Consider the following 63,235-nt stretch of genomic DNA (forward strand, 5'->3'; position numbering starts at 1 on the left):
GTAAAGTCACAACTCGAGTTTGCCTCAGTCATTTTGAATCTTCAATACTTTTTTTTTTTTTTTAATTGGTTTTCAAGCTACAATCCCGTTAAACTGCAATAAAGCAGTTTGTCAACAGGATGTTAATGATCAATTATATACATACACACATACTATTATTACTATAACTATACAATTAACACACCTAAATTAATATAAACTATCTCTATTTAGTAACCATTGTTTCAGCATATATCTCAATCTATTTGTAGAATCGCAATTTTTTTGTATTAATGGGTAACATGTTAAGCATTTTTGGCACGTTAAATTCTAGGGTTCGCCGTCCGTATTTATTATTATATTTTGAAACAAGCATTCCTCCATTCTTTGTAAACCTTGTATTATATTCATGTTCCACTTTCCTTTTATAATCAGACTCAGATATATGTTGAATAAATATTCTGTACAAAACAATGATATGTTTCGTCTCTGTGAAAAAATATGCTTTTGAGCTAATAACTCAACCATAGAATTTTGTACTGATTGCAGGTGGTTTAAATTAGTTTTACCAGAGTGACCCCAAGTAGTTAAACCATACCGTAAAGTTGATTCTGCGAGTGATAGGTAAATAATTTTTAAAATATTCACCGGAACGAAACATTTCAGTTTGTATATCCTACCCACTATCGCTCTCAGCCGCTTGCAAGTTTTATTTATTTGTGTATCCCATTTGAAATGACAATCAACAGTCACCCCCAAATAAACGTATTCATTTACCAGTTCAATACTTTCACACATACAGGGCTGTAAAATGTTTTGATGAATACATATAAAGTTATGTGAAATTATTTTAGGCATGATCTGAAATGAAGCATGTGGAGACCGTATGTGCATCAATTTAGTTTTCTTGGTATTAATGATTAGACCTGCGTCATGTGACCATTTTATCAGGGACGTAAAGTCATGTTGCATATATTTAATCGCAATGGATAATTGTTCATCAGATATGACAAGAGCAGTGTCGTCAGCATATACAAAGTGTCTTACATATTTAAATATTTTTTTCATTATTGATACAAATATAATATAAAGGGTTGGACCCAAAATCGACCCCTGCGGTACTCCAGCACAGATTTTTTTCCTCCCACTCATTTTTTTCTAAAATTTTTACACTGATATGTCTATTAAATAAATCATTTTTAAACAAATTAAGTACGTTACCTCTAATTCCAATTGCTTCTAAGATTTTTAATAATATATATCAAAATCTAAAATTTTTAATAATATCAAACATACATTGATCGTATTGAAAATATCCAATCCAAATTTATTAAACACCTATCGTATCGCTTTAGCGATCATCTGTTTGACCCTACCGCTTTATATAAACGCAGAAAAATTTCTGATGCCCTATTCTTATACAAAATCGTGAACAATCTTGTTGATTCATCATATCTGATAGAAAAGATTGCATTTCGTTGTCCTGAACACAACATCAGATCGAACGACTTATTTAGAAAACCACACTGTAAACAAATATGCGCAAAACTTTTTAATAGGACGTATCCGTAAAACTCACAATGCCTCTAGAGATGTAGACATTTTCAAGTATAACTTAAAAACATATAAAATGCTACTTACTAAACTGATAACCTAATTTTAATTTTGTGAAATAATTCTATCATCTTAGTTTATTTTATTGTTTTGTATTATAATCATGCGAAAACTGTGTTACTACTAACTGTCTTTAACTGTTTTTATAACATTTTGTAATTCCTTATAATGTTTATTCTTTATATTTCTTTGACATTTATAAATATATTGTATAGGTTCAAATATTGAATCAACGACTAGAATTAATTGAACATTATTGGTCTAATATTGTAAATAATTGCTGTTTATGATAAATAAATAAATGACTGTTTGTTTCCTAAATAAAACAAAATAATAAATTGCAATTTTTCTGAGCAATGAAACACAAGTTAAAATAATGGAAATAATTCAGAACAAAGTCGAGATCTCTGTATTGTGCTGTAACAGATTTATTGACTAGGATAAAATCAATGCAACGACAACTTAATCTTCTAAGTGTGTGGCAACTTTTAGTCTTTATTTAAAAGTTAAAAAATTCAGATTACTCATATATGTTAAAAGTGTTACATTCCATGGATATTCTACGAGAAGCTTCAACAATTTTAGGCTTCCTTAGACAAATTTATCGGGAACACGAAACAATATTTTTTAAATTTACTTTAAATTTCAAGGAAAATTAAAAGTCAAGCAGTTTTCGTGGGTTATGTCTCATTGTTGTGAACTCCAAATATTAGTAAGTAATAGAATATCATTGTAGTATTTTTAGAATAGTTATGCACTAGATATAAATGTTAATAAGCTGGGGACAAAATGAACTTAGTATAAAATGAACTAGGTACAAAATGCACTTAGTACAAAATAGTATAGCTCAATTGATGTTTATCATCACCAATCAGTATACAAACTAAAATACAGTATACTAGAATGTTTGTAACAGATTCATAATTTTTTTTTCAAACGCATATTTTATTGTCTCATTAACTAAGGTTTGTTTTGTAAAATTCCCAATCGGGCAAAATAAAGATTGATGATTACAAAGATGGTTTACAACAAACTGTAGTGTTTATCTTTATAATAATAATAACAAACTTACTTGTTTTGTGTGTATTACCTACTTACATTATTGTACTCTTGTAACTACACTATATTTATATAAACTTATCGAACTCATTGTCCAGATTCCAATAACACCGTAACTATATACTTGAATTGTATCTACTTAACTACCTACCTATATCTGTTATATTTTTCTCAAGTTTATGTATTAGTTTAACCTATGTTCTGTAAAATATTCAACCGAAGTACTTTGTACAATAAACTTTGCTTGCTTATGTTTACAAAATAACAACACCATAACAATAACCCTACACATTGTTATGTAAGCTCATACTCAATTTATTATGCTATGTAATTAAAATATTTTATAATGCTACTGAACAACAAAACCCATAATATGTATATGTAAAAGTCTTCTAGGCGTTAATAAAATGAAATAAATAAATAAATAAAATAAACAAGGTACAAAACGAAATAGATACAAAATGCACTAAGATCATAATATACTAGGTACAAAATGCACTTAGCACAAAATGAACTAAATACAAAATGCACTTAACTAGCAAATGTACTTAGTACAAAATGAACCAGGTATAAAATGCACTTACCCCAAAATGAACTAGGTTCAAAATGCACTTACCCCAAAATGAACTAGGTTTAAAATATACTGTTTACAAAATGAATCCTTTTGTGATTTTTTTTAATGTTTAAAATGGAAGTATTATTGTAAAACAAAGGTTACGAGTTGATTTAAAAAAAATGAAACAGCTGGAAGATTGATATCAATACACCTTGACCACATTTAAAGGTATTTAAAAGTAACGCATTCCCAAAACCCTCACTCTCACCGATTCTGGGCAGTATTAATTACCATGAAAAGATACCCAGCAAAAATATTTGCACTTAAATATTTTTATATTTGTATTACCTACGACATCTCCACCAGTAAACACAATTTGTTTATGTCCCCCAACAATAACGTCACAAGATTTATTAATCGGAGGGTCGAGATAACCTCAACTTCCAAAATAATACGTCTGGACCACCGCAAAACAATTCCAATAAAATGTACAACGTCCCCACCGTCACAAATTGATCCTGTTCGCTTGGACATGTTAATATTGCTTGGTGTTTTGGTCTAGGGGGGATGCCGATAAAATGTTCAACTTTATATTTAAAATAATATTTCTGATGATTGAAAGGTGGATATAAGAAAACGAAAGCTGTTGGTTAAGATGTTCCAAATGTTTGTTGAGCCGTCAATTTTAGACATCGTAAACTTGGAATGATTGGAAAGAACATGATCAGACCACCAACGAAAGTTTTTCTGTATTAAAATATGTCCGCAAAAAGAAAGAATTTCGGGAAGCCTAAATTTAGATGCAATGAAGGCGTTCAGGCATAGGAAATGGAGAGAGAAAGTAGTTGGCTGGACATGGTACAACGGCAAGCTATATATAAATATTGTTTGAAAACCGGTAACTAACTAACTTCTCTAGTATAAGCCTTGAGAATAAAGGTGTATAAGGAGGCATAAACTTGGCTGTGGAGACAAACAATGTATCCTTAGGAAATGGAAGGAACTAACAGGACGCCAGCTGTAGGTAGTGGAGAGTACCACTTTCCATGGGTTGATGATGATTATTTGATAATTATTTCTTATGCACGTGCTACAAAACAAATTTTTAAAAATGAGTAGCATCTACTTGCAAACGTTCAAACATATTTAAGTACCTTATTTTACAAAACCTCACATCTCCCTAGCGAGGTTTCTGAAAGAGGAAGCCTGTGTTTTTAAATAAAGTAGACTTGAATCACACCTTTGCGATCATTTTAGGTCCATACAGGCCGTTCCCGTCAAGTATTTGTCAGTGCTGTATCTGAGTGCCGTATATGAATAAAAATGTTGTTTGATGTGTATCTTAGGTAGTGGGGGGATGCGGTTAAGGATATGATAATATTGGGGAGGAAAATCCTAACAATTTATTGCATTAGAGGTCGGCGGAAAATTGTTATGGTGCATCAAATTGCAGTTGCGAATAAAAAATAGGTTTGATCAAATTGAAAACCAAAATTCTTAATACTTCCCTTGAACTGTGGTCTAAGTCTTTAAAATACAGTGTCTTAGGGCAATGCGACAGTATCATCTGTAGGTACCGCTGATAGCTTCGTTGTAATCTCTGGTATACTTTCATCTCAATTGACCTCTAAACGGCAGGAAAATTTACAAAAAAGTTCTAGTTGCAAAATAAAAACGTAATCCTTGAGGTAAGAAATCTAACGTTCATCGAAAAACTTTACTCTCAATGCTAAATACTCTCAGCAATGTCCTGCTGAAAGACCACCAATAAAATCTAAACATTTCTTGAAATGGCCTTGTTTGGTGACTAGAACTGAATAGCCAGAAACTTCCAAATTGACCTCTTTTCCATCTCATTCCTTCCCCACTGCCTTCAACTAACTGTCTCAAAACATACCCCAATATTATCGATGCCATAGCCCCACTGGCTGTGGACAGTTGGGATTAGTTGTAATTTTGTTTGCGGAATTCACATTTAAAAAAGTTAAAAATTGGTAATGGTAAAGGCGGGATAAGAAATTAAAGTTCATCTTCATATACACGGTGTCGGGAAACTAGTGGGATCTACGGGCGGAAAACCTGGTGAGAATGTACGCCATGTAGACAATGTGATCTGAACATATTATCTATTATTTGTTTTTGTTTTTTTAGGCTTAAAACAAACTGTTGATCTGCTAATTATGCTTTGACGCATTTAAAAGACAAAAACAGCTGATACAACAAATTCGACTATTTATAAAAAAATCAACTCGAAGTGTGACAAAGATTCACCCGTTTGTTTCCGGAAACCTTGTATAGATTAAAAATTCTCCACCAGTAAAAAAAACAAGCAAAGATTATCATAAAACGTCATGTTTTATTCTACAATTATTGATGCGGAATTATTCATTCGGTACACTAGCCTTATGGTCCCGATTGTATTGAAGTGACACGCGCATGGGGTTGCGGGTTCGAACCCCAAATGGCATCGGAAGCTTTAATCAAAAATCAACTGTCGCAACTACTGGACCGTGGCCAGCCCAATTTATACGGCCAGTTTAGAAGGAACGATTTACTGGGCGAAGCGAACCGATGTATAACTAAAGGGGGCCCAGATCAAAAGAAATAACTTTTTATCATATTTTTTGGATTCTAGAGCTTCTCTTCTGAAACCAATAACTCTACTTCCTTCTATCTTCTTCAAATTATTGGTATTCTGGTTATAAACGAGATTGCAGGCCTTAAGAGGAAACCGGGTGGTTTTTTTTCCATACAAACGTATTCCTCATTTCCCTCTCTGGATTTTGACACTAGAGAAAATATTTTTTCTACAAAATATGAATATTGACCGCAAGCGTGTCGGTACGTTTTGATTTTTTTGATAAGTTACTTTTTATAGGAGTTATAACCCTTCAAAAATTGTTAAAATTGCCTTTTTTTAACGCCATCAACAAACGTTCAGTATAGAAATAAGACGATGTATTTTTAAAAAAAACAAAACGTACAGACATAGAATGTTTTCTTCCAATACATTTGGTAAAAAAAATCTTGGAAATCGGTTCAGTTTTGGAGTAGAAAAATGAGGACTACAAAACCTCGATTTTGACAATTTTATTTAGGTATTATCAGGCTGAGGTGCATGTGTCCCTTTCTCTCAGTATTCGGGGGTGAGGGGGGGCGGAGAGGGTTTTGTTGAATACGTATACAGTCAACGAAGTGATGTGACATTCTCAATAATTATATCGACACACTAGTCCACTAGTGTTGTCATGTCCCGAGTTATCGATGTTTTTTTTTAAATTATTTTTCTGTTTGGTGACTTATCTTGAGTGTGCCAATACTTACCGAGCTTATTTACTAAAGTTATTGTGACAAATTTAATTTGTTTACGTCAAATAAATTAATGGAATAAATTTGAAAAAAAAAACCTGTTACAGACAGACCCCGAGATGATTCCGTTCCGTATTGCCGAGTTGGATATGGAACACAAAAATTAATTAAAATATTTTTTGATAACTTTTGAAGGTTGTACTCAACATAATATTATCCCTTTATAGGACACTTTTTTTAAGATACAACTACCGAACCAAAAAAAAACTTTTATATTTGACTAAATATATTGTTCTAGATTTTTTTTCAAAAAAATTATATTTTACAAGAAAATGTGTGATAGTAAGTACATACACCACTGATCGTTTGATGGAATGCTGGTACAGCGTATGTTCAGTGGTATATGCATCTACCACATGTTGTTGAATCGATTATGTTATTATAATATCATATTACACAAATGAATATTGAAATCTATGTATAAGAGGCACCATATTGTTTATTGTGCTACATATTAGGTACATACACATAACTAGTTTAGTTTTTATTTAACTTTTTTAATACGTTATATTATTACAGAAAAATGCACTTTTGGGAATACCTCCTACATCACTTGACATTTTCAATCTTGTTCAATGATCTAATATTTTTTGTTTTTAAACGCTTTATTGTAAAAAAAAATACTGTTTAACATCTACACAATGAAATTAAAACAATTTATGGTCCAGACCTTTCCCTCGCCGGTAAATTTCTTGGTATGTGACCGTCAATTATTTCTGGTAAAAGGCATTGGTGGTAGAAATTTTCTAACAGTGGAACGATTTTTTGCCAGATTTCATCGTCCCTCTCAATTTTTTCATACAGCAAACCTTTTGGACTCCACACAACAAAATAACAATAATTACGTCGAGTAATATGTAACTGGCCTTGTACTTGGTAGAAGTAATTATGATTCCGTTTTAATGTTAAAGAATGGTATTCCAATTTACAGTAATCAATTATCTTTTGTGCAATTCCCTCTTCTGGTGACATATTTGCTATACTATAAGGGCATTTAATTTCAATTATAGAATCCTCACCGATAAGGCCATCCGGACTTGCCGCTAAAAAGTTTTTCGTTTTATCGATAAATAGCCCACAAGCGGATACCTGCAAACTTGTTTTTTTTGAAAATTGCTCTATTGCTAGGCTTTCATTTTCTTTTCCATAATTTGTGGCCATAGTTCCTTTGAATTGTGAGTAGAGTAAAGAGTTTAATACTCCCGTAACTGAAGTTTTTTGCCGAAGCTTGTATATTTTACCAAAGTTAGACGCCGTTATCCGCTTACGTCTTTCAATTGCCCACAGATTGTTATTGCTTTGGCCTACCGTATTCCGTTCGAGCTCTTCCTTATTCGTTGAAGATAATTCTTTGAGAAATTCCTCTTTTTTCGTTTCAAATATTTCAGGTGGCATATCTGGTTCTAATTCCAATTGACCATAATTTTCATCGGGCCCTGTAACTTTTTTTCTTTTTTCTGTCGTATTTTCATTATAATTTAGTTTTTTTTTTCGACACATTTGTGTATTCTCCTTCGAACGTCGTTTTCTCTCTATAAAGTGCTTCGTGTATTTGCCGGGACTGTGGCCTTGGATTTTCTTTTGTATTCTTGAATGGGTTGCCAATTCACTATTCCTCGAAGCTACTGCTCCAAAACATCTTGCTTGGTAAGATCCTCTTGTAGTAAAATTTACCCTTTTTCCACCTATAAATTTGGCGATAATGTTGTTGAATTGCTCCACAGTGTTATTTGTCACGTCAATAATAAGACTTTCTGCATTTGCTATTAGAGACAATAAGAATTGTTGGATATCAGTCCATATTCCACAATCTCGAAGATCGCTTACTAAATTTGGATCATCAGTATACTTCTCGGGCTTGCAATAGTACGATGCACAATTTTTATGATCACCAAACATGATTTGCGGTATTTTTTATATCAATTTTCAAATTTTTTATTTTATCACTTTGTACTGTGTTTTCTTGCTCTTTCCTGTAATTTACTGCTCCAACTACAGCTCTTCTCATGCGTAAAACGTTTGCTTCAACCTTTTTCCTTATATGAACTGGTACAAAGCCTTTAGTGTTGTTGGTTTTTTTCCAAGTGCTTTCATTTTGTTGCAAAAATTGCGTAGTATGTGATTTTCGCACTCTATTTTTTGTACTATAAGGTTAGGACCATATGGCATTTGTTGCATTATTTTTTTCATGATGCTGGAGTCGCCATCACCAACTAGTTTGTTAAATTTTAATCCATGCATTTCAATGCTTCTCGAGAACCCTTCTGCTATAATATGGGCTTCCATGGCATTAGCACTGTCACGCCAGTTTATGAAACACCTATGTGCTCAGAAGCAACTATGTGTAGTTTAGTAGCTCTAGCACATATGCAGCAGTATGAGTTTCGCACTCCCAGAAATAAAACCTTTCTAGTTCGTAGTCCAACTATGCACCCTGCGCCAGATGAGGAGCTAAATCCACTTTTGTACGACCTCTTTGCCCAGGAGCCATCTGCAACCACCATTACCAAAGGATAGCCACCCTCGTCTACGTCACCGTTTAAAATGGCTAGCCTTTTTTCTTCTTCACCAGCTGCGATCATTTCTTCTAAGGCACATTCTTCAATTGTCGGCGCTAAACATTGTTCTATGTTCGTGTAAGTCTTACAATCCATATTTGGCATATTTAAAACCCCACAAATTTCATTCCATTGTGAATACCCATTTCCTGTACACATCACTCCTTCGACGACAGCAGTATTTATAGACATTTTCCGTTTCGGGTCTTCGGAGTGTACGTATTCTATTTTCTTGCACATTTTGCACTCGAAAACATACTGGCTTAGAAGACCATTTCGTCGTTCCTTCACAAATTTTAAATCGGAAAATGTGCAGTTGGTGTGTTCGTGCTTTATATTTGATATCTCCTTTTTTATGTGTGCAACAACCTGTATACACGCACCCACAAGTCTCATTTACTTGTGCGTGTGCAGAAGATGAGCTCGGAGCAGGCAGTCACATGTATATAACTACGCACAAGTCGCGATGTGACTGAGGTGATGAGCGAACAGCAGGCGCTCTAGTTGCGAGTTGCGACGTGACTTTTTTATGTGAATACCGCACAAGAGTCCGAACTGCTCCCGTCTGGAGCCAGTGAGACTGTGGATTCCCCAATTGGAGACTTAATTGGACTAGTATTACAAAACCCTGTAAGCTGATAGCTGATTTGGCCGTAACTAAGTCGCCGCGTGTATCATTATTTCTCCAGACAATTATTTTATATTATATTTAATTAATATTCTTTTTAATGAATATTATTTTTAATATTGTGAAACAACATAAATTAATTAAAATCAATTTACTTGCGCACGCCGTGATTTGAATCCGAGACCTCCGGACTCGAAGTCGAGAGCCTTACCCCTCAACCACGGAGGCAAAATAGATGTATCTACGTACATATTTGTAGTAAGTAATAATAATAAAGTTAAGTACAATACAATATTAATTAATGTAGACCTCGCTATTTTATTACGAATATGTACCTAGGCACCTACTTAATTTTGAGAATAAATGAATAACAGTAAATGAAATTATAAGAACTGATCGCGATAATATGACGCAAAGTCGCTATCGGGCGCGGCGCGACGATTCGTGCTTGCACCTGCAGCCACGCACACACACGCATTGGGGTTCACCAATACACCGATAGCGCTTTTGCTGTCCCCGCTGAGATGAACGAAATAGAAATAATTTTTACAAATACCTATCGTTAAAATTTCTCGGCGCTCCTGCGCGCCCTTCTGATAAACTTTTAGCAAACGTTATCGTAATAAAATACGAATATATTGTCACGATTTTGGAATACGTGTTCATGAAAATCCTAATCTTTTCGCATTTCGTCATTATGTATTATTGTGATCACGTGTTCCGATATATTAGGTATCTACTTCATTCTCGTATTATTTATTCACTTTAATTATTATCTAGCTAATTTGTTAATTAACTTACTATTTGTTATTACTATTATTAATATTATTTACTTACCTATCCGTTATTATTTATCTATTTTTATTTAGTCTATTTATTTTTTCTTATAATTTATTATTCATACTATCCATCTTGTAATTGTTAGTATGGTTACCCTATGCTTGTGTCTGATAAGCCAGCACAGGTACCTTGTACTTTAGTTTACAGAAGAATATTATTGTTGCCAACTTACTATAAACTTACTGCCCAATGCTTCTTTTGTTGACATTGTTGTTTTATTTTTCGTACATTTGTTACTAAAATTTTGTTTATTTTTGTCTACCGGTCTCGACACAACCGTGTCATTGACTTTTTTTTGGGTTTAAATGTAATGTTATTATTAAATTAAGTTTACATTTGTGTATTTTTTTAAATGATGTAATTTTAAAGCTGCGCATCTTGATACAAGAATGCCCTAGTGAGATGAGCAGAGTATGCTTTTTATGTTAAAAACTGTTTTTTGAATAAATAAATAAATAAAAGTTTATCAGGAAATAGCCTGCAATCCCGTTTTAAGCCGGATTAACAATAAAATTAAAAGATTTTTTAATAAATTATCAAACTCATTTTTTTCTGTGCTACGAGATGAAAAAAAAACAACAAACGCTCGATTTTTAAGACTTTTTATTTCATTTCGCGCTTCGTTCTCCAGTGAGACATCAATTGAGTTGGGGACATGTTTTGGGGAGGGGAAAGAGGTGGGTAAAAGGAAGGTAAGGAAGTACTTAGTATTAAAATATGGTCACCAAACACGGCAAAAGTCATTTCTAGCAACGTTTCGTTTCTGACGGTGCGTTGTTGAGTAATTCCGTAAACCAAACAGATAAGATGTAATTTATACCATGTGACAATAACTTTCCAAATTTGGGGGAGAATAAAAATCTAAACGGTTTAAATCCATCAAATTACATCGTTTCTTTTTTACTTGGGCATCCCTGCGATGCACCCGGACCGCAGGACATCCCTTGGCCACCCCTGCACGATGTGGAGCGTAGGAATGTCCGCCACTGGCCGCGTGATCAGAATAATAATATTATGCGACAGGACAAACATATGAGATTTCACAAAATGGGAAAAAAACCACACAAAGCTGACACTAAGTAGAAGATATATTATTGCATACATACCAGGCAAAACAAATAGGGGATAGCTAAAATATTAACTTTTGTAAATAGGAATGTTTTCTTAAAAAAATAGCAAATTATTGTAGGTGAATCACAGGTATTTTGATGAGGGCATAGAAGACCTGTGTCAAATACATGAATATTTCAACACGATTTATCAAAGATTTATTTTAATCTGTGCTGTTAGTTATCAAACTTATAAATAAGTTTTATTTACATTTTATCTAGATTAAAGCACGATGATATCTAAAAGTAGTACACGGAAGAATTTTGCTAATTTATTAAGAATCTCTTAGAATTATTTGACATCCGGTTAAAAACGGGATTAAGGGCTGTTTCCTGATAAAATTTTCCAAATGTATCAGAACAATGTGTTCATCCACATGCATTTGCCTTGATAATATATAATTTTATTCAACATCTCCTATCTTCCAAGCACAAACTCGACTCAAATCTTCCAAAGAATTTTGAAATTTACCCGCTAAAACAAAATTAATATATAAATTCATTTTTCCTATCTCCTCTATGGTTAAATTTTTAGGTTAGAACTTTGAAAAATATTTTTTTTTTCTGTGTAATTCTGAGAAGAACTTTGGCGTATCGTGGAAAATCAAAATTTGCGGAACACTGACTATGTTTATCACATTAATGAATGGCCTGTTTTGACCACCGGGCTCAACAACACGCTGTGGAAAAATTTGCTGTTTTTTTTTCTCTTTCCTACAATTTGTTTACCTCAGAATCTTTCGTAAAACTTTTCAAAACAGAATCCCCAAATATGACACTGATTTGATACTTATGTACCTACGCCACTTTTGCTAAAATCCACTGAACGTTCATAAAGTAATTTAAACATTCCTTTAAAAGCCAATAATATCATCCTTATACCATCTCACAATATTCTTCTCCCCTGGTAGCAATATCATACCTAATTCCTGCGGCTGATGCATTTGACACGCGTATCACTTCTCCTCGACACTGGTAGTGACACAATGACTGGGGTTGGATAGCGGGGATTCCGAGGGATGATGATAGGGAAGTCAGACTACCAGGGGATCATACGGAAGCCGGGATGTAATTGCATGTTGCGGCGATGCTATGGACTAATTCATTCTTGAGCTGTCTTATTGGGGATTTGGAGGCGAATTGATTCCGAAGTGAATTGATGTTTTGGACAAAAAAGGGATTTGGGGTGTTAGAGATAAGCAAAATAATTGATTTATTTAACCACTAGTAAGTAGTTGTTGCTTCGCCTGATTTTCAACACTCTTGTTTGAAAACTTTTTTTCTTATCCAACAATAATATTGAAAAGGATGAACAAACACTATGCCTTATTGTCTTATCTTTATTTAAATATTTATATACAATAATACTAGTAGTTCTTTGAACAGTAGACCTCGCTTGCAAAATAGTACGTTTATGATTTTCTCTTATTAGTATATCAGAACCAAAATTTACTCTGAAATAAGATTTATAAATAGGTAGATACTTAAATACCCCCCTACTTAATCATAAACAATAAATACCTATTTTACATAACAATTTTTTTAAATTTAAAATAAATAATTATACAATCTGTTCAAAGAAATTACACCATCTTGATGACATTATTTTGTTCAAACTTTCTTCGGACTGGAAGGCATAATAATTTTGATTATTTCGATTCGACAGCTCGTAATAGGAACCACAATCATGTGAGCCGGTAGTATCCACAAGACCACCATCCAGAACCGGAACCGTAACGTAACAAACAAATTTAGAGACAAATGAAATACCAAATGGTAGAGCTAAAGCAGAATCCGTATACGCGGCGAGTTTAATCCGTTCGGACAAATGACGCCACATGACGGGCTTGCTGAAACGATATTTGTAGTTGAATAAAGACCTCATTTATTAATTTACTCCCTTTTGAAGTGAATATTACTATTTATACATATTACTATTTCAATTCAACTGCCAATTTATTATTATTTGTAAGTAACTGTATGATGTTTGACAATTGAAATGTTGCCTTCACTGTTGCCAGCGTATGTCGACTTCTTGTTTATTGCGTTACCAATACAATCCGGCTATCAACAGCGCAACCGTGCTCAGAAATCGGTAGTAAATTATAGACAGTTATGTACGACTTCCGATCCGATATTGTAAAGTTATGGATTTCAGTGTGATAGACCCCCTGGACTACGTTGACCACCAACTATAACTAGAAATCAAAAACCTGCAATATGCTACTTACCACAAATATGAGTCATTCCATCCGAGTTCTTATATCTGACATTGTCTTCCGATAAGCAAATAGTCGGCAGTAAAAATCGAATTCTTCTCTTTGATGCGATATTATTTATTTAGTTGCGTCCCTCGAGGGTTGAACCGGACTACCCCTAAGTATAATGCGGGTGTAATCTCCTTTAGAGGGTTGACCGGAACATCTGGTATCGGTTCTCAATGATTCCCTGGACAGTGAGACTTAAAAGTTCTTAGGGGTAGATTTTTTACCGATTACGATTTCATTCTTTGAAGACCACAAGTTAACTATCGATTATTAACAACAAAACATAATCCTACTGCAATAAAAGCTGTTATCTAGTAATATCTATTATTCATACATAGAGAGATCGATTTTTGCCCTCACGATATATTAACAGTCCTTATTAATAAAACATCAATTTAAGAATGTTTTATCGAATTGCATTGATAACACTGAACACTTCTAAAACCAAATACATAAGATTCAGCTCAACCATAAAGGGACAACCTAGTACAACACACACAATAAAAACACATAATCATGACTGTAACTCCTATAATACTGAACCTAACTGCAATTGTGAAGATCTTGAATGTGTGAAAAACATCAAGTACCTAGGTGTTATAATAGACAATCATCTTAAGTGGAATTATCACATTGACAATCTTACAACTAGGGTAAGAAAACTTACTCATATTTTCTTTGCATTGCGAAACATAATTAGACAAGTAGATCTAAGAAAAATATATTTCGGACTGTGCAACCCCCTCTTAATGTATGGTTGCATTGGCTGGGAAGCATCAGGAAGATCAATTCTAGATCCGCTTATGAAGGCCCAGAAATCAATAATTAAAGTCATAATGCGCAAACCATATAGGTTCTCTAGCGATGAGCTCTTTAAACAATTTAATGTACTTGATGTTCGTCAAAACTATATAAAAAAGGTTATTATCTATGTACATAAAAATCTAGACATTATTAATAAAATTGACCATAAACACATCACAAGAAGCCACACCAGAAATGACCTTATGATCCCAACGAGCTATACGGCAAAGTACCAAAAGACACACACATACTTGGGACCTAAATTGTACAACAAAACCCCCCCTGAATTAAACATAAAAACTTGTAATATTTCATACATAGGCCCAATAATAACTAAATGGTTGATTGAACTGGGCAGAGGAGAATCTGAAAAAATGTTAAAAAAACGTCACGTAATAAATGGACATAGACTAATCACACATTATATAAATATCTTCCATTATTCTAATTATTGCTCATACACAATTGAAACATACACAACAGATCAAGTTCGACTCTATCATAAGATTGTAACGATTAAACAACACAAATTAAAACATTAATGAGATATATTATAGACATAGACAAATCATACACTTACTTTCACATATTTTTTGGTTTCCAATAACTTCGACCAATAATTTCGACTTGATAAGGTACAATAATCGATCATCACAAAATATTTTAATTATATCTTGTATCATATTGTACTGTGTGTAAATTTAAATGAATAAATAAATAAATAAATTTAAAAAAAATATATATATATATACATATATATATTTTATAGCTATACAAAGAATTTTCGTTGTAATACATATATTCGAATTTCATAAACACGTGTTCTGACAGCTGTACTAAAAAACGTGGTGTAAATATTACGCGGCGGCAAGTGAACAACTTGACTTTTTACCATGGCATTTGTTTGGTTAAAACGGTCTTAAACCAGGCTCAAAGCCGGCTTTTCCGGGAAGAATCTAATTTTCAAGGCTTAATTTTATCAGGAAACATTTTAATTCATACGTTAGGCCTACAATACAATTTTTAACATGAATTACCAATATTTTGTAGAGATTCTTAATACCTTGGTAATAGTCATTTTCTCCTTGTATAACTTCCTTTATCTTAAATTTGAGTTTAACCTAACCAATTTTTTTTTCTTGCTATGTAAAGCGTTCAGTGAACTCCACCATGCTAGTTGGAATTTGAATGCTATTGGCTGTACAAACAAAAAAACTTAACGTTCTGATTTTTAAAGTTAAGACCCGCAACTGCCAGTATTGCGAATACGACACATTCGTCTTGACTTGTGGGAGATCCCGTGCACTTTTTTATGCTCCGAAAGCGAAAACTTCTGCCTATCAGATCTCCCCAATCAACAGAGCGACTCAACTGCTTAACGATTCTTCATTGATTATAGAAATTTTCAACGTCACTTACAGACATCAACTATAGTTCAGCAAATAGTAAAGACAAAATAGTAAAACTGCCCCTATGATCTTTTTGTACCTTCATACACTTCAAATTTGTAATCATCTCCGAAATGTATTTGTGTATAACCGTTTTATGGAGAACATGAAGAAATAAAATAAATAAATATACATAATCGTGTTGAAGCACAATGCCAACTTCCCGTAAGCCGAATCACAAAAAGCGAAATTAGGAATTGTCAACTTAGAAAAACAAAAAGCACGAACGTCGAAAATTTCTCGAAAAATATGCTGAGGTAATTTCATAGATTACGTCCTTAAAAATATTGTACCTAAGCATTAAGCATAAATCTATATATACCTAGTTAGGAACTTGAGAATGAAGAAAACCATGCCATGTTTTGTGTTCAGCATTTTATTTGAGCATAAGTAGCTGTTTTTGGTACATAAAACAGCTACTTATAAGTATCAAAAACAGCTACTTAAGTTCCTAACTATAAATAGATTTATGCTTAATGTTTAGATACAATAATTTTACCTAAGCACTAAGCATAAATCTATATATAGTTATGAACTTGAGAATGAAGAAAGTCATGCCATGTTTTGTTGTTCATGATTTTCTGTAATAACCGAACAACAAAACATGGCATGACTTTCTTCATTCTCAAGTTCCTAACTATATATAGATTTAGCATTCATGATAGTATAGGTAAAAATATTGTACCTAAGTATCACGAATGACACTTGTGGACAAAAACAAAACATGGCATGACTTTCTTCATTCTCAAGTTCCTAACTATATAAAGATTTATGCTTAATGCTTAGGTAAAAATATTGTACCTAAGCACTAAGCATAAATCTATATATAGTTAGGAACTTGAGAATGAAGAAAGTCATGCCATGTTTTGTGTTCAGCATTTTATTTGATTTTAAAATGTTGTAATGTTGCTGTGATTTTTTAATACGATTTTTGTTGTAGAGTTAAGTACCAAAGCATAAGTAGCTGTTTTTGTCCACAAGTATCATACGTGATAGTATAGATAGGTTTAAAATATTTTTGTTTTCATGTAAGAAGTTAATTAGCTTTGATTTCAATACATGAAAATTGGTTTTCAGGGTTGTAGATTGTCGGTAATTTAGGAATTTATTTATCAAGATTTTTGCCTCTGCAAAGATGGCTTTCGAGATTTTGACCCAAGACGGTACATGATATATACAATGCAAATTTTAATAGCTCGATTTGAAATAGTTGTAGTGCGTGCCACAATAGCGGCGTTACAATTATTGACGCAACGAAGTGAAAATGGTAACAAAACGCCAATAGAACAAACCTACCTAATTATTATTTTCACACTCCACTGCGCGGCAGGAAGTTCGGAATATTGCCACATAATTATTGTAAAGCGCTGGTAATAACATATTTAACACGATGGCAGGATGACATATTATGACATGTGTGTTACTGGGAACATTATTGGAAAGCATTAAAAAGCACCAATTAAAAACTTTACTTTACTAAAATGTAGCTATTGTTTTAATATCAAAACGATTGCCTTCATTACCGAGTTGTAATACATTATTTGACTCTGGTCGCAGAGATCGCACAGTGAAAACAATAAAGTTGTTAGGTTATTACTGAAAATCATGAAATGTGCCTATGTGAAATAGGGCGAGATTTTTTTCAGTTTTCTTTGAAATGCGAAAGTTTTGTTTGAGATATCAGACATATTGTAATTAAAAAAACCGACACTATATTTAGTATCCAGATCTTTGAGTCACCTTCGTAGCTCCGCGATAGAACAGAAAGGTATCTGGCTAACGGACAAAAAAATTTCAAAAAACTAAGGATTACACTTCGTTTTAGAGTGGAAAATACTGTCACAGAGTCCGACATTCAGAAATAAATTGATTAAATGGATTTATCTATGTTAGTCACTAGATCCGAATAGCCAGGTAGGTAGGTACAATCCTTTACCAATCTTCGCTATCTCCTTACCTTCTCCAAACTGTTGTTGACCTAAAAACCTCCACAAATCGTATACATATTATTATAGTGCCCACTGACTAGATAATTGTTATGTTGTTATTGTATTGTTGTTAAATTATCCACTATTTAATACACACTGCTTACAGACTATAATAAACGCCTAGAATATTTCACAAACAGAAACATTAAATGAACATCATTACAAAAATGAAGTCAAAATTATTTTTTTAATAACCAGTAGAATCTTCCCTACTGACCATAGTCAAATTTAATATCAATCACCGTCTACTTCGAAACTCCGAAACTTTCCATATTCCTTTCCAAAGAACCGACTTCACCTTTTCCCAACCTTTTGTGTAAATGTGTCGACTACATACATAACATCCACTGTAATGGCAATATTCCGGACATATTTAGCCATGACCCCAGAACTTTACAAAATTTCTCGAATCTCTTGTTCTCACTTGACCCAAACTTTATTGTACCTAGTTTTTTTGGTGGTGTTGTTTAACATACTCACAGCCCTACTAATAAAAAATCAATTTTAATCACGTGTTTTTACTACTCATTGTACAATTTATAATTCGAATTATTACTAATAAGAAATGTTTTTAACTGGCTGCGTAAGATCTGACAACGTAGCCTATTGACAGACTAACGTAAAAAATGACAGCTTTGTGTTGTGATTTAAAACATGTTTTCGTTATTAATTTCTATGTTAATGACTAATTCACTGTTTTGTAAGTATAATTCAATTTATTTGTGTAATTTTTCGTCAGTTTTAATCCATTAATAATGTTACATTGTGAACATAGTCACGGAAAGGAGGGATGATTACGTAATATTATTTCTAAATTGAATTTTGAAAGTAATGTTTTTTTTATAACATAAATGCCTTCTGCATCCAAATACGTTATTTTAAAATAAATGTAAATTTTTTTTACGTGCAAAAAGAGAACCAAAATGTGTAATTTTTTGGTTTTCATCTGGGAATAAATGTTAATCGTATGAACAACATAAAAAGCAATGTGACAAATTTCCAGTAAGTTCTTTAAATAATAGGACTGTGTATTTTTAAATTTGAATTCCGTAAAATTTTTCGACAAGTGTTTGTGATAAGCTTTTTTCAACTTTTTACATGTTTGAATTTAATATATTGATTTTTTTAATTAGGAAAGTGTATGGTAAGTTTTTAGATTTTCACGGCCAAAAGCATTTTAGTTGTTTGTTATTGGGGTGTTATGCCGTGTCGTGCTAACTCCTTCTTTAGCCGACGTTTCGGACAGCGTTGCAGTGTCCATCATCAGGGCAGATCCGGTAGATCCGAAGATCTACAAGATGTACTACAAGAAACGTCGGCTAAAGAAGGAAGCAGCGCAACACGGCATAACACCCCAAAAACAAACAACAAAAAAGGAAAGTGTATGTACAAATGAAATAATATAGAAGGTAATTTTATCAAGTTTCTAAAATTGTAGTTATTTTTACGGTATCTTCAAAATGAAGAAAAATATAGAACATTTAAAATACCTTGGAAAAATTCGTAAATACGATGAGAAAATATTATTATTTTAAGTTAACACAGTAAGAGATAGACCATTATTGTTTAATTCTTACACATTGTATACCGTTATTGAACGGTTGATATTAATTTATTCCTTGATACTTTTTTGTAGTTTTTCAATGTCAACCCCTGTCTGTTGTGTACCAATACTATAAATAAAATAGGATAACAAGTTTTGTCTTCTTAGACTTTTTAAAAGTGAAACCGCACAAGAGACCTAACTGCTCTGTTGGTTATCTGGAGCCAGTGAGACTGTGGCATCTCCCCATTGGAGTATGTTGTGAGGCTGAAGGTGGTGGGGAGAGGAAGATCTGGTCAAACCAAACACGGCTAAAGTCATTTCAAGCAACGGTTCAATTGAGCAGAGCGATTCGGAGAGTCTCTTCCATTCTGAAACGTGCCGCAAATATGATGTTTATTATTTTATGAAATCAATTAAATGAAATTTGCTACCTCGCGCCAGGATTTGATCCCCCGACCTCTGACTTGCTAGTCAAGAGCCTTACCCCTCGACCACGGAGGCCCTCATAGAACCTTAGGTCTTAGGTAGAATCTTACCAGTCCTTCAGCAATTACAAAGGAACGTAATATTCAATACTGTGAAACTACAAATTATAAAAGACATGTCGTGCTGTGAGAACTATGAAGTTCGCAGATAATTTTCACGAAAGTAGATTTATTGCGTCATTTGTGAGAGCGGCTTCTTTCAAAAACTGCAACGAGTGACGTGTGAACCTTCGCGTACATTCATTACCCTGTCATTTTAACAGAAGACAATAGACTCCGATAGACTAATAGACTAGAGGCTCGGAGCACTGAGAAAGAAAAGTGAGGGGATCCGATCCGCATCGATTAATAAAAATATGTTATTACCATTGGTGCATGATGGCTGTCTGTCCGTGACGAGGACATACACAGGTATTTTTACGCCATTTATTCTTCTGATTACACTCTTTAACACTCCTACGTCGTCAAACGTCACGCAATACGCGGACAAAACCGTCAATGTAATAAATAAAGTTAAATTTTTATAATGCGGATGCAGTAAAACAATGATCGGATAAAAAAATACACTTAGATATTTTTACAGATTAATTAATTCTTATTTAAATAATATTGTGCTGCAATAACACTTAAGTGATTGAATAATAGAATACTTGTGTTGTATTGTAAAAATCAAAGAAACGATGTTTAAGGCGAAGCTTAATTCTAAATCACTATTTTGATTAATCTTTATAACGAATTGGTGTACACTATGAATACCAAAAAATATGCTTTAGATAAATTGAAGGTTATACTATCGCTTCGCTTGAGTAGAATACAAATAAAATAATAAATTATTCAATAAAAGATATAAATGCAAACTACTACAAAAAATATTTTTTCAATAGAAATGTATGAATGCGTAAAGGAAACAACTTTAAAAAATACGGTATTATAGCTAAGATTATCTGTGACAGTTTCACTTGATTAACTTTTTTGCTTTCTTATAAAATTATTTACAAAATAAATAAAAACCAGTTTTTTTCTTGACATCAAACGTTCTAGACTCCATTTGTCAAGCGATTTTAATGCTTATTACCTACGGTATAAGGTATACCAAGAATATACACATTTTTGGCTTGAAGCTTCTTCTTAAGTCTGTTTTTTCCAATTTTCTTTGATGATTTATTCCACACAATCTACATTATTTTGGTTACTTCATGTAAAAATCTGACGCAATATCGCCATTTTGGTTTGCGTTCTGTTTTGACGTTCACATTCTAACTGTAAGGCACTGCTTTATCGAAAATGCGGAGTGCGGCAAAAATTTAAGGGAATGAAAAGAAATTTGAAACATTCTAGGAAGAGTTAGGGTAGAATGGTTTAATCCTCATAAACCAAAAAACAACTTTTTGAAATTGGCCATTTAATAACCAATAAATAGATGGCGCCACTAGGTCGAAAATTGAAAATAGATGTAATACAGTAAAAGTAATTTTGTCGGGTTGATTTTTAACTGATTAGAAAACTAAATCCTTCATAAAATAGTTAAAAGTAAAACACATCCACTTGCTATTTCTCCGTTGCAGCAAAGCCAGAACAATGGATGATTATTATAGGCTGTGTTTTAATTCGACAGTCAGGACAACAACAGAGATGTCATACAATCGGGCGCGGACATGTGCGTGTTCGATTCCCGACATAACTGCAAGTGCAACATGTAATTTACAGTAACAGCACTGCAACGGTGCGGTAGAATTTGCACTCGGTATTTAGTTGCAAAACTATTTTTGTTATACTGTGTAGACAAACGAGAAATGTTAGTTTTCATATGATATAAGAGGTCTAATTTTGGAATGTTAAAATTCAATTTTTTTTTTAGAAATGTCGTTTTCATAGTAAAATTTTAAAGTTTGCATTTTTCATAGCCCGCCAAAACGGTCGATATCAGTCGGGGTACGCTTGACGTCATACGAACCTCAGTCAATCCCACTCGCATCGGTCAAAAAGTGAATCCCAATTTAAATATTTAAGAAAATTAAAAAAAAAAGTGAAGTCTTCTGAAATAATTTGAATGCCACAGTGGTAACCCGTATACAAGTCTGCGTAGCGCTATTTTAACTTACACAGCTACCAGTGAGGTAGCTGTGTCAGATAATCTTAACTATAATAATGTATTTTTTAAAGTTGTTTCCTTTACGCGTTCATACATTTCTATTGAAAAAAATATTTTCTTCAATACTTTATTTGTATTTTTTATTGAGTAATTTTTTTTTTATTTGTATTTTACTCAAGCGAAACGATAGGAAAACCTTCAATTTATCTAAAGCATATTTTTTGGTATTCATAATGTACACCAATTCGTTATAAATATTAATCAAAAGAGTAGTTAAATGGAAGAACGGCTCTAATCTGCCTTAAAATCTATCTTAAAATTTCCTGTTTGAAATAATTATTTTGTGTATCGAAAAATTATTACCAATAATTTGGACCTACATAATGAAATGAACTTTGTTTTTATAATTAACTTGACAACCAGAAAGCTGCATTTTTTTAATATCAAACAAAAGCATTATTTTCGCGAAACAAGTCGTTAAATTTCCATTGCCCATTTGGAGTCGATGGGGTAATGGCAAACGGCAATTGGCAATTGGCAATTATTATGGCCAGGTCCCGGTCTCTCTGCCCCTATCCCCGGATTCCACCGGCAAGAAGATGTCACTCATGTTTTTCTAGATGCCCTTACACAAGCTTTATAATTAATTAACAGGTGTTAATATAAGAACATGCTGTTTTGATGCGAAGAATGATAAAGGGCCTACGAATACAAACACATTATATTTGACTAAACTTAAATTTCCTAAATGAAATATAATAAAGTACCTACTGAATATATTTGCAACGTAGATTTTTTTCACATTAGCTTCACAAAGGAGGCCCTGAGAAAAAAAATCTGGGAAGTAAAAAGGTATGAGAGGTGGGTACGTATCTGGGACTCATATGAAACCATCCCTCCCACTGCGGTACAAGGCATAAGAGAAAGATAGAGTCCGGCTAGACAGGTCAAAAGGGCTCCCTCAACCAGTGATACCGAGTAGGTACTCAAATGCATCCCCCGAGACCTAGACAAACCTCACTCCATGAACCTTGCCAAAGTCCCCAAACGTGGCGAAACCACTTGGGATGACACGTGTTGGTTTTCCAATAAATAGTTCCCGGGGCAGAGGTACCCATACCCGCCACCCAAATTGACTGTAAAGTAATCCAATAAATTGAAAATTTATTTGAGATTAAGTATGCAGAAAAGTCAAAAGGTGTCCCACATAAATAATAAAAAATCAGATTGGTGTAACTTACAGGCTACAATTTTCGAGTGCAACTTTGTACCCCTATAAATGTGTGCATAAAGATAGCAATCGAAAAATTTAATTAATTGAGGATCATATTGGTAATTCTTAAATGAAAAATAAGATAAATAAAAATGACGGAAACTTAATCATGTCTCAATAGCTCAGTGGTTAGAGTGTTGATGTTCTTATCGTTATTATCTTATTCGAGAAAAAATATTACAATGATGTCTATAGTGTTACCTCCTAAAATTATTCCAATATATTGTGTAGTTATCCTTTCTTTTAATATGTAAAACAGTTTATTTTTCCTTGGTAAAATTATTCAACCAAAGTTTAATAAATATTAAATGACTATATGTAACTCGGTGCAGGAAAAAACAATAAAAAACACCTAAATGTATAAACACCTTTATTCTCAATTTATTTGTAAAAAGGCCTTTCAAATTCATATCCCTCAAGACTAATATAATATCCATACCTACCCTTTGAAATGTAATTCCAGTCAAAACTATAGTGTAAAATTCAACATTCAATCTTAAAAATGTATTTGCAGTACCTGACATAATTTTATTTTATTTTTTTATTTGACTTTTTACAACAAGTATGAGTAGACTTACATTTTATTAGTAATGATTTAAACGATATGATAACAAAGCCTTTTTGTACCTAGCTTCTGTGCAGTTAAACAGATCAGCTACATCTGCTTACCTATTACTAACTTCATGTAATCTAGGTACAAGCGAGTGTTTGAAATGCTCAGTCTTTGAATTGTTACAATTAAACAGGGTAAGTTAAAAAGTATAAGGTTTAAAGTATAAAGTAAACAGCATAGAGTATAAAGTATAAGGTATAAAGTATAAATATAAAGTATAAATATAAATTGTAAAGCGAAAAAATTCTCTTTTCATATATTATTTGTTATTTGTGCATTCTCCTGAATAAAAATCGTTTGAAAAAGTTAACCAACCTAAAACAGAAAAGAGCAAAACAAGAAGTTTTACATAATAAGCAGAAAAAATAGAACATACTATTAAATAAAAGGACAGTGGCTGAATTAGCAACGCGTCTGGTTGTGAGTTGAATTCCTCGGCTGGCTAAATCCCCCATCGTGACACAAGCAACATTTCCGCTTAGTGTGATGTTATGACAAGATTTTCAAATATTTTCAAGTACATAACACAAGAATGTTTGTCTTTATAAAATAAACAAAAATAAAATACGGTGTAGCTCGGAAAAAGCTACTTAACTATATAATGCATTTATGCATTATTACTTTTTGAAAAGATGAGTTATATTAACAGCATTACATTAGTATTATTTCATAAAAATCTCATATGAATAATGATTATTATCATTTCAAACGAGTATCACCTTTAACATAGGTTGTAAATGATAATATTCAAAGTTCTTTCTCCTTTGTCGCCCGAGCCATTAAGTTTCGGTTGTTAAGTTCGAACTAAGGCCAAGGTACATTCTTCAACGCATTGCAATGCTGACTTTAATGAATTGAAGGAAATACTGCACCGCTAAAATAAATAATGGCAAACCCATAACAATAATAATATAATGCAGAATACGAACAACAAAAAAATAGCCGACTTGTTCCGATGTAACGATGTAACGGAAGGTAAATTATTCAAAAATGAACCGATGTTAACTTAGCATAATACATGATATGCGTATTTTTTTTTGTTAATGAACGTCTATATTTTATGGTAAAACCAGTCAAATTTACGAAAAACAAAAATTATTATACAGGGTTTTCCAATAAGAGGTGTTATTTTGATATTGAATGGTAAAAGATCAATGGTTTCGTTGCTTGTGTGGCACGTAGCGCCGTTTTGTTGAAAACAAACGTTGTCCAGATCAATACCATCCAATTCCGACCATAAAAAATCAAATCATTTCTCGATAGCGCAATCCATTCACCGTAACTGTTGCTCCAGCCTCATTTTCGAAAAAGTAAGGTCCAATGACTCCGCCGGACCATAAACCGCACCAAACAGTCACACGTTGAAGATAGAAAGGCTTTTCAACAATAACTATTGGGTTTTCCGAGCCCCAGATGCGACAACTTTACTTGTTGACGAAGCCACCGAGGTGGAAATGGTCCTCATCACTCAAGATGATTTGCATTTGATTCACTCAAGTGAATTTTAATAATGTCAATGCGTTGTTGAAGCGTGTATCGTTCCATTTTTATTAATGGCGTAGTTTCTACTTGTCAAATGTCAAAAAATGACAGCTTCAAAAGAAACATCTACCGAAATAGCGGGCTATTTAAAATAACACCTCTTATTGGAACACCCTGTATTATTCATATTTAATGAATTTGTGTTATTTCACAATTTATTAATTTAAAATAATATTTAAATTACTTGCGGAACGTTCCAGAGACCAAGATCCTCTCAGTTACTACTAATCTGAATATCCAAGTAAACCCCACCTTTCTATCCCCCGTCTTCTTCCCTACCAACATCAGCCTCACAATATATCTTAATTGGGGATGCCATATTCTCACTAGCTCCAGACTGTTGGGAGTAGTTGGGACTGTTGTGCGAAATTCATATTTCAAAAATACCTACCTAATGTTTTTAACGCTGCTTTCAGAGTGAAAGAGATTTAAATTTTCAACTAGATTTGCAAAATACATTAAGGGGTTATACATATACAGTCAGGAGGCCCAAAAAAATGGATTTTTCAAGAATTTTTCCTGAGAAGACTTTTTAATTTATTAAAGTAAAAATTCGTAGATATATTATGGTAACTTTAAACAGTATTTTGATAAATTTTGTTTGTAATAATAATAATTTTGAAATCTGTTATAGCTGATCTCCAGAAGCTCCTCTCAAAAAAGGCATCTTGCGGTAACCATCATATCTTTGGAATGGATCATCTAAAATGAAAAAACCAAACGGATTTTTTTATAATAATAAATATTCCTCTAATCAAAAAAAAAGTTTCAACAAACTACCCAAAGAAATCAGAAGCAACAATGCATGTCAGATTAATATATATATTTGTCGGTGACCGGATAAATCATCACAATGATAATTCATCACATCTTTAAAAAGTTATATAAAGTCATGGAAAGTTATGAAACAAAAACTTTATTAACCGGGTTAAGTAGGTTAGGTTAGGTTAAATGAAAAAAATGTCACCGTTTCTAATGACTTAATATCATTTTTTAAAAGTGTGTTGAATTGTCAGTGTTGAGTTATCACGGAACCATTTTTGTCTACTATTCAAAACGATTATTTTAACATTCATATTTATTACTCGTTTGTAGGTACATACCTGAATTTATTCCTGACTCGACACGAACACGATAATGATAATCGAACCAGTAAAAAAAATGTATTTCACAAAAATGGCGCTATGTAAATTAGCCAAGTTTTATGAGCCACTGTGAAACGTTACAAATTAAAACGAATATATTTTTTTTAAATCTATGTAAATTAATGAGAGAATTTACAGGAGAAAGTAATATTAACGTGAATGCATGCTTACATTGTTTGTTATTGGTTCCTATTTAAATAATTTTAAACCCTTGAGCAATTTTGGGACATCTTCACAGACATAAGCAGCCGTACAGTCTTTTTGGGAGACATTATATATCCCAGCCTGACACGGTCTCGTGAAAGTAATGCTATCTCACTTTGTATCACGGTGATAAATATGATTTAAACAGTGTTAAAAGAGAGAACACTCAAAACTTTACCGTTAACGCTCCCCAAAAATTAAAAACAGTTCTATGAAACAACATTTAGCATTTGAAAAACATTTGTTGAGGTGTGCAATTTTTTTAATAAATATTTTTATATTAAACGAAAAAAATTTTAACTGACAGTAATTTAAAAAAAAAAATCTGTTTAAAAACCATCCTTAAACTTTATTCAAATTTACGGTGAAAATTTTACTATTTTTGATTACACATATCGATTTTATCTGCTTTCAATAACAGTATTTTGTTTTGAAATAAAATCGTTGAAAATCTGCATTCTCATATGAGACCTAAATTGATTGCAAAATGTCAAAAGATTAAGGGGTTGACATTGTAGTTGGTAAGTAAGGTAATCGTTCGTAATCAAAATAACACTCAAGTAAACAGGAAATTTTTTGGGAGTACTTGTAAAAACATCTAAAAGATTACATGGAATTTCGGTTTGGTTAGGACACTATCGGTTTTTCTTCATAAACAATTGGTATTTTATAGCACCTGCTGGGGCCGTGCGCAGAAAGTAAGATATTAATTCAGCCATATTCATTCATATTCGATATGAAAAATAATATGATTAAGTTCTTACCCTTGTTGACAGATGTAGATATTATATTAAAATATGATTTATTCATACTTTTTCCCTTTTATTATACCTACCTTATTATTAACAACGCGATAAAGTATACCAGAGAGGACCTCCACTTTAAATAAATTGATTTATTTGGGCCCACTGCTTTTGGTAGGTATACCACGTGTTCCACGCTTATATCGCTGAACTTAAGCGTTCATAAAAAACCTATTTTTTCATTTGTGCCATAATAAAAAGTTATGATACATTTTTCATTGTCGTGTGTTTTGAAAAGTGTTCGTAGGTGTATTTACACCTTTATTATTATCATTTCTTCCCACTCGACAGCATTTATTAATATGTGTTATTTCACAAATTACTCATTTAAAATAATTTATAGTATGGCTACGCCAATACACATTAATTTACTCACACATCTCATGCACACATATACATACCTGCGACCACTGTACTGAGATAGTTTTGTTGTTTCTTTGTCTTACCTACTTCCATTCCTACACCTTTCTGTGGACATTGTGTAGTCAGTCTGTTTCAATATCCCGCATAGCTCACTATAAAAAATCTTACTTCGCTAATTTTATTACATCTTTACATCAGCGCCAATATCGTGCAAACAGTTACGTGTTCATGGCCATTGCTATGAGAAGAACAAAGTGCCCCTGTTCTTAAAGGTGAGTCTTTCCTTCCATACAACATATTATTGTCTCATGTGCAGTGGAAATTACACAAAATTGAAGGTCCTTTGACAAACATGTTTAACAGCCCTAAAACAACATAACATAACATCTTTTACACACCATAGAATATTTGCGGAACTTTCCAGATTGGAAGATACTCTCAGTATCGCCCTAGAGTAATACAACCATTCAGAATTGAAACGTAGCTTGAATGGTTTCGGCCGTGTTTGGTGATCAGATCTGAATAGCCAGATACTCCCCAACTTCCTCTCCCCATCTCTTTTCCCACCCCACTACCTTCAGCCTCAAAAAAAACCCAATTGGGGATGCCATAGTCTCACTGGCTCCAGACGGTTGGGAACAGTTGGGACCCTTGTGAGGTGGGAAAACCCCAATTCTGTACGAAAGAATCATTTTAAAGAGATTCTTGCTTGTGTATCACTTTATATACTATATCGTAGAACTACTGAGGGTAAGAGGGGACTGCGGCCAATTGAATACTATTTCGACCCAATTGGAGCCACTATCACAAATACATTGCTTCGCTCTTTAAAATGATTCATCGGTACTTGGCTATGTTATATGCATTATACTGCAGCTCTAGCCATTTCGAATAATTGTTTGTCTAATTATTTTGTTTTGTGGTTAAAAAAAATTGACATACAGTTATTGAACATGAATATAACGAGATTTCAATTGTGTATTGTAATTTTCTGTTACGAAGGGCCAATCTCACATAATCCTCTGACAACAAGTAGTGTAATTAAAAAGAAACAGAGGGGAGCCATGTAACATTATTATGTACCGACACCTGTTCAACAGGACACCTTAACAGTCTTAAAATTTACCACGTTAAAATATGCTCCAACGCGCATGTGCAAACACGCAAATACACGGGTAAATACTTTACAAAGCAAAAGTGATAGTCTAATTAAAAATTATTATTTTACTCAAAATGCAGCTTGTCTGTCAAAATCATGTTGGAATTTGAACGATTTCATTTAATGAATTGACGGGGAATTATTATTGTATTCTTGCGTTAAAGTAGTTATTTCTCGCTAAGGCGACATAAGACTAATAACGGTGGTTTGCTCAACGCTAATATTTTAATTATTTCTGATGAACGTATTACTAAACCCACAAATGATTCTAGAAGAATCCCCACCACGGATGTAATTTATTTGCATTAAAGATGAATTAAAACAGGAACTTACCATTAAAATACTGTACAGGGTTTTTCAATAAGAGCTGTTATTTTGAATAGCTAGATAACTAATCGATGTTACTTTAAAGCTGTCTATTTTTGAAATTTGACAAGTAAAAACTACGCCATTAATAAAAATGGAACGATACACGCTTCAACAACGCATTGAAATTATTAAAATTCACTTGAGTGAATCAAATGCAAATCATCTTGAGTGATGACGCCCATTTCCACCTCGGTGGCTTCGTCAACAAGCAAAATTGTCGCATCTGGGGCTCGGAAAACCCATGAGTTATTGTTGAAAAGCCTCTCTATCCTAAACGTGTGACTGTTTGGTGCGGTTTATGGTCCGGCGGAGTCATTGGACCTTACTTTTTCGAAAATGAGGCTGGAGCAACAGTTACGGTGAATGGATCGCTATCGAAAGATGATTAATGATTTTTTATGGCCGGAATTGGTTGGTATTGATCTAGACAACGTTTACTTTCAACAAGACGGCGCTACGTGCTACAAAAGCAACCAAACCATTGATCTTTTACGATTGAATATCAAAATAACACCTCTTATTGGAGTATTTAAAACGGTTTCAAAATTTTATCCAACGATTTTCAACTATAAAATCAGCGATGAGCACTAGATTTTATTTTTATAGACGATGAATTAGTAACTTCCTGTGGGATCCCTCTAGGAACATTTGAGTTTTAGTAATACGTTTATCAGAAATAATTAAAATATAACTTACGGAAAGATCAATTTTATAGGCCTGCTAGAGCAAAGACGACCGTAGGTCCGTCCATTACGCCGGGCCGCGCGTCGAATATTGTTTTTACCCGACTCATCACTTATGTGTAAGATTCCTACTTTATTTTTGAGATTTGATAGGGCAAATTCAACCGCAATTCCGTCCAATACGCTCAATCCGCTCGTCGCCTATTTTGTGCACGGCTGCTTCGCTTACGTCTTTAAGATTCTGGCTTTATTTTAGGGTATTGTCTCGTCTTAAAATAATAAAAAAATCATGGCTTTAAAAGGCAAAATAGCAATTACAACAAAGCACTTCGAATAAAATGGTTTTTAATAAAATGTTACTGTCTTTCATTTATGCAGGTGGGTATGTACAGGCAAATAATTTTAAAGAGCGCAAGTTTGAATGTATTTGTGCACACCGATAGTGGTTCTAATTGGTTCGAAATAGTTTGGAACACCAACCCATAGTCCTCTCTTACCCCACAATATTATTAAAGTATTCTTACAGTTCCTATTTGTATGTTAACTGAGTTTTTATAACTGGATTGTTCTCACGTAAGTGAGATCGTCTGTAAAAAACAATTATAAATAAATAAAACACCACACAAGCAATGGCTCCATGATAACTCAACACAATGACAATTCAACACACCTTTAAAAAGTAATATAAAGCCATGAAAAGTAATGATGTGTTGAATTGTCATTGTCCAAACAATTTATTTCATCGCGTAACCAACTATTAGTGAAACCGTAACTTAATTAAAACCAGCATTTCTTCTTTAAAAATATTGTAAAACTGTTTCACTAGTTTTAACACTTTAATTGATTAAAAATTTTGTACGAAAAATCTAAAAAACTATATTTTTACGGTCTTTAAATAAATTTATAATATTTAAAATAAAATTATTCATGATATAAGTTGTGACCTAGAAATTCCAGACAAAAAAAACGTATATATTTCAGGACGCCGGTGCTCACCATTCTTATAAGGCTGATCTTATGAAACATCACAATTCCTTTGTCGCCCAAGCATTATTTTATTTCGTGTGCTTACGTTAAGGGTATTATTACTTATAAGAATTCATAATCTGTTCGTTCATAGATGGCGCTAATTTAATTATTTCATGAAAAAAAAACTCTTTTGATAGTTTCCCTTAATATTATATGAATAACACAACAACAAAAAACTCAATTCTTTCAATAAAGGCTCTCAAATACAGTACTGTATCGGTGATTCGATCCATTATTGTACTTATATGCCTTTCTTAAAAGAATGTTAATTGAATTATTTATTTAATTGTAGATTTTTTTCACCTACCCGTTTTAATACCATGACAAAACAAAACATGTTTTTTGTTTAATAATGCCATCAAAGTTTAAGCAACCTTTCAGGTAAACAAAGATAATGATCCATTACAAATCGCTTTGGTGTGAAAGACCCTCAATAATAGATATCCGTTTTACACATTATAAATGAAATAATGGAGAAGCAGTGAACAAACAATAATATAAATTACAGGTAATATAGGCCGGTGCTTTCTGATCATAAATGGATAATAATTTAAACACATTAATCGATAGGCATCAAGGAAACGTGTTTAGTCTACCGGTTAATGTTTTAAATGTCGATTTTATGGTGTCGATATCGGCGACATCGTTTCAGAGGGGGAGTTTTGAGATATCCTGTCATCGTAGCAGTTTTTGTTTTATTTATATTTTTTTACGATTATTGAAAAAAATATTGTTGAATACTGTAAAATGATTTGGAATATTTAATCAACAAATTAAGGCGACTCTTAATGCTAAATCACCATTTTGATTAATCTCTATAACGATTCGGTGTACATTATGAATACCAAAAAATATGCTTTAGATAAATTGAAGGTTTTCCTATCGTTTCGCTTAAGTGGAATACAAATAAACAAATAAATTACCTACTCAATAAAAAAATACAAATGGAAACAACTAAAAAAAATATTTTTTTCAATAGAAATGTATGAACGCGTAAAGGAAACTACTTTAAAAAATACAGTATTATAGCTAGGATTATCTGTGACCGTTTAACTTCATTAACTTTTTTGCTTTTGTGCTTGAAATAAAATTAAAACCTAAAGAAAATAATTGCAAATTCACTTTGTGGCTTAATTATAATTTGAAGAAAATAAATTATTTCTTATACAGCACTATTTAATGACACAAATTAAAAGCTGTGAACGTTATCTTGTTATTTTTTTGTGGTTTGTTCTGTTTCATCTCTCTTTAAGATTCATGAATATTATCTTCTTGTTCAATGGTATAAATTATTGATTAAATAATCATTTTTTCCATTAAATACTAATTTATATTCGATAAAATGATATTCTTAATTTAGATGTTTTTTATATAAGTTTATTTGACAAGTTAACCGTATTTTCTTTTATAGAAGTTTTACTAAAAGCATAGGTGGAAATCTAACAATAATAAGCAAAAAAATATATAGACTTAAGAAAACAACAGTATCGAAATATTGTAAAATCAAGACAATTCTTTATCATTTATCATGGCATCGCTGGCTAAGTCCTCCATCACAACACAAGCAACATTTTGTGCTTACTGTGGCGGAAGTATTGTCAGATTATTCGCAACCCGCGAATGTTTGTCTTTCTTGTTTAAGAAATTAAAATATAATAATTAATCATTTATGTAATAAAATTATAATTTTACTATTTCCATTACAAATTCTTTTTTTGAAGCATTCGTCCAGAGGTTTGTTTTTAAAATCTATAGCCATTACATTACTCCCGCATTCAACGGTGACTTCAGCGTATTGATAGATTTGTTCGATAGATCTCCCAGAGTTGTACCGCGGCTACAATATAAGAGTTAAGTATTTATTTGTGTCAACCCTGTCTATGAAATGGTTTTGGTATATCAATAATACTCAATCGATCTAGATATAAGTAGCCAGTAGGAAGGAGGTAGGTACTTAATTTGAATTCGAATTGAACACATTTACATAAATAAACCAAACCAGTTTGCTACCGGGTGGGTGTGTGTAATATGTACTGTAATTAGCCATCGTTTTATTTTGAAATTCTAATTCTAAATGTCGCTACAGGGTCACCAAAATGTTGCCTCCTATTTTTTTTTAACTATGTATATTAATCGACAGCAATAAAGCTATTATTATCTCTGACAATTTTATTTAGATTATATAGAATTGCACAGAAGATTTCTTGCTACACTGGACTTCGCCCTATAAAATTCAAATAAAAGTACTGATATTTTTAACAACGACGAGTTTCGTCATTAGTTTATTGTAGTTTTTGTAAAATTCGCAAAATTATTTAATTCACGAGAAAACTTACTGATATAAAATAATGCTAATTCATTAAGAATCTCTTCAAATTATTCGTATTCCTGTTAAAAACGAGACTGCAAGCCTTTAACGAAGTATCTGCTTCATATGAACAAATAAAAATTCGAATATTTTCGCATGTCGTCACTGTATAGTAAGTACCTATCAGGACAAACGCAGGTGCATGAACACGTGTTCCGATATATTATGAATGTACTAAAAGCTTAATAAGATTTTCTGTAATACTCATGTTTCTGTGTAATGCCAGTAGGTACATACAAATAATTTATAAAAAACTGTTAAATTAAACATTTCAGAAATTAAACTATATCTATAACTATATTGATTCTTAAAATAGGAGACATGGCACGATAAAGTAAATAAAATTATGGCCTCAGTCAGTACAACAGAACAACATTTGTGTTTGGACGATAGTGATGTGACGAAATGTTGAACGCGTGAGTGGATGAAATAAGAAGTCACAGTCGCCCCTGTGAGATATAGCACTAATCAAATACTCGGTCGGTTAAAGTTATATAGTAGAGCTGAGATCCGGTTAAAAACGGGATTGCGGGCCTTAACAGGTTTCCTGATAAAATTAAAATACTAATAGGTTTATTATTACGATATCATTTCGTCAAATGCAGGTGAAAAAAACTAAGCAAATGGACGTGTTCCGATGTCGGAAAACATGCATTTACATAGTTTATTAGTTTACCAGGAAACCTGTAAATCATTCGTTATTCCTGCAATCCCGTTTTTAACCGGATTAACAATAATTTGAAGAAATTTTCAATAAATTAGCAAAATTAATTTTTCTCCTTGTGAAAAGAGCCGGTTTATGTCACGGCAGTGTTGTGTGGAAATCCAACATCTCAATTACTTACCAATTTCGTTAGTTGGATTAGATTTTAAAATGTAACTTCCCAACTACCCTCACACCGCATTGTCTACTACGTTAGTCGGCAGCCAGCAGCCAGCAGTGGTGACACTTCATCAGATCTGGTCGTGCCTACCCTCCCGGCCAGGATGTGACGTCACGCCCCGGTGGACGCGCGCACTCATTACGGCGGGGGGCAGATCGGACTATCATTGTGTTATGATGCAAATTAACCAAGTGCGGCTTGGAAGGGAAAATGCGGCAAGGATACCTGGGATAAAGCAGAAAACCATTTGCAATAAGTGAAAAATTATTTATAATGATTTTGCAATGAATATGTCAACATAAATACCTTCCAATTCAACCAAAACCTCCTACATCACAAAGCCGGGACACTCATTCAAAGCAGCCTCCTAACTTGTATGAGATTTTAGAAAAAATTTAGTTTTCTTTTTTTTTCAATTTATTCTTATTTATTGAAACATCTTAAAATATTTTAGTTCATTTAAAAAACTAAATAAAAAATTATTATGTATTGGTTCCAATGCACAACATCTCCTAAACCTAAAGTTTTTGTCGATTCTTTATTCGTTCCAATGCACAACATCTCTTAAACCTAAAGTATTTGTCGATTCTTTATTCGTTCCAATGCACAACATCTCCTAAAACTAAAGGCTTTGTCGATTCTTTATTCGTTCCAATGCACAACATCTCTTAAACCTAAAGTATTTGTCGATTCTTTATTCGTTCCAATGCACAACATATCCTAAACCTAAAGGCTTTGTCGATTATTTATTCTTTCCACTGCACAACATCTCCTAAACATAATATCTTTGACGAATCTTTTTTTCTTTTTGCAGATCAACATTTTGTTTAAATTACATTATTTCCATTGCACAAAACACGTGCTGTAGAAAACTGTGCTTCAATCTTCAATCATGCATTTCTCAACACTTTCCAACTTTTTGTTGCATTTAAGTTAGCAATGCTCACAATTATTATAAATGTAGTTTTAGTTAACCACGTAACGATAGGTTCTACAATTGCCAATCTTATATTTTAAAATCATTGCAGATAATATAAACTATTGCGGTTGGGTGTGTGGTTTTGCGATAGGCAGGTTAAAAAACGTTAGCTATCTTTTGATAATAATTCTATTTGAAACCATTAGTACATACAATTCAGGAGGCTGATTTGATTCAGTGTCCCAGCCTTGTGATCTAGAAGGTTTTGATTCAACCCCCTGCATCCCGTGTAGGGTCTGATACACCCAGGAATTTTATAAAATATAGCGCGCGAATGTTTTTCATAATAAAAATAATATTTTCGCAACTCAGCCATTATATTGATTAGGACAAGGCACCTTGCATGAAAACGTGTTCAGATATATTCTGAATGACTAATATTTTATCCGTAACGGTCATGAATGTTCGTATCCATAAACATCAAAAGACAATTCCGTGCGACAAAGGACCTGCACCATTTTAGTTGTACACCCTTTCCCAATCGATTAATTCTCTGGGTAATTGTTCATGTGTGAAATGGGCCCGAATTATACGGATAATTCCACAGTTTTGAAAAGGCAGCGCAATCCACACACGGCGTGGCACATTACCATAAAATATAGGCGCTCCCTGCCATACTACCTGGTACTTGCCCAGAGTGCCCGGTACTCGTAATGTCTACTGTCTACCAACCACTGCCTGGTGATGCATTGACTTATTATTGTGGGAATAGAAGCATTTTCAGGTAGGGCATGAACATAGACTGAGGAGATGCAAATATGATATATTTTTAATGTTTTGTTGTTTAGGATTGCGATAAAATTGTCTGGCGTTTGGGGAACTATGGAATATGTAATAAGGGAAAAATACAACGTGGAAATGGGTTGGGGTATTCCTTGTATGAAGCCTCGAACTCCCTTTTAGTGAATGTGCCATGAACCATCTGTGGGTCAGAATGTGCACATTTCTTCGAAACTGATTCGTGAATAGTTTGAAAACTAGGCTACCATTAATTTATATATTCCCGATTGTTATCTACGTTACCGACAATATATACTGTTTCTATCTCCCAACCTGCAGGACTAACTTACCAATGGTCATGCCCGTGGGGAGTGGGGAGGGCAATCTTGCTGTTGAACAGAATCAATTCGGATATCGACGTATTCATATTTATTTATTTATTTACTAACGGACCATGTTCAATTTCAACACATTACATATAACACGAATTTAATACTAAGGAAAAATGTTACAATACAGGATAATTAAAAACTTATTGCTATGACAAAAATATGGCACATAAACAGTAAAGATAATGTCAATTCAAGACAGGAATAAGGTTTTGATGGAGTTCACGACTTTTGCCACATCAATATAAAATATTACTTGCGTAACGGCTGACAAAAATCATTAAGGTTTACAGCAAAAAATTCAAGGTCCTTGACTTGAGTTAACAAGTGGTGCCATTCTGGACATTGGTGAATGGTATCCATAGTTTCTGGAGTGTTGATTGAGGAAAAGCAAATCATTATTTCTCAGTCTATGAGAAGAGATATAGAAAGAGGTTGAGTTGCAACAAAGTAGGTGAGTCAATCATATTGTTAATAATTTTGGAAAATGCAGATGAGATCAAAGTCCTTCCTACGTTTTTCTAAAGAAGAAAGATTTAATTTTACTTCAAGTTCATCGTATCAGTAATCGCCTCTTTCGAGCCCTAACTTCCAAGCAAATTCCCCTTAAGAAGCGATGCTGTACGGATTGAATATGATTAATGTGAACATCGCAGAATGGAGACCAAATAACGCAGGCCTATTCTAGATTTGGGAGAACCAACGAACAGTTAAGTGTTTTTAGGGTAATGAAATTATTGAAGTCAGAGGTAATTCTATTGATGAAGCCAAGTAGCTTAAGAGATTCATTAACCACATTATTAATGTGTTAGCAAAAAGAAAATTTAACGTCAGTGAGGCTGCTTTTAAATGGCAAGCCTCGTTAATGCTGGTATACCTAATACTTTTAAAAGCTTCATAAGTATAACTTAAAACTTGCATTTTTCACTTAGTTTTAATGATATGTTATTTAATAACGCCTTAAAATTGAACCCTGAACTTGGAGGAAAGAAATCGTAAATGGACCCCACTCTCATATTGAAAATTCTGACCAAGTTTAATATGTCTCCAGGCTGTGCATCGGTTGTCGAAGGAATCATTGCAACAAGCTACAAATATGTATGCACCTTTCAAATATTCCCTTCCGTTTAAACGATTTTGTTTCTTCTAATTGCACTAAAATATTTATTTTTATTTTTATTTGATCGATCAACTTACCTCCAATCGCATCAGGCATCAGTAACGCCGTGTAAACACGAGGAATTCAGTATAAATTTGCCTTATTATGTATCGGAATCCACGGGAAATGGAATCCATTGAATGTACATCAATGTCTTCCCAATATATTTCAAAGCACAATAAACACCTAATGGCCTCCACACAATTGGTATTTTTTTTAATTTCGGCGCCTACTCTAACTCCGACACGGATGGTCGCCCTTCGTTTATATTGTCATCGGGTATTGTGATTAATTTGAACCGTTTCGTTGGTTGGTTGTCAACTGATATTAAATTCCATAATTTAAAAATAATTTTACATATTACACATCTTTTATGTTTTCTATTACGTCTTCAATGTGTAGGAATTTCATGCAGAAATACGTAGGGATAGGAAACGAGAATTTGGTATTACTTGGCTAAGAACATGTTATCGGAATCATTTAATTTTCTTTACGTTATATTTATTTAACACCCAGGTTTTTACATATTAAGATAATTACATTAGGCGAGATTTTTGGCATTGCATATACACTGCATAAATGGTACAATTATAACGTCTTAGGCTATATTACCTGTAATTGTTATAAATAAATGTACAAATTATATATAAATAAATAAATAAACATAGTCGGTACAATTTTGATGACAGACAATTTTGAAACATAAGTATTTAATAAGAAATGATATTGTAAGTATTCTCGTGGGATATTTAATTTAAAATTTATAAAACGTAGATATTTCTTTTGTATTCGCTCAATGTTATTAATGTGAATTTTTTGAGAAGGAGACCAAACTACTAAGTTGTATTCAATTATGCTTCTAACTAGAGATATGTATAACAGTATAATGGTTTGCATGAGTTAAAGTTTTTAGTTGTTTTAAGAGGAAGCTACAAGCCAAAAATGTTTATATTCTTGGTATACACATTTATTTTAAAAATAATTTTATAAGAAAGCAAAAAGAATTATCAAGTGAAACTGTCGCAGATAATCTTAGCTATAATACTGTATATTTTTAAAGTTGTTTCCTTTACGCGTTTATACATTTCTATTGAAAAAATATTTTTTTTGTAGTTTACATTTATATTTTTTATGAGTAATTTATTTTTATTTGTATTCTAGTCAAGCGAAACGATAGGAAAACCTTCAATTAATCTAAAGCATATTTTTGGTAATCGTAATGTACACCAATTCGTTATTAAGATTAATAAAAATAGTGATTTAGTACTAACCTTCGCCTTAATATAAAGCCTAGTGCCTTTGATTACAATTAAATTTTTGTTTTGTTTTGTTTTTTGAAAAACTAAGTTTTTCATCCAAAAATCTCTCATTTTCGTGACCCTTTCTAAAGCTGTATTGTCAATGGAATAACAGGATTTTTATTTCTCCAGAAAGTTAAGGTTTTGCATTTCCTACATTTAAAAATAGATTATTTTGTACGCACCAATCTTTAAACTTATTCATATTTGACTGTAGTATTGGGCAATGATTTACATCAGTTATTTTTTTTTGTTTATGTTAAATTACTGTTGTTAAAAGATCTATATAAACAAGTAAACAGGTAAAGAACGTTTAAAATTATGACATTAAGATTTTGCTCACTAAAATAAGGCAATAGATTGTCATCTTATTCTCATTTTGATAATAATTTTTTTTATTTTTGTGTTTGATATAATTTTTCAGTAGGTACAGAATCAAAATTCCTTTTTGTTTAGAACTCTCAACGAATTCAAACATTCAGATTCGAAACTTTACTTGAAATGGCTATAATCGTGTTTGGTGACCAGATCTGAATAGCCAGGTATTCTCCCAACATAAGACAATGGGAGATGCCGTAGTCCTACTACCTTCGGACTGTTGAGTCAAGTTAGGACTTTTGTGCTCACATAATAATACGGAAAAATATTAATAGATACGGATGACGTCATGTTTGTTTCAAATCTGTAGCTGCGCATATTTTCAAATCGTTCTGTCTAGTAATTGGCATTTTTTTCTGTGCGCAACATCATTTCCATCATGATTTATCTAGGATTGGTGATTGATGTGTCTTAATCGTAATGTCCCCATAACTCTCTATCTTGAATATTACAAATCAATAACACTAACAATAACAATAATACCATGCTCAATCAGTTCAAAATTCACTAGTTAAATTATTAGCTCATTAAAGTTTATACGAACAAAGGCATAATGTTCCATACCTTTATCAGAATCTTAAAATTTTCTCAGTAAGATCAATTCTGTGGTATAAAATTATATTTCAGCATATGAATAGCCCTATATACATAAATAGACTGGACCACACTTACAACACTCGTTTTACGTTAAATGAAGGGCTAATTGTACCTAAGCATTTAAACAAATATGGACAAAAATCACTGGACTACATGATACCTAGTTGCTTAAATATGTTACCTGCTGAAATAAAAAAAAATGTACAAATGTAAAAACAAATTTTGTTGAAAAATTGGCTCGCTGAAAGAAATAGTTTGTATTAGAGTCTAATACAAACTATTGGTAGATACTATCACTGTTGTGTATATTTTTTTTTATATTTTAAAACAAATTGTTATTTTTTATTGTTATCACTATTGTCATTGTAAAGTAAGTTTTATCTTTTTTAATATTTTTTTATGTGAAAAGTTGCCATCGACAAACTACTGAAAAGTAGTTTGTTGGAACTTTTCTGTTTTTTCTGTATTTTATCTTATTATTTACTGTAATATATATTTTTGTCTTGCTTTCTTTAAATAATAATAAAAAAATAGTTTTAGATACCACTGAAATAACGCCACGTATGCCTGTTTTCCAGAATTAAAAGACAAAAGAATATTGCGTACATTTTCGTCATTTTATATAGAACCAAATATTTAATATAAATAAATGGATAAATATAAATAACAACGTTTTCCTCTTTAAAAAAATCAAAGCTCCTTGAAAAAGGTTCAATAAAAACTTTTCACATCTGTTTCTGCTCGTATCTCTCTCCCAGTAACGCAACATTCCTACCATCCTACCCCATGTCCACTGTCCACCGGGCCCACCCCTGAGTAATGTCCCCCACCCTCGGTTTCTTGCTAAACATTTTATTGGCTGTAAATCGATTGCAAAATAGCGTTTGTTAGCTTAATGGAAGACTTCTGTTTGGTTAATGCTGGTGTTGGTAAGTGTTCGAGAATTCTAACAAGAAAAAACAAACAAACAGTTAGGATGGTACTCACGAAGTTAAGTAAAGCGTTTATTTATTTATCATATAAAAAGAAAAAATCAAACGCTTCAGTAGCACCTTACATTGTTTTTTTACTATAACTTATTAAATTGTCTACAGGCAGTGAGACTATGCCATCCCTAAATGTGATATGTTGGGAGGCTGGAGGCGATGGAGAGAGGAAGGAGATGGGGTAAAGGAAAGTGGGGAAGTACCTCACTATTAAAAATTTGGTCACCAAACACGGCAAAGCCATTTCAAGAAAAGAATGGTGATCTTTCCCCAGGGCGATACTGACAGTATCTTCCACTCTTTAATGCCAAGTAATGTGATGAAAATTTAGTATTACATTTATATAATATATTTATTTAGTCGTTAATTGTCACCATTGCCAAAACGTTTCAACATTTAGAAGCTTAGACTACGTTATCCTATCTGGAGAGAGTGAGGAGGGGAATTAGAGAAGTAGAAGAATATTGAAAAGTACTTGGCTAAGCAGCTTAAGCCACCATTTCAAGCAAGGTTTCTATAGTAAATGAGTGTTTCTCACATTGCTCGTTCCTTTTAACACTACGATGATGTTGACCAAAAGCAGAGTAATAAAAAATCATGAAAATAGTTTTTATAATATTTAATATTACACCGAAAATGTCTGACAAAATATTTTGATCACATAAAATAAACATTTCCTCCGCCCCATCGCTATGTAATTGGCATTTTAGCACTGTCTGACTCGTGCAATCTAATCCATATCTCAAATCCACCACCAACAAAGTCCAACTCCACCGGGGGTAGATCTCTGATCTAAAACTACCATCTTAATTGATCGGATGCTGTGGCTTGTTATCTGAACGGCTGGAAGTCTAGAAGCAGTAGATTTGTCACTATAACTCTGTTATCTCAATTCGCAATAGCCGTGGCCATAATATAACTGGATGTTCCAATTCCGGGAGATCATAAAATCTGAGGATAATTGCTTCAGGATGAATGTACTCGGATTGGCAGGTCATTTACTCTTTACTGCCTTAGTTATTCATTCAATTGGTTTATGCATTTATTTATCTGGGAGTCATCGGTGGAATTGGCTTCTTGCGTTAACGTAATTATGGTGGGATATTCAGATAAAATACGTAGGAGACATGATGTCAAAAAGACGAAAGATGTAACTAATAAAGTAAATTAAATAAAATGTAAGAACTATGTATGTATCAAAAACTAAAAAAACTAAACTCTTTTTAGATTAATTTTCATGAATTACCAATAATAAATATCCTGTTTCTAATTTTAACATACCTACTACCTACTCTTAAAATATTACCAAACAGCAGTGGCGGCCGGTGGTCAAAATATGTGGGGGTTCACCGGATTACAACATTAAGTCAGAAAATAAATTAAATAAAGGTACATACGTATTTATAAAAAAGTTCTATTCTCCGCTCATTTTGTTTAGCGAAGACCTCTATGATTCTCGTGTTGAAATCAGGCATAGACTGAATAAACCTTTTTTCAATGCTTAACACTGATATTGCGTTCAGTCTGTCCGGGCTCAACGTGTTTAAAAAGGATGTTATTCTTTTTAACGTTGAGAAACATCTTTAGCTTTCAACTGAGGTCATCCCAAAGGTCATGAATGGTGAACACACGTTTTAGTAATTTCACAGTCTCGGAAAAGTCTTCTAATATACAAGTACTATAAAAAAGTTGTAAAATTGATAAAGCGCCGCTAGCTTTTGAAAAATCGTCGCGGGCGTAAATTGCACAGAGTTCACCTTTTAACTGAACTTTATTTAGGAAGTCATATGTTTTAAGCTTCACATTGAAATCATGTTTTTTTTGAAGTGAAACTTCTTTACGCGCGTCATGCAATTTCGAGGAGTAAAACCAACTCATGACCGAAACGAAAATGCGGGACCGATTAAAGTTCATTTGATGTAGTAAAAGTTTTGAAGTAAAATATAAATGCTTCTTAGCTCATCTCGACAACTGGCGTTGGTGGTGTAATGGTCAGCATAGTTGCTTTCGAAGCAGTTGATCCGAGTTCGATTCTCGGCCATGGAATATTATTTTTTTGTTTTTAAGGAATTTTTTTTTTTTAATGGTTGACCATAATATCAATCCACTAAGTAATATTTTAGGCCTGTAGCATAATTGAAAAGTTAAAGAATGATATAAAATTTTTTATGATGTTAACGATAAAAAAATGAAAAAAAACATAAAATTAAAATAAAAAATGGGCCAACGGCACGCGGTGTTCCCAAGCGGTCACCCATCCAAGTACTGACCGCGCCCAATGTTGCTTAACTTCGGTGATCGGACGAGAACCGGTGTGTTCAAAATGGTATGGTCGTTGGCAAAAGTTAAACAATATTAATTTCTATTCTACCTGCCAATAAATATATGAAAATTAGTATAAAAAAGCCCTAATAATATTGAAAAAATTAGCAAGGTGTGTGCGAGGTTGATAAAAAAAAAATGGGTGTGTCAAGCCTACGCAAGACAGAAGTGAAACTTCTAGTATTCTTCTCTCTCTCTCTTTTCATTTCATTCTCTCTTTTTTTCTGTCTATTGACATATTTATAAGTAGCATGTGATAAAAAAAATTAAAAGTTATAAAAAAAGAAAAAAAAAATTAGTTAAAGCGGGGATCGAACCTCGGTTCTTCACGACCACAGTCGTGCGCTCTGCCTGTAGACAGCGAAGATGAGTTAGGAGAGTGAGTTAAACTAGGTATATAATATTTACACCTTGCTAATGTTTTCAGTATTATTAGGGCTTTTTTATACTAATTTTCATATATTTATTGGCAGGTAGAGTAGAAATTAATATTGTTTAGCGTTTGCCAACGACCATACCATGTTGAACACACCGGTTCTCGTCCGATCACCGAAGTTAAGCAACATTGGGCGCGGTCAGTACTTGGATGGGTGACCGCTTGGGAACACCGCGTGCCGTTGGCCTATTTTTTATTTTAATTTCATGTTTTTTTTATTTTTTTATCATTACTATAATTAATAATATCATAAAATTCTTTAACTTTTCAAGTATGCTACAGGCCTAAAATATTACTTAGTGGATTGATATTATGGTCAACCATTGAAAAAAAAAATTCCTACAAACTTATTAATGTAATTACGATCTTTTTCAAGCGCGTATGTAATGATTATTTTTATCAACCTCGCACACACCTTGCTAATTTTTTCAATATTATTAGGGCTTTTTTATACTAATTTTCATATATTTATTGGCAGGTAGAATAGAAATTAATATTGTTTAACTTTTGCCAACGACCATACCATTTTGAACACACCGGTTCTCGTCCGATCACCGAAGTTAAGCAACATTGGGCGCGGTCAGTACTTGGATGGGTGACCGCTTGGGAACACCGCGTGCCGTTGGCCCATTTTTTATTTTAATTTTATGTTTTTTTTTCATTTTTTTATCGTTAACATCATAAAAAATTTTATATCATTCTTTAACTTTTCAATTATGCTACAGGCCTAAAATATTACTTAGTGGATTGATATTATGGTCAACCATTAAAAAAAAAAAATTCCTTAAAAACAAAAAAATAATATTCCATGGCCGAGAATCGAACTCGGATCAACTGCTTCGAAAGCAACTATGCTGACCATTACACCACCAACGCCAGTTGTCGAGATGAGCTAAGAAGCATTTATATTTTACTTCAAAACTTTTACTACATCAAATGAACTTTAATCGGTCCCGCATTTTCGTTTCGGTCATGAGTTGGTTTTACTCCTCGAAATTGCATGACGCGCGTAAAGAAGTTTCACTTCAAAAAGAGAGAATGAAATGAAAAGAGAGAGAGAGAAGAATACTAGAAGTTTCACTTCTGTCTTGCGTAGGCTTGACACACCCATTTTTTTTATTTTTATATTTTTAGATTTTTATTAACTAGCTCATTATGGTGTTTAACTTAGGCACGGTAGACTGAATCCAATTGCATTCTTATGTCAACTTTTCCTAAAAACTTTAAGCCCAAAATGTTTTGTAAATGTAAATGACAAGAATTATGTTTTTTGATTTTTTCAGAAAGGCGAGTTACATCAGTAACACCGCTGATTGCCCAAACTGAATCAATATCGTAAATTAAATACGAAAAACAAAATAAACTATTCAATTGATCACATCCACAGAGCCACGAAGCTTTGTTATACATTGTTTTGTTAAATGATCGAGTAAACTTCTTTGATACAGATTTGCACTCTTGTTTTATTATCAGGTTTAGGTGGACCGGTATTTTTTACTATCACTTTTTTTTCAAATCTCGACCTATTGTTCTGTATTCCACATTCAAACTCATTCCTAATTTATACGTTGAACAAACACAAAGTAATCATAAATTAGTATAACCTGCAATTGATATGCCTTATTAATAATTGATATACAAGATCGATATAACCTCCAATTAAACTTCAAAACTTAGAGCAGAGTAAGAAAAGTTTTAAATGCAAGAGACAATGCCCGGCAACGGCGAGTACTGACTGAACTGATAATATGTAATCTGACCATCACTCATCTCTTAATGACAAGTTTTATCTTGTATGCTTGTATCGAAGAAGCGGAACATTCGCTGAAAAATAGCAGATGGTAAATTTAAACCACGATTTCGACAATAATATCAAACAAACGCGTTTTAGTTTAACTTTCTTCTGAATAAACCGTTCCTTCTGATGTGGTGGTAAAACCCCGAACGCCGTCCTTGATATGGTATTATTTGCAAAGAATAGTATGCACTGGTATGTACCCACGCTTTCGACTGTTCCACAGAATATGCGACAAAGCAATTAAATTTTGGATCGCAATCGAAAACGAACTGCTACGAACATAGGCACAAGTCAAAGTCGGTCTGCAAGTTAAGCGCGCTTAATAAGTAGGTACCTTTTGAATGAGATATTATAACCGAACCGAGTTTCGTATTGTGATTAGCCATGTCGGAAATCTTGTTGGTTGTTCGGCGCTCGGGAGCACATATTAGCTGGCCGCCACTGCCAAACAGTATCATATAACGCAATACACTTGGCTCTCAACTTAGGTAAATTCAGCGAAAAATTGATTTAACTAATTCAAATATTTGTTGTTATTCATTCTTACAAAAAACTTAGTGTCAATATTACGCGGCGCGTAAGGTCAGAATAGTAAAAATCTTGACTTATTACTATTGCGGTTGTTTGGTTAAATCGGTCTTAAACCAGGTTCGAGGCCGGGTTTACTACGCCAACGCTGAACGGGCGTGGATGAAACTAATTAGTAAGACGGATTGTGTTTAATTCTTAAAACATATTTATTTGTTTTTTTAAACTTAAAGTAATCAAGTTATTGCCATGTTATTAATCAAATTAAAAATAGCCTTTCCTCGCCATAAAGAGACAGGTTCTTGTATTCGGTGAAGGAATTCTAGCGCAATTGTGTATTATCATATAAGTAATAATAAAATATTGTTAATAAATAAGAAAAATGCAAGATTTATCAATAACAAAGAAACAGATTTTATTTTAAGTATTTTAATTTTTGTTTTTGTGAGATGTTCAAGATTTTTCGGTGTTCAAGGTCATTATCAAACTGGATAGATTGCAAACTTGGATGTAGAAAAAAACAATAAATCATATTCAGGAATTTAAAATAAAATTAAAAAATTACCTAAAACTACTATAAAAGTCCATATCTTACTCTTATTATTATTTCCTTCAAATCTTGAAACTGTATTATTGATAAATCTTGCCTATTTCTTACTTATCCCTTTGGTTTTGCAAATATATTATTTACTTACTTACATGATTCCATATAATTGAGCTAGGATTCACTCACCAAACACAAGAGCCTCGTCTCTTTATGGTGAGGAAAAGCTATTATTATTTACCCTGATAACACTGTATAATATGTATAATTGTATATTTATTGTAAAAAACATACAAATATTAAATTTAAAAAATATATATATATTGCTGGCTCTCAATATCATACGTAACCTAATGAACTTAAATTTACAATAGCAATGAAAACATTGCAAACAAACCTACCTGCAAAGAATATTTCCTAGAAGAATTGTTTTAATCTTTTATTTTATTTAGGTACATATTGATTTATTTATTTATTGTTTATTAGGAACATTTAACGGAGTGATATAAAATATATTCATAGAAGAAAAAAGAACGAAATGTAACTATTTTATTTACAAGATGTTGTCATCATGCGTTGAGTATTAAATACAAAAAAAAATTATAATTATTAAGTCATAAAACAAGTAAAAAGTATAAATCTTGTATCGGTTGAAACCAAACAAACTCTTATAATAATATTCGAAATTGATTGCGGTATTGTAATTATTATTGTAGTGTATCTGCATTTGGTTTAGTGTGACATAGATGTACGAATGAGAACGACATGGTGTATAGGTACCACTTTTAATATACGAGCATTGCGAATTTCAGGTTAAGGACAGGTCGCCTATAGCCCAGTCAATAAAAAATCGACCTTAACTGGAACAAATTCGGGGAAAGCTGAATTTTCGCATGTGAATAGTACCTACTTCAGGGAGTACTTTCATAAAAGTCCCCACTCTTCCCCTTCTCGCTTCTCCTATGTGCCCTCCAAACATTTAAATTGAAGGTTATACTAAAGCCAGTATATCTCCTAATCTAAAATATATATGAGAAAATTAATTCCAGAAATGATTTTTTTATAAAATTACCTAAAAATAATTAAGAATAAAACTGTTTGTTTTCTGCAATAGTTAAGCAAAAAATAATGAGATTGTTGTAAAAAAATGGGTGTGTCAAGCCTACGCAAGACAGAAGTGAAACTTCTAGTATTCTTCTCTCTCTCTCTTTTCATTTCATTCTCTCTTTTTTTCTGTCTATTGACATATTTATAAGTAGCATGTGATAAAAAAAATTAAAAGTTATAAAAAAAGAAAAAAAAAATTAGTTAAAGCGGGGATCGAACCTCGGTTCTTCACGACCACAGTCGTGCGCTCTGCCTGTAGACAGCGAAGATGAGTTAGGAGAGTGAGTTAAACTAGGTATATAATATTTACACCTTGCTAATGTTTTCAGTATTATTAGGGCTTTTTTATACTAATTTTCATATATTTATTGGCAGGTAGAGTAGAAATTAATATTGTTTAGCGTTTGCCAACGACCATACCATGTTGAACACACCGGTTCTCGTCCGATCACCGAAGTTAAGCAACATTGGGCGCGGTCAGTACTTGGATGGGTGACCGCTTGGGAACACCGCGTGCCGTTGGCCTATTTTTTATTTTAATTTCATGTTTTTTTTATTTTTTTATCATTACTATAATTAATAATATCATAAAATTCTTTAACTTTTCAAGTATGCTACAGGCCTAAAATATTACTTAGTGGATTGATATTATGGTCAACCATTGAAAAAAAAAATTCCTACAAACTTATTAATGTAATTACGATCTTTTTCAAGCGCGTATGTAATGATTATTTTTATCAACCTCGCACACACCTTGCTAATTTTTTCAATATTATTAGGGCTTTTTTATACTAATTTTCATATATTTATTGGCAGGTAGAATAGAAATTAATATTGTTTAACTTTTGCCAACGACCATACCATTTTGAACACACCGGTTCTCGTCCGATCACCGAAGTTAAGCAACATTGGGCGCGGTCAGTACTTGGATGGGTGACCGCTTGGGAACACCGCGTGCCGTTGGCCCATTTTTTATTTTAATTTTATGTTTTTTTTTCATTTTTTTATCGTTAACATCATAAAAAATTTTATATCATTCTTTAACTTTTCAATTATGCTACAGGCCTAAAATATTACTTAGTGGATTGATATTATGGTCAACCATTAAAAAAAAAAAATTCCTTAAAAACAAAAAAATAATATTCCATGGCCGAGAATCGAACTCGGATCAACTGCTTCGAAAGCAACTATGCTGACCATTACACCACCAACGCCAGTTGTCGAGATGAGCTAAGAAGCATTTATATTTTACTTCAAAACTTTTACTACATCAAATGAACTTTAATCGGTCCCGCATTTTCGTTTCGGTCATGAGTTGGTTTTACTCCTCGAAATTGCATGACGCGCGTAAAGAAGTTTCACTTCAAAAACATATCTTTTATTTTAAATAAGTTTTTTAAAGTTGGATATTTTTGCATTATATGTTGCTAATGCTTTACATTGTGAATCGTGATCTGATTAATATATTCTTAAGTGAAGTTGTACTGCTTATTAATTCAACCTGATAAACCAAGGATATAACAATGAGGAACCATTATTTATTACTTTAGAGAGTCCATTTATTACTTTTTTCATTGTTATATTTATTTAAAAATTAATAAAATACTTCGTTTTAACCACTTTTATTGTTTATTACCAACATGTTTCATGAGCAACGCTCACTTCTTCAGGGTTTTTGATAAAACTAATTATAAATAATAGACATAAACAATGGTGTCAATAGATAAAAAATAGACATAGACAATGGTGTCATTAAAAAATAATAGACAAAAACAATGACAACAATGAAAAGATAAAACGGATAGGGGAAAGAGAGGCAATATGGAACAATTTACAAAGGGAATAAGTTTAATATTGGGTCATTTAAAAATAATTTTTGATTGTTAATAATATTCAATTTTGCGTTCACACTCTTTCTAATCTCTAAAATTTCTAGTTTATCTAACTGGATGCCATTGACATTACAATGTATTAATTCTATTCCAGTATTGAAGTTAAAAGTATGACTAGTTTCCAACAAATGGTTGGCAAACTCCGAGAAACTGTTTTAGTTATATTTATTGTTTTTTTTTTATTTTTCTGGTCTCTGAAAAACAGATCAAAATCTATGTGATCCGTGACGTCATCAGTCCCGTGAGGTCACCAGTCACCAGCCTCAAAAAACTTTTTTTTTCAGCTGTATTTTGTATGTGAGCCGACATGTTTTTTTCAGCTGAATTTTGTATGTGAGTCGAGACGTTTTTTATTCTTAAGATGCCGCTTTCAAAATTGAAGAACACAACGTAAATATGTTAGCGTCTCGTCACTAATGTTGCAATACTTCATACATTAAAATCAAAGTGCGAAAATGCTTCCACGACCGCCCCTGATAAACAATTGACCGGTTTTTTCTGGGCTTATAAAAAGACTTATCTAAAAAATACTCGATTATTTCAAAGGCCAAGATGTATTCTACTCGCAGTATTTAATTAAAGCATCTGAAACATTTCTAGGCGACCAAATTTTCAAACCAAAACACCTGATTTTGAATTACAACGTATAGCATCGCCTTAATATGAAATACCCATTTTCAAATTCCCCAGAAGTTACTTTACCACCAAAATCAAACAAAATTCTATTTGAAATTAGAATTTTGTGAAAAGCGCAACATAAAAAATGTGCCCTTTTTTGTTACAAATGTTAACACTCTTGCTAATATCATGACGTTAATAAATTATACAGAAAAGCATCAATATCAATAAATTTAATAAATGAATTGCATTACCGGACAACAATCAGTCTAGCTAATTCGAATGCGTTGAATTGATGCGGACTGATTAAGGGTTCCCCTTGTTGCAATAAAGTTGATAGCTGATGTGTACATACTTAAAACATTTTCATCCCTTGACTAGTTTTATTTGACGCCCGCATCTATCACCAATAATTCTGTTTCTGTTCGCTTCGATAAACCAGGAATAAGAACAACCCGGGTAGTTAGACACTGGTGAGATTGGTGAAAAAAGCTGGATCAAAAAAATGTTCATCAATCGAATCGAAACAAATAATCAAGGTTTTTTTTACATATCGGATTTGGTCGATTTTCATCGCCTTATCATTCTTTCTTCTTTATTTAGTGTGTTAAAAGGTGTCTTGATTTAATATTTGGGTGATTTTTATAGCGCCGTTTATGAGCGAAATCATCTCAAGCGCCTTAATGATGTTGAACTCAATGAAATAATTGATGAAACAAGCTGAAAGTGGTGGCATTGTTCTTCAAATTCCAGAAAGAAAAAGCTGTGTAAATTCCATGATGCTAGAGGTCACATTCTATTATTAATTGGCGTTGCTGCTTTAGACTTTAAATAAACATTTTTTTTAAATTTAATTCGCACTTTTATTTCGTTTTTTTTAACTTTATTTTTTATTAAAAATCCCGGTGTCATTTTTCATAGAAAATGTAACAATTTCAAGCAATTTAAATTATATTTCGTGTCAAAACTTTCGCCGTTTACAATTCAGAGTAATAAAAAGAAAAATGATTACTGATCAAATCATGTCTTTTGATTGACGAAAGTTTAAAAAACGACGTCTCTCCCTTTCCACGCTACCCACCCAGTGCACCCACCACCCACAATTATACTCCTCTCACTATATTAACAGTTGTGTATTATAGGACCTGCTTTGGTTGCTGACATGTTATCATCTATTTAGCCATTTAGACAGGGCATAGAAATCCAATAAAATGCAAATGAGTTCTTTTAAAATGTCAGTGAAGCAGGGGTTACACAAAAGTTTTACTTGATATGAGTTTTTCAATTGTAACGGAAGAAGCAGACATTCTTAAGCCCAGTTGTTTCGCAGAAATTCAAATGTAACGTTGTCGTAAAATGTCAATTAAGATCCATTTTGTTTTTTTGAAAGTTGAAAGGTTCCCGTTAGGGACATATTCTGATCAGTAGAAGAGGACAACTATCATTTTGCCAGATTATTATAAATAGCTGAAACGCATCTGGAATCGGCGTTTAACGGGATCTTTCAAATATCAAAAAAAATGTCGGTGAATGGCCATTTGATGACAATGTTACACTTGAATTTCGGCAAAACAACTGGACTTTAAAAAGTTAGTGGGTACGAAAGGCATACTTTTCTAGCATGATGCAAAAATTATTTACTCTTTAATATTGTGAAAAAGACCACCAAAGCGATTGTTTTTTTTAATCCTTGGTTCAATGTGTAGTTTAACAGATCAACGAGTTTTACTGTAGCAAGTTTAAGTTGATGTGAAGTCGTTACCTACAAGTTTTTTTTGTGCATTACAGATTGATTCAATCCTATTACAATACATATGAAATATACAAAACTTTAAATGAAACATTTTACAATAACCGATATTTTAAAGTTCTTGCCTAAAATGACTTTTGAAATCTTCAAGACCAATGTTGAAAATGTCAAGAGACCTAGAGGTATCATTTAGCAGCACCATACCTCTTTTAATGCGATACTGGGCTATAAATTCCGTTCTTCCGTGTGGAATACAGAGCGAGTCGTGGGCCATGACGGTAGTTGTTCATTACAAACAATTTATAGCATTCCAAAAAGTATGGGCTGTCAATGTTCATGATTTTAAAAGCTGTTACTTGAAGGGTCCCATTTCTCCCAGATTGGAGACTTTCGTAGTGCGTTTTGGAGAGCAAATCTATGTGACTCATATAAAGATGGTTAATTAATAAAATCACATCAACACTTTTTCGTTCACAATTTGTTAAGAATCAGTAGTTCTAGTACAAAAATTTTCGATGAAGATAAATAAGGTGGTACCTGTAATTGTTTTCAATGTAAATTTACAAAAATAAACGATGACAAACTGTTTTTTTTTTTTCCTTTTAAAAGTTAGTAAAATTTTGCCGTGTAAAATTATTCTAGCTATAGTTTCTGTTCAGTAATCTGTTGTGATTAAAGCAGTAGTTGTTGTATCCCAAGATGCGGCGTTAATAAAATTATTATTTAACTAGCGTTGGAAAACTGGCAACCCTAATTTTAATTTTATGCAGCAAGGGAAGCTTATTTGTATGACATAAAATACCAAATCAGGCACTCAGTATTTAGCCATGGGTATTCAAATTCCCTGGGAACGCGCAGGTGGCGGGTAGAATAAATGTCCAATGATGATTTCCAGCGAATATCCTAAATGAAAATTTGACGTTCTGACAGATAAAGGGAGGGGGTTGATTTGGCCCGAGCTCGTTTGTCAGCTATTCGTGTTATTTACGAAATTCAGCTCTGTTTGCTCTTTTAATGACTTGATGAAAGTTTTTTCGTGATCGGGACTATCTTGATTTGATGGTAAGTGAGCGGCGGAATATAATAAAATTGTTTGGAATTATAATTTTTATTTTGTTTTAAATGATTTTCAGCTTTATAGTTTGAAACTACCGTTTTATAAGTGACAGATATATCGCATTCACAAATCATTGCTAAACTGTCCGAAATACGGAAAAATTATGCTTCTAACTAGAGATATGTATAACAGTATAATGGTTTGCATGAGTTAAAGTTTTTAGTTGTTTTAAGAGGAAGCTACAAGCCAAAAATGTTTATATTCTTGGTATACACATTTATTTTAAAAATAATTTTATAAGAAAGCAAAAAGAATTATCAAGTGAAACTGTCGCAGATAATCTTAGCTATAATACTGTATATTTTTAAAGTTGTTTCCTTTACGCGTTTATACATTTCTATTGAAAAAATATTTTTTTTGTAGTTTACATTTATATTTTTTATGAGTAATTTATTTTTATTTGTATTCTAGTCAAGCGAAACGATAGGAAAACCTTCAATTAATCTAAAGCATATTTTTGGTAATCGTAATGTACACCAATTCGTTATTAAGATTAATAAAAATAGTGATTTAGTACTAACCTTCGCCTTAATATAAAGCCTAGTGCCTTTGATTACAATTAAATTTTTGTTTTGTTTTGTTTTTTGAAAAACTAAGTTTTTCATCCAAAAATCTCTCATTTTCGTGACCCTTTCTAAAGCTGTATTGTCAATGGAATAACAGGATTTTTATTTCTCCAGAAAGTTAAGGTTTTGCATTTCCTACATTTAAAAATAGATTATTTTGTACGCACCAATCTTTAAACTTATTCATATTTGACTGTAGTATTGGGCAATGATTTACATCAGTTATTTTTTTTTGTTTATGTTAAATTACTGTTGTTAAAAGATCTATATAAACAAGTAAACAGGTAAAGAACGTTTAAAATTATGACATTAAGATTTTGCTCACTAAAATAAGGCAATAGATTGTCATCTTATTCTCATTTTGATAATAATTTTTTTTATTTTTGTGTTTGATATAATTTTTCAGTAGGTACAGAATCAAAATTCCTTTTTGTTTAGAACTCTCAACGAATTCAAACATTCAGATTCGAAACTTTACTTGAAATGGCTATAATCGTGTTTGGTGACCAGATCTGAATAGCCAGGTATTCTCCCAACATAAGACAATGGGAGATGCCGTAGTCCTACTACCTTCGGACTGTTGAGTCAAGTTAGGACTTTTGTGCTCACATAATAATACGGAAAAATATTAATAGATACGGATGACGTCATGTTTGTTTCAAATCTGTAGCTGCGCATATTTTCAAATCGTTCTGTCTAGTAATTGGCATTTTTTTCTGTGCGCAACATCATTTCCATCATGATTTATCTAGGATTGGTGATTGATGTGTCTTAATCGTAATGTCCCCATAACTCTCTATCTTGAATATTACAAATCAATAACACTAACAATAACAATAATACCATGCTCAATCAGTTCAAAATTCACTAGTTAAATTATTAGCTCATTAAAGTTTATACGAACAAAGGCATAATGTTCCATACCTTTATCAGAATCTTAAAATTTTCTCAGTAAGATCAATTCTGTGGTATAAAATTATATTTCAGCATATGAATAGCCCTATATACATAAATAGACTGGACCACACTTACAACACTCGTTTTACGTTAAATGAAGGGCTAATTGTACCTAAGCATTTAAACAAATATGGACAAAAATCACTGGACTACATGATACCTAGTTGCTTAAATATGTTACCTGCTGAAATAAAAAAAAATGTACAAATGTAAAAACAAATTTTGTTGAAAAATTGGCTCGCTGAAAGAAATAGTTTGTATTAGAGTCTAATACAAACTATTGGTAGATACTATCACTGTTGTGTATATTTTTTTTTATATTTTAAAACAAATTGTTATTTTTTATTGTTATCACTATTGTCATTGTAAAGTAAGTTTTATCTTTTTTAATATTTTTTTATGTGAAAAGTTGCCATCGACAAACTACTGAAAAGTAGTTTGTTGGAACTTTTCTGTTTTTTCTGTATTTTATCTTATTATTTACTGTAATATATATTTTTGTCTTGCTTTCTTTAAATAATAATAAAAAAATAGTTTTAGATACCACTGAAATAACGCCACGTATGCCTGTTTTCCAGAATTAAAAGACAAAAGAATATTGCGTACATTTTCGTCATTTTATATAGAACCAAATATTTAATATAAATAAATGGATAAATATAAATAACAACGTTTTCCTCTTTAAAAAAATCAAAGCTCCTTGAAAAAGGTTCAATAAAAACTTTTCACATCTGTTTCTGCTCGTATCTCTCTCCCAGTAACGCAACATTCCTACCATCCTACCCCATGTCCACTGTCCACCGGGCCCACCCCTGAGTAATGTCCCCCACCCTCGGTTTCTTGCTAAACATTTTATTGGCTGTAAATCGATTGCAAAATAGCGTTTGTTAGCTTAATGGAAGACTTCTGTTTGGTTAATGCTGGTGTTGGTAAGTGTTCGAGAATTCTAACAAGAAAAAACAAACAAACAGTTAGGATGGTACTCACGAAGTTAAGTAAAGCGTTTATTTATTTATCATATAAAAAGAAAAAATCAAACGCTTCAGTAGCACCTTACATTGTTTTTTTACTATAACTTATTAAATTGTCTACAGGCAGTGAGACTATGCCATCCCTAAATGTGATATGTTGGGAGGCTGGAGGCGATGGAGAGAGGAAGGAGATGGGGTAAAGGAAAGTGGGGAAGTACCTCACTATTAAAAATTTGGTCACCAAACACGGCAAAGCCATTTCAAGAAAAGAATGGTGATCTTTCCCCAGGGCGATACTGACAGTATCTTCCACTCTTTAATGCCAAGTAATGTGATGAAAATTTAGTATTACATTTATATAATATATTTATTTAGTCGTTAATTGTCACCATTGCCAAAACGTTTCAACATTTAGAAGCTTAGACTACGTTATCCTATCTGGAGAGAGTGAGGAGGGGAATTAGAGAAGTAGAAGAATATTGAAAAGTACTTGGCTAAGCAGCTTAAGCCACCATTTCAAGCAAGGTTTCTATAGTAAATGAGTGTTTCTCACATTGCTCGTTCCTTTTAACACTACGATGATGTTGACCAAAAGCAGAGTAATAAAAAATCATGAAAATAGTTTTTATAATATTTAATATTACACCGAAAATGTCTGACAAAATATTTTGATCACATAAAATAAACATTTCCTCCGCCCCATCGCTATGTAATTGGCATTTTAGCACTGTCTGACTCGTGCAATCTAATCCATATCTCAAATCCACCACCAACAAAGTCCAACTCCACCGGGGGTAGATCTCTGATCTAAAACTACCATCTTAATTGATCGGATGCTGTGGCTTGTTATCTGAACGGCTGGAAGTCTAGAAGCAGTAGATTTGTCACTATAACTCTGTTATCTCAATTCGCAATAGCCGTGGCCATAATATAACTGGATGTTCCAATTCCGGGAGATCATAAAATCTGAGGATAATTGCTTCAGGATGAATGTACTCGGATTGGCAGGTCATTTACTCTTTACTGCCTTAGTTATTCATTCAATTGGTTTATGCATTTATTTATCTGGGAGTCATCGGTGGAATTGGCTTCTTGCGTTAACGTAATTATGGTGGGATATTCAGATAAAATACGTAGGAGACATGATGTCAAAAAGACGAAAGATGTAACTAATAAAGTAAATTAAATAAAATGTAAGAACTATGTATGTATCAAAAACTAAAAAAACTAAACTCTTTTTAGATTAATTTTCATGAATTACCAATAATAAATATCCTGTTTCTAATTTTAACATACCTACTACCTACTCTTAAAATATTACCAAACAGCAGTGGCGGCCGGTGGTCAAAATATGTGGGGGTTCACCGGATTACAACATTAAGTCAGAAAATAAATTAAATAAAGGTACATACGTATTTATAAAAAAGTTCTATTCTCCGCTCATTTTGTTTAGCGAAGACCTCTATGATTCTCGTGTTGAAATCAGGCATAGACTGAATAAACCTTTTTTCAATGCTTAACACTGATATTGCGTTCAGTCTGTCCGGGCTCAACGTGTTTAAAAAGGATGTTATTCTTTTTAACGTTGAGAAACATCTTTAGCTTTCAACTGAGGTCATCCCAAAGGTCATGAATGGTGAACACACGTTTTAGTAATTTCACAGTCTCGGAAAAGTCTTCTAATATACAAGTACTATAAAAAAGTTGTAAAATTGATAAAGCGCCGCTAGCTTTTGAAAAATCGTCGCGGGCGTAAATTGCACAGAGTTCACCTTTTAACTGAACTTTATTTAGGAAGTCATATGTTTTAAGCTTCACATTGAAATCATGTTTTTTTTGAAGTGAAACTTCTTTACGCGCGTCATGCAATTTCGAGGAGTAAAACCAACTCATGACCGAAACGAAAATGCGGGACCGATTAAAGTTCATTTGATGTAGTAAAAGTTTTGAAGTAAAATATAAATGCTTCTTAGCTCATCTCGACAACTGGCGTTGGTGGTGTAATGGTCAGCATAGTTGCTTTCGAAGCAGTTGATCCGAGTTCGATTCTCGGCCATGGAATATTATTTTTTTGTTTTTAAGGAATTTTTTTTTTTTAATGGTTGACCATAATATCAATCCACTAAGTAATATTTTAGGCCTGTAGCATAATTGAAAAGTTAAAGAATGATATAAAATTTTTTATGATGTTAACGATAAAAAAATGAAAAAAAACATAAAATTAAAATAAAAAATGGGCCAACGGCACGCGGTGTTCCCAAGCGGTCACCCATCCAAGTACTGACCGCGCCCAATGTTGCTTAACTTCGGTGATCGGACGAGAACCGGTGTGTTCAAAATGGTATGGTCGTTGGCAAAAGTTAAACAATATTAATTTCTATTCTACCTGCCAATAAATATATGAAAATTAGTATAAAAAAGCCCTAATAATATTGAAAAAATTAGCAAGGTGTGTGCGAGGTTGATAAAAAAAAAATGGGTGTGTCAAGCCTACGCAAGACAGAAGTGAAACTTCTAGTATTCTTCTCTCTCTCTCTTTTCATTTCATTCTCTCTTTTTTTCTGTCTATTGACATATTTATAAGTAGCATGTGATAAAAAAAATTAAAAGTTATAAAAAAAGAAAAAAAAAATTAGTTAAAGCGGGGATCGAACCTCGGTTCTTCACGACCACAGTCGTGCGCTCTGCCTGTAGACAGCGAAGATGAGTTAGGAGAGTGAGTTAAACTAGGTATATAATATTTACACCTTGCTAATGTTTTCAGTATTATTAGGGCTTTTTTATACTAATTTTCATATATTTATTGGCAGGTAGAGTAGAAATTAATATTGTTTAGCGTTTGCCAACGACCATACCATGTTGAACACACCGGTTCTCGTCCGATCACCGAAGTTAAGCAACATTGGGCGCGGTCAGTACTTGGATGGGTGACCGCTTGGGAACACCGCGTGCCGTTGGCCTATTTTTTATTTTAATTTCATGTTTTTTTTATTTTTTTATCATTACTATAATTAATAATATCATAAAATTCTTTAACTTTTCAAGTATGCTACAGGCCTAAAATATTACTTAGTGGATTGATATTATGGTCAACCATTGAAAAAAAAAATTCCTACAAACTTATTAATGTAATTACGATCTTTTTCAAGCGCGTATGTAATGATTATTTTTATCAACCTCGCACACACCTTGCTAATTTTTTCAATATTATTAGGGCTTTTTTATACTAATTTTCATATATTTATTGGCAGGTAGAATAGAAATTAATATTGTTTAACTTTTGCCAACGACCATACCATTTTGAACACACCGGTTCTCGTCCGATCACCGAAGTTAAGCAACATTGGGCGCGGTCAGTACTTGGATGGGTGACCGCTTGGGAACACCGCGTGCCGTTGGCCCATTTTTTATTTTAATTTTATGTTTTTTTTTCATTTTTTTATCGTTAACATCATAAAAAATTTTATATCATTCTTTAACTTTTCAATTATGCTACAGGCCTAAAATATTACTTAGTGGATTGATATTATGGTCAACCATTAAAAAAAAAAAATTCCTTAAAAACAAAAAAATAATATTCCATGGCCGAGAATCGAACTCGGATCAACTGCTTCGAAAGCAACTATGCTGACCATTACACCACCAACGCCAGTTGTCGAGATGAGCTAAGAAGCATTTATATTTTACTTCAAAACTTTTACTACATCAAATGAACTTTAATCGGTCCCGCATTTTCGTTTCGGTCATGAGTTGGTTTTACTCCTCGAAATTGCATGACGCGCGTAAAGAAGTTTCACTTCAAAAATGCGACATCAAATTTTATCATTATTTTCGCTTTCGCCTTTATAAGATCTCTTTGACGAGAATTTCGCTGCGAGAAAATCATTATAAAATGGTCTACAAAGATTATTATAAATGCTAAAGTAATTGTCAATATTTAAAAGACACATTTTAGTTTGATAAGTATTGGGAAATGATCATCATTGATTCTTGTCGATTAAGATCGATTTAAGCAATCAATAGCAAATTCTGTTGCTTATTTCTGTTGCTTATATTGTTGCTTATATTTTTGTTGATTTTTCGTTGATTTTTGTTTATATTCTGTTTCTATAATTATATGTAATTTTCTTATTGTACAATATTTTGAAGTATTTTATAGTATTTTTGAAAATATTCTTTTTCCATTTTTGTAACTATACATATTATTATCTATATATATAAGCACATAGACTAGCTCCCCAGTTTGACCCGAGAATATTTCTCTACAAATTGGGTAAACAAAAAAAGTGATGTCTGATATGAAATGTAATATATTTTTATCTCTTGTGAATATTTACTTTTTTTCTAAATAAATAAAAATATAAAAATAAAAATAAAATAAGAATAAATGTTTAAAATCAGTTGCTGCAATCCTTTCATGTCATTTTGAATAACAATAAATATCAATCGAGAGAATATTAATTATTGATTATTAATATTAATAATTTGAAACGGATAAATTTCTCGATAATGATTTTAATGTTATTGAAAAAATATATATGGAGGCTCTACGCAGGAAATTAAACCCGTACGCTACCCAGTCCATCATTTTAACAAAATTTCTTGACATTTTAATTAAAAGTTTGTAATAACCGTGTTACGTGATCACCGAACTTAGAAAAGTCCGTGATAAAATTGCTGCTTTTAATAAATTGTGCGTTCGCTTAAATTGGTTTTCAAGGGACTTCCACAAGTAACAAGTAAAGGTTCAACTTTATCAAACTGAAACCTACCAAAAATAATATGACTTAAGTTGAAAAATGTACCTACACTTTTTTTTAGTTTGGGAACTTAACCTTGACGTCATAACATGCCAATAAGTATTTGTTTCATATTTTATTACCCAAAATAAATATATTAAATAAGTATAAATAAATAAATAAAAAGTATAAACTTTCGGATTGCACAACGTAATACTAGAAGTCAGGATTTATTTCAGTGCAGAAATTCTAGGACTAACTACAATATGTATTCCTTTGTCCCAGAATACTAATGGAGGGAAACAATTATACATAGTCAGTGGACATCTTCAATTTATCTCTAAACAAATATAAAATGTTGTTAATGAAGCAATTCAGTTATGTACAATTAATAATGTATATTTCTTAATATTCTCATGTAAAAGCCCCGAAAAAGGGCGTTAATAAATAAATAAATTTAATAGTTCGTATTATATACATTTATCAAAACACAGACCGGAAATTTCAAACCTTCGTTTTAATCCATGATACAATTTCCATTTTACCTCTCCAGCAATGCTTCTGTGATGAAAATTTTTTAATTTTTTATTTTTGGCCTTTGTTACATACTATGAGATGATAGAAATGCGCACTGAAGAATCTACGAGAAAATTGAGGTTTTTATAGAAGAGAATTTAATGTTTGGTTTGGTGGGCTATAAAAATCATAAAACTTTACACCCTCATAAAAAGGGTCGTACTGTCTATCGAAATGTTGCTTGAAATGGCTTTAATCATGTTTGGTAGCCAAATCGTTATAACCAAATATTTTCCATCCTTCCTCTCAACTTTCTCTTCCCTCATCCTACTCCTTTCTAACTCACAACCATTGATGTATTTAGTCTATGCTCACAACATACGAACATGAACCAATTGGGGGTGTTATATTCCCATTGACACTGGACAATCGGTATTAAAATAAATAATATAGGTGCAGGATTTTCCAATAAGAGGTGTTATTTTGATATTCAATCGTAAAAGATCAATGGTTTCATTGCTTGTGTGGCACGTAGCGCCGTCTTGTTGAAAATAAACGTTGTCCAAATCAATACCATCCAATTCCAGCCATAAAAAATCATTAATCATCTCTCGATAGCACAATCCATTCACCGTAACTGTTGCTTCAGCCTCATTTTCGAAAAAGTAAGGTCCAATGACTCCGCCGGACCATAAACCGCACCAAACAGTCACATGTTGAGGATAGAAAGGCTTTTAAATAATAACTCTTGGGTTTTCCGAGCCTCATATGCGACAATTTTGCTTGTTGACGAAGCCACCGAGGTGGAAATGGGCCTCATCACTCAAGATGATTTGCATTTGATTCACTCAAGTGAATTTTAATAATTTCAATGCGTTGTTGAAGCGTGTATCGTTCCATTTTTATTAATGGCGTAGTTTCTACTTGTCAAATGTTAAAAAATTACAGCTTTAAAGTAACATCTACCGAAATAACGGGCTATCCAAAATAACACCTCTTATTGGAAAATGTGATAACATTATATAATATAATTATGGTTCGAAATGAAGTTCCTGCATTTTGTTAACGATGTTAGGCGTGTTCAGTTTTTTAAACATAATTTTACTTTTTCTTGAATTATATCAAATGTTATGTTAACTGTTATTTTTTTTTAATTCTTCTTGAAGAATATTAAAATATTTTATCCCTTTGTAAATATAATTGTTGTGCAGAAAATAGAGGAATTTGGATGTTATGTTTATGTCTTAATGATGAATTAAGTTTTAATTGTTTAAATGCATTATATTTTAATACTTGTGATATTGAGTCTTTTTATAGATGTCTTCAATTTTTGGTCAATTTTTTTAAAAATAATATTGTTGAAGGTAATATAGGTTATAGATATATAGATATTGAAAATTAAACAAAAAGATAATAATAAAAAATTTGACATAGCTACTTTGTTTGCACTTTCTGTACTACTCTCATTTCTGCTAAAAGAGTCTAAGCTTATCTAAAAATTATTAGTAAACATTTATTTATAGTGATATTATGTACTTTCTCCCTTTTTGCAATGTAAGATAATTTCTGAAATGTTTTTTTACCTTTAAATTTAAGTCAAATATATTTATAAAGGTTATTTATTTATCTGCCGAAATGTTAATCTTTGAGAAACGGTTAGGATGCAGGTGAATTTTACAATATTTTATATTGTTACGGTGTCTGTATTTTCTCCAATAAAATAATAATTGAATTATTGTGTTTTTACGAAGATCCAACACTAAAATGAAAATTTATTCGCGTTTATTGAATAAAGAAGATCCGTTTTTGTAGTGTAAATTTAATCGCCATGGGATCCTAAGTGCTGAGCCGATAGGCACAGTGAATTATGACCTGTGTACAGGTGGTGTCCTAGTCACGTTTGTAAGTGAGCTTACGCTAAGTTCCTACAAAATGAGAGGGAAGATGTATTAAGGAGTATGTATTGACTTTTACTGATGATTTTAAGGTAGGCAGAAGATATCACAGTAATAAGTCAATTAATCAGTCCTTCCCAAACATTAAATCACAAGCACCATCCAACCAAGTACCCAATACAAAACATGGGATAAG

General features: G+C 32.5%; 8 non-coding genes across 8 annotated transcripts; 6 read left to right on the forward strand and 2 right to left on the reverse strand.

Annotated features, from left to right (window-relative positions):
- Nucleotides 1-43,504: 43,504 nt before the first annotated feature.
- LOC149412823 (5S ribosomal RNA) lies at nt 43,505-43,623 on the reverse strand. The gene has a single exon (XR_016304503.1). It is a non-coding gene; the product is annotated as a 5S ribosomal RNA (ribosomal RNA).
- Nucleotides 43,624-44,109: 486 nt separating this feature from the next.
- Nucleotides 44,110-44,228, forward strand: LOC149412824 (5S ribosomal RNA). Its single transcript, XR_016304368.1, has one exon. It is a non-coding gene; the product is annotated as a 5S ribosomal RNA (ribosomal RNA).
- A 322-nt stretch (nt 44,229-44,550) lies between these two features.
- On the forward strand, nt 44,551-44,669 carry LOC149412825 (5S ribosomal RNA). The gene has a single exon (XR_016304504.1). It is a non-coding gene; the product is annotated as a 5S ribosomal RNA (ribosomal RNA).
- Nucleotides 44,670-48,424: 3,755 nt separating this feature from the next.
- On the forward strand, nt 48,425-48,543 carry LOC149412826 (5S ribosomal RNA). Its single transcript, XR_016304379.1, has one exon. It is a non-coding gene; the product is annotated as a 5S ribosomal RNA (ribosomal RNA).
- Nucleotides 48,544-48,865: 322 nt separating this feature from the next.
- Nucleotides 48,866-48,984, forward strand: LOC149412827 (5S ribosomal RNA). The gene has a single exon (XR_016304505.1). It is a non-coding gene; the product is annotated as a 5S ribosomal RNA (ribosomal RNA).
- Nucleotides 48,985-58,125: 9,141 nt separating this feature from the next.
- Nucleotides 58,126-58,244, reverse strand: LOC149412828 (5S ribosomal RNA). Its single transcript, XR_016304506.1, has one exon. It is a non-coding gene; the product is annotated as a 5S ribosomal RNA (ribosomal RNA).
- Nucleotides 58,245-58,730: 486 nt separating this feature from the next.
- LOC149412829 (5S ribosomal RNA) lies at nt 58,731-58,849 on the forward strand. Its single transcript, XR_016304390.1, has one exon. It is a non-coding gene; the product is annotated as a 5S ribosomal RNA (ribosomal RNA).
- Nucleotides 58,850-59,171: 322 nt separating this feature from the next.
- LOC149412830 (5S ribosomal RNA) lies at nt 59,172-59,290 on the forward strand. Its single transcript, XR_016304507.1, has one exon. It is a non-coding gene; the product is annotated as a 5S ribosomal RNA (ribosomal RNA).
- Nucleotides 59,291-63,235: the final 3,945 nt, after the last annotated feature.

This window comes from Hesperophylax consimilis, chromosome 22 (assembly GCF_061612785.1).
Source record: "Hesperophylax consimilis isolate HC1 chromosome 22, BYU_Hcon_1.0, whole genome shotgun sequence".
Taxonomy (NCBI): Eukaryota; Metazoa; Arthropoda; class Insecta; order Trichoptera; family Limnephilidae; genus Hesperophylax; species Hesperophylax consimilis.